This window comes from Diabrotica virgifera, chromosome 3, assembly GCF_917563875.1.
Source record: "Diabrotica virgifera virgifera chromosome 3, PGI_DIABVI_V3a".
Lineage (NCBI taxonomy): Eukaryota > Metazoa > Arthropoda > Insecta > Coleoptera > Chrysomelidae > Diabrotica > Diabrotica virgifera.
In genome coordinates this window covers 42,507,555-42,568,502 of record NC_065445.1, presented here as the reverse complement: position 1 = coordinate 42,568,502, position 60,948 = coordinate 42,507,555, and the positions used below count along the sequence as shown (strand labels likewise).

The 60,948-nt window shown below is 33.5% G+C and overlaps 1 protein-coding gene across 2 annotated transcripts; it reads left to right on the top strand.

Moving 5' to 3' along the window:
- Positions 1–3,895: 3,895 nt before the first annotated feature.
- LOC126882825 (facilitated trehalose transporter Tret1-like) lies at positions 3,896–59,681 on the top strand. 2 transcript variants are annotated; one of them, XM_050647918.1, is made up of 4 exons: positions 3,896–4,059; positions 41,372–41,445; positions 54,906–55,106; positions 58,301–59,681. In XM_050647918.1, the coding sequence occupies exons 3-4, from the start codon at positions 54,953–54,955 to the stop codon at positions 59,638–59,640; spliced, it is 1,494 nt and encodes a 497-aa protein (XP_050503875.1). In that variant the 5' UTR covers positions 3,896–4,059; positions 41,372–41,445; positions 54,906–54,952; the 3' UTR covers positions 59,641–59,681. The 2 variants fall into 2 exon arrangements, with proteins under 2 accessions (XP_050503875.1, XP_050503876.1); XM_050647919.1 differs by lacking the exon at positions 41,372–41,445.
- Positions 59,682–60,948: the final 1,267 nt, after the last annotated feature.

The window sequence follows — 60,948 nt, the reverse complement described above, 5'->3', positions numbered from 1 at the left end:
TTCAGTAAAAATTGCGCGTTCGTTATACTAGCGGTACCAGAATATCATGGGAAATCCAAAGACATCTCACCAAGGAAAATAGCAGAAATAAGAACTTTAATATTCAATACTAATCACTCCAACAGAAACATAGCATCCATTTCTAAAGTTTCAAAGGCAACGTGAACCGTATAAAGAAAAAACTTCTTCTTCTTCTTGATGTGCCTATCCGTGACGAATGTTGGCGATCATCATGGCAATCTTCACCTTATCTGCAGCAACGCGGAAAAGCTGCACAGATGTTGTGTTGAACCAGGTTCTGAGGTTTTTTAACCAGGATGTTCTTCTTCTTCCTGGACCTCGCTTTCCAAATATTTTTCCTTGCAGGATGGCTTGTAGGAGGGCATATCTGGATTCATTTCGCATAATGTGTCCAAAGTATTCCAACTTTCGAGATTTGATGGTGGTTACTTCTCGGTTCTTCCCCATTCTTCTAAGAACCTCCTCATTTGTGACCCTATCAGTCCATGGGATTTTAAGAATTCTCCGATATAGCCACATCTCAAATGCTTCCAACTTTCGGCACATATCCTCGTTCAAGGTCCATGATTCAACATCATAAAAAAGGACAGAGAAAACGTAACATCTCAGCATTCTTACTTTTATACCAAGAGAAAGGTTGTGGCTCTTGCAAAACGCCCCCATACGTTTGAAGATTGATCTAGCTTTTCCGATGCGCGCTCTTATTTCTTGGTTATTGGTCCATTCTTAATTTATTATGGTGCCGAGGTAGTTGTAGTGCCTCACTCTTTCTACAGGGCACAGTGGTTCCAAATGCTGAAAACGTGGTCATGAGGCGAAAAAAGGAGTCCCTATTTAGGGATTTTCATGTTTATAGTTGTTTTTTCATACTATCGTAGAGTCCTAATATGCAGGTATGAGGATCAGACTGGATGTATTCTAGTTCACAACTCAGGAACAAGTGGGCCATGTCCGGGGTTATTTTGGCCAGCAGAGAAAGTGAAAAAAACTCGTATATTGAAAACGCTGTAAAACGTTTTGTAGTTTATCAATTTTATCGCTGTAAAGCAGATTCTTCTTTTTTAAGTATGTAGTAATGTAAGATGTAACTTAAATAAACATTTATTAACAATAAATGCCTTAAATTTGTTAATGCATAAATAGTGAAAATATACTTGATATGATTAAAAATTTGTAAAGATGCATTCCAAAACTACAAAATTCTGCATAATTCTGCAACTAATGTATATTAATCTTAAAATATATAGTAAGAAGATTCAGAGTCACTTTGGTTTAGCTGCCTATAACTGCCTATGCATTGCTGGCCGTTGTTTGAATACAAAAGTGGGAAATGACGCATATTAGATGATTCTGGCGATTGTTGAGTATGTATGGGCAGTTGTACATAAGTAATAGGTTCTGAATATTGTACTTCATAAAGAAAATGTATTGGTAATCAGCAGCTTCAAAAGTCCCTTGTAGTATAACATTTTAAACAAAAATGCGGCTAAAATAAAATTTTCGAACTTCTTTCGTCCATATTGGATCCGCCATTTTGTTTAAAAAAAAAAGTAATGTTAGATTTGTAATCAGCTAACTTAAGCTACCAAATTTTACAAAAATTTCTTTTTGAGTGATATTTTCAATTTATTTCCGCCATGTTGGATCCGCCATTTTGTTTTTCAGAAAAGATAATGCCAGATTCGTAATCAGAGATGCCAAAAACCCTTAAGAACGAAAGTAATTCCAGAATGTATAAACAATATACGCTTTTAAAGGTTCATGACCACGTTTTCGGCATTTGGAACCACTGTGCAGGGGTTTGGTTGATAAAGAGTTGACCATCTGTTATCTTTTTCTTGCTGACGATCATAAGCTTTGTTTTCTTTACGTTTATGTTGAGTCCATATTGCTGACTGTAATACGTGATTTTGTCCATGAGTACTTGTAGGTCTTCTAGGTTGTCCGCAAATACTATGGTGTCATCTGCATACCTGATATTATTTAGCCGGTACCCGTTTAGTAGAATACATTTTTCAATTTCGTGCAAAGCTTCGATAAATATTCTTTCAGAGTAAAGATTGAAAATTAGGGGGGACAAAATGCAGCCTTGCCTCACTTCACGTATGATTTTGACATATTCGGTGAGTTCACCGTCAACTCTGAGGTTTGCAGTCTGATTCCAGTAAAGGTTTCTAATTATTTTCAGGTCTTGGTTGTTAATTCCTGCTTCTTTTAGTATTTGCATCATCTTGGCGTGTTGTACTCGATCAAACGCCTTCTCGTAATCAACCAGACATGCGTACACGTCGCAGTTTACGTCTCTGCATCTCTGGAATAAGACTTGTATTGAAAACAAAGCCTCTCTCGTACCAACAGCATTTATGAACCCGAACTGGTTGGGCGAAATTTGACTTTCACATAGCTTGTAAATTCTCGTATGGATTACCTTTAGGAACAATTTTAGGAGATGACTCATCAAGCTTATCGTACGGTATTCTTCGCACTTTTTGGCTCCTGGTTTTTTTGGAAGTGCAATAAACTCAGACTTCAGACATTCTGTTGGCATTTGTCCCGAGTTGTATATGTTGTTGAATATCTTTGTGATTATTGCTATTGATTCGTTGTCCATCAGTTTGAGTAGTTCTGCTTGTATATTATCGGGACCTGCTTCTTTGCCCTCCTTTAGCTGTGTTATGGCAGAATAAACTTCCTGCTGTAATATTCTTGGTCCATCATTTACCTCTTCTTCTAGCTCAAAGGTGTTATCTCTTTGGTCTTCAAACAGTTTTTCTAGATATTCTTTCCACGTTCTAATTTTACTCTGTTTATCTAAGATGATGTTTCCATCAGAATCAGTTAGATTTTCTCCCTGTCTCCGTCTTAGTCCACCTGTGAGGTCTTTAACTTTCCTATGTACATTGTGACTATCGTACTTTGATTGTAGAATCTCAATTTCTTGGTATCTCTCCATTGCTTCTTTTTCTTTCGCTTCTATATAGAAGCGACAAAAAGCGTTTTTTCTCTAGAAAAACTTACATACCATTATTAAACAAAATTAAAATTTTCTGAGGCGGCTCTAATAATATGATCACCCACTGTATCTAGAACACAAGATGGACGACGGACACAACGAATCATGGAATGGATGCCCAGAAAGTATAAAAGAAGCCGACGATGACCACCGACTAGATGGACCGACGACTAGAAAGAACTGAGGGAGGCCTATGTAGAGCAGTGGACGCGATTGGCTGATCGATGATGATGATGATGAGAAGTTTGTTTTCATTAAGTAGAGGTCACTGGACACAGATGAACACGAACACAGAAGTATTGCGCGAAATGGGTAGAGAATGCGAAATAATAAACACAATAAAAACAAGAAGGTTACAATATCTGGGACACGCAATGAGGGGAGAGCGATATGAAATGCTAATACTGATAATACAGTTAAAGATAAGTGGCGGAAAGAGTATAGGAAGAAGAGGAGTCTCATGGTTATAGAATTTAAGGGACTGGTTTAAATGTAGTTATATATAACTCTTTAGAGCAGCGGTAGATAGAGTAAAGATAGTGATGATGATATCCAACTTCAGATTAGGAGACGACACTTAAAGAAGAAAGAAGAGGGTCACTGTAGTTGTAATTAAATATGAAAAATCACCCTAAAGCGATTATTAGATTAATATTAAAATTCGTTGGCACCGCGACGCTTTGTTTTGCGCCGCGACGCTTTGTGGAGGCCGTTAAGGCGAGGAGTATTTGCAGGCAACTTTCTCTTAGGTAACTGAGATATGAGAATTTTAAAACACCACACGTGCCCCTTCCATCCAGTTTTTGTATTAATTTTAATAAATATTACTGTATTATAAATAATAAATGGTTTATGATATAAGTGACACTAACTAGTTTTACATTACCGATACTGGAATAAAAATACTATCGTAAAGAATAAATGAAAAACGATTTATTTGAGTAGTATCAAGATTTTAAAACAAACTTGTGTTTATACGGTTAGTGTATGTTTGTTAAATATAAAGTCGTTTTGGATATAAAAAGGTAAGTTTATCTTTGGACTTAAGATTAATTTAAACTTCTCAAAAAGTTATCTGATTCTTTTGATCTAAAGTTTTTTTTCTTCTGTTATGGCCTCTGGGAGCTGTGCCCATTTACCCAGCAACATTTCTTAAAATTAATGCCTAAGTAAACCTATTACACACCAAGACTCTTACGAACCTAATTGAACAATCAAGGATAGGGAAGAGAAAAATTTTTACATAGCGTGAATAACCACAGACTAAGTAGACCACGGGATATACGGTATTATTACCAGGGAGAAAAAACAAAAAATGATATAATGATCTGAAGCTATTTTCTTGTGGAAATTTATTTTACTAAACACTATAGATTGAAATGAAAGAGTAATAAATGCAAGTTACACTGCTTTACTTGATATTTTAGCCTTGAAGTCTACATAGTTTACAAAGTTTTGGATTCTTGTTGTTTTGAGAATAACTTCCGAATGAACGAACCTTCAATCATTTGGAATTTTTATTTTAGATAACTTAAAAATAATAAATTTACTGCAGTTCTGGACTTAATCCAATATTTTCGTAAATAATACCAAAATATTACTAACGTACTTACTTATCCGTTTCTCTTCTCTTTGCCGTTTACTACATTCCATTCGCATTTTTTTTTGTCATAATATATCTTTCTCAGCGAGGTCTCTTTTTTATATTGCGGTTTTATTTCTCCGTTACACTGTAATCTAGGACGTCTTATTCTTCCTTTACTTCTATTTGGTTTCAATTTTCAAGTTCTCATAACTATTTTTGTCTCGTACATCCTTCTCACATGTGCTTCGTAACTAAAACATCTTTGTCATTTAGTAATGCGTTAGTTAGGTGGCTTTACTCGAGTTACCTCTGATTAAGAAAAAATTGTTCTATGGAAAGCCGATAAAATACATTTTTTTTATCGTATACCGATTTTGAACTTTGAAATTATATTTTCTTCAAACTACTTTTTAATTGGGATTTTGTTATTTTTAAGATACAAGATATGAAAATTTGTATGAAGAACCGAAATAAAAGGGTAAAGGTTCCAAGATTACCTTCCCATTTTTTATAACTTCGTCGCAAAAGCAGGTCAACTTTGACCAGTTGTATCTCAGGAACGTCCCTTCACAATTTAACTTTTTTCCTACCGCGTCCTTTCCAATACCGTTTTCTTAATTTAACCCTTTCTATCCCGGGCCTTAATTTGCATGTTGGTCCCTCAATCCCAAAGGTTTTTTCATGCTTAGAGTCCCATTGAATTGACAATGGCCTGTTGAATTAGTCATTGTCGACAATAGCCGGATATTAACGTTATTGTCCATAGAAACTGGACATTGATGATAATTTTAAATTCTTGATAAGATTTCGATCATTTTCCGGTCAATGTTAACAATGCCCGTTGTTAATCGGTCAATGTTGAAATTAAGACTAAAAGATAGGTTGTTTATTATTTGCTTAATTTCTGTGCCGTGCTGAAATCCATCATCATCACGTAGCGCTGCAACCCTGGGTGGGTCCTGGCTTTCTTCCAATTTCTTCGGTCTTCCATCAACCTAGGGTCAAATGGAATGTTCATTTTCCGGAGATCTGCTTGGAAGTTAACTCTCCATCGCATTCTGGGACGTCCAGGTGGTCTTTTGCCTGTAGGAATCTCCTCCCATACCAGTTTTACAAGTCTTTCGTTATGAAGTCTGTGCACGTGGCCTGCCCATCTTAGTGGCTGTGATTTAATTTCTTGGACAATATCGGTGTCATTGTAAAGTGCTTTTAATTCGATGTTGGTTCTGATCCTATACCTACTGGTTTGTGTTAATGTCGTGGTGAGGTCTGAAAATTTTTCTAGGTATTTTTCGTTCAAAACGTCTGAGCTTTTCTTCGTTTGATTTGATCATGGTCCACGTTTCGCATCCATATGTTAGTACTGGTCTGACGATGGATTTATAAATTTTGATCTTGGAACTTCTTGTAAAATTTTTTGATTTTATAAGCTTATCCAGTGCGAATAGACAGCGATTTGCTGATTGGATTCTGTCTTTTATTTCTTCAGTAACATCGTTGTCACCTGTGATTATGCTCCCCAGATACTTAAAACGTTGACTCTTTCGAAATTGAAGGTGTTGGCCGTCACATTTTGTCCTATCCTGTCTCTTCGTGTCGTTCTATTTATACACATATATTTCGTCTTCTCTTCATTAATCCTCAGCCCTACTTCGCTTGTGGCTCCTTCCACCTTGTTGAAAATGGCTTTTGTGGATAGGATGGAGTCTCCAACGGTGCTGAAATTACTCGTAGTAAATTTATGTAAAAAGTGCTACAAAATGTCATGGTTCACTATATTGTCAAAATAAAAATGATTAGCCTTCCAAAGCTATCTTATATATAAAAAAAATAATAGGACAACATAGATATCAATCGGTTTTAAAACGTCTTGCGACGTTGTCCGATGCCTAATTTCCATGACACTCTATCATCCCATTGGCCCTCTCTAAGATCTCTTGCGCTCATCGCCTTCGTTATTCCCTCTCTCCAAGATTTCATGGGTCTTCCTCTCTTTCTGCGGTTTGGTGGTACCCATTGCATAATTATTTTAGGGAGTCTTGAGTTATCCATCCTCTGGACGTGTCCGTACCATATCAGCTGTTTTCTTTCTATGTCTGTTGTTAGAGAGCCGTCAACCCCCATTCGCTGTCTTATCTCAACATTACGTATTCTCTCTCTGCGTGACACTCCTACTGATCTTCTAAAAGCGTCCATTTCTACTGCCTCCAGTTTTCTTCTGTTGTTTTCGGTTTTCCGCCAAGTTTCTGCTCCGTACAATAGACTGCTTTTAATAAGAGATTCGTAGATATTATGTTATATATTAATAGGACAACATACCTAATTTTATTTTTTTATCAACATTGGCCGTTTGCTTTTGGTCGTTATTGACCGGTTATTGATGAAAACTCTAATTTTATGTTATTTTTTTACAACATTGGCCAATAACTAAGGTTATTGTCGTTAATGGCCCTCCATTGTCGTTAATAACCAGGGGAAATGGACATTCACGACAATGCCCGGTCTTTAACGTCATTGGCCAATTTACATCATTGTCCGTAACATAATATACGTCGCATATAAATAAACAAATAAATGACCAAAAAATGCTGACGCCATCATCGCTGTAATTCCAGCAAATTTATTAAATAAACGAGTTATCGGTAGTGCATAAATAATAAACAAACACCAGAGAGCCTTAAGCTTTAAAACCATTTTTCTCCAAACCTATTATTTTGACATAGCAACTTTTATGCCTGTACTCTTCATATGTAAACAAATATATACGGCAATGGGTCCGCAAGACCCGTCTTAGGTGCCAACATTTTGCGGCTTTGGGAACAATAATCTAGCATTTTTGGACATATATTTTCTACGGCATTGGGACACCAATCGGTCTAAAATTTTATAAGCAACGCATATTTTCGGCTTTGGTAAATTGAGACCATAACACCTTGAACGTATATACAGGGTGTCCCCGAAAGTAGTGCGTTCCTTTAAGATATGGATATAATACACAATGTAGTACAAAAAGTCCTATAACATTTTTTTCTTAAGTTAACCGTTTAAAAAAAATACATTTTGCTCCATATAAGCGAACTTTTATTTCCATATAATTAATTAATCTGATATCACTGTATAAGAACTGTTTATGACTTAGGTTATTGACACCACAAATGTACGTCAGACAGGTAGACACCTGCAAAATAATTATACCACCCTATGTGTGAAAATCAAACAACACAAGGATTTGTTTGTTTGTTGAGGAGGAAGAGAGGGTTTAATGTAAATACTAAAGGCCCATGGGGCAACTATTTTTGAATTGTGACTGTGTCTGTCTTTAGATTTTGTATACATAGTTGTCAGATTTCAATTTGCATACCAAAATGTCTTTCGTTTTTTTGGCCAAACGGTTGAGTTAAAAAAAAATGTTATAAGACTTATTTGCTCTACATGGTGCCTTCTACCTGTACCACTATTTTCGGGGACACCCTGTATAAGGAAGCTGGGACTACATATCCACTTTTTAAAAAACATATATGTATGCGGCGTTGGGACGAAAAAGGTTAATTTTTAATCAAATAGTTGCCAAGATATCCTGAGGCCGCTGAAATCGTCCAATTTCAATTCCGTGCTATTAGTACGGAACAATTCAAGTACTTTCGATAGGAATAGTTGGCTTTTTATACGAAAAGCATAGATATTTCTGGTGTATCGTGTATCGTTATTTTTCTGGTTATTATTGCGACTGTAAATTTTTAATTAACAATTTAATTGTTGCTATACTATTTGTTAGATTATCGCCGCTCTCTCTCTCTCTCTCTCTCTCTCTCTCTCTCTCTCTCTCTCTCTCTCTCTCTCTCTCTCTACTCCCTTCCCTCCATGTGGAGTATTGTGCACTTATTCCGTTCTTGGCCAAAAGTCTAAGATTACTGTCTGGCCGAAACAGCGCATCTCCTTTTGTTTTTATTCTCTGGATAAACTGTATACTAGTTCCTTCCATTTTATTCTATTTTTGGCTGTTTTTGACTTCACCCCATATTAGTCCAATGTTTTCTCCTTATTGTGCTTTTCCAGCTGTTGTATGGACTTCCTCTCTTTTCTCCTCTAGTTGGTATTCAAGTGTTCATCTCGCTGTGTTGCTTTGTCTTTCCTTAAAGTGTGACCAATTCATTTCCATTTTTTTCTTGACTCTAGTAGATATGTTAGTTTGCTTTGTTCTTTCCCATAGTACTGCATTAGTTATTCTATTGGGTCAGTATATTTTCAGGATTTATCTTAGAGATTTGTTTACAAAATTTTTTAATTTTTATTGTTCCCGATTTCGCTTGTTTGTCAAATTCTATTTAAAGCGTCGAATGCATATTTGCCTTTATTATTCTCGTCTGTGTATACTTTTTACACCCCCCGTTCCTTTCCATGACTTATCACAGATAATACAAGCTATGTAATTCTTGCTAAATATTAGTTGAAAATTAAAAATTTTTTGGGGAAAAGCCTGATTTTCCGAGAAAAATTTTCGTCGATGGCAATCGAAGGAAAAATATCTCTGTGTAGAATTAAATTACAGTAAATTTTTACTTAGGTGTTCGTGGTTTAAAGTTAAAATCTTCTGGGTACAGAGCAATAACTGCAAAAAGAATATTTCGGAGCCCTAATTTGTTTATAAACAAATTAGCATACTTTCTGCTGACTTTTCATACTTATGTATATTATACTCCGTTTGAAAATAACTATTGATAGCACAGTTTTTATGACACAGCCCATTTACATTTTATTTGTATTATATATTTGTAAACAACATGAAATATAAATGAGCTGTGTCATAAAAACTGTGTTATCAAAAAATTTTCAAACGGAGTTTAGGGTATACAGGAGTATACGGAGTATAGGGAGTATAGGGTATAATATACAGGCTATCCCGAAAAGATTGGTCATAAATTATACCACACATTCTGGGTTCAAAAATAGGTTGATTGAACCTTACTTACTTTAGTACAAATGTGCACATAAAAAAGTACAGCCTTTTGAAATTACAAAATGAAATATAGTTTTTCCAATATATCGAAAACTATTATAGACTTTTTACTGAAAATGGGCATGTAGCATTTTTATGGTACCCCATGCGTTTGTGCACCCCATTAAATCCCCCTAAACTTTTGTGTATGTTGCTATTACATTATTATTGTAGTACTATTAGTTAAACATACTGTTTTTAAAACTTTTTTGCCTCCTAATACTTTCTAGATAAGCCAGTTTTTATCCAGAAATTTTGAATATTTGTCAAATCCACCACATATTTGTATATGGTTAAGTACGATTATAGAGACCTGGTAATAATATGAAAAATTTATAATTTACATTTTTATAATATTAAAAAATACTAAGAGGCTAAAAAGTTTTAAAAACACTGTGTTTAACTAATGGTACCGCAATAAAATTTTAATTGGAACGTACACAAACATTTGAGGGGTTTAAATTTAAAGGAACGAAACGCCCATAAAATTTGTATGTAAACATAGTAAAAAAGAACCGCATCTCGATAAAAACTGGTTTATCGAAAAAATTCTAAGAGGCAAAAAAGTGTTTTTAAAAGTATTGTGTTTAACTAATGGCACCACAATAATAATTCAATTAAGTACACAAACGTTTGGGGGGGTTCAAGGGAACAAAACCCCATAAAATTTGTATGGGGTGTACAAATTTCACTGTTGATTTTTTTTTAGATAAACCTGCCCTAAGAATTCCACATGTCCATTTTCAATAAAAAATCTAAGAGTTTTCGATATAGGAAAAGAATCGATTTTCATTTTGTAACTTCAAAGGGCTGTAACTTTTTTATGTGCACTACTGTATATAGGTAAGTGAGGTCAATCAACCTATTTTTGACCCCAGAATCTGTAGTATAATTTATGACCAATCTTTTCGGGACACCCTGTATATGAAATATTAAGATTCAATTCCAACAATAAAATTACTGGTAAATAACTTTTCCTTGTTTTTTCCTAATTGGCCCAGAGTAATATCTATTATATATGTCGAGGATTTAATGAGAAAGACTAAACAATTTTGTGAAAATAAAAATCCAAAGAACATTAAGCAGCTTAAATACAACTGTGTTATAAACAACTGAGGAAAATGCCCCGATAACGCTTGGGTATGATGCTGAATTAAGGAAATGGAAGAACTTATTGTTATAAAAGATTAACAAACTAAGGAGTAATCCCATGCAATTCGTTGTTCAACGAATTAAAAAAAATATATAGCGCGTCCCATAGAAAAGAATTTTAATTGAGACGCATACATTAAAAAAATGTATTTGAGAAGGTTATAATATGAATATTATTCTCAAGGCCTGTATTTCTAGCGGATGTTGTATTAATAATGGTGCTATTTGCATATGCCGCAAAATTTATTCAAATAATTATTTGAATTAAAGCTTTTACTATATAATGAAATTAAGTGAAATATTAAGCAATATATTTAAAATTTAAAAACTATATTAAAACATTTTTAGTTATATTTCATTTATGTTTTTTTAAAGATCCCACCCTGTTAAATAGATGGTGATATCAGCGGAACCGAGTCGATGTAAACTTATCGTAAATAACAAAATAATAGAACAAGATGGAAACGGAATACTAGCGAATAAAATTGTAAAGCTACGGAAAGGGGAAGAAGAAGTACAAAAACAAGTGAGCATGGCGAACAGAGCAGCAGGGTGTTTCAACAACACAATTTGGAGAAACAAATATTTCACAACGGAAACAAAATCCAGGATAAAAAAACGAATAACCGTTTTCAATTTCGTTGCAAAACGAAAATACAGCCGCATCATATTCTAGTCCAATCAGAGAGTGCAGCAAGCACCTCTACCGGTTTCGAAACTTATTAGTCTCTCATCAGGAGGCACATATATGCTGCTGCCTCTGATCCAACCAAAACAAATCCCGGCGTGCAGTCACGGATTGCAACGAACGAAATGGCATAGATGCCCTAGCGGCAACTGCTAGCAAAAGACTAAGTTTTCACTCTGATGGCACATAAAAGAACGTAATGTTACTCTACATACCACCAGACTGAAAACAGTGGGAACCTTCTCTGGTTACACCTCCGAAGCTTCTACAATTTGCAAGCTATACGGATGCTGAGACTAAGGAAGATGAAGGAATTTTTCAATTTATTATTCACGTCCCATCTGCTCAACGCGGTAAAGTTCCAACGAGAATGGTTCCCTTCGTACTCCAATCAGAGTAAACATGTAAATAAAAAATGAATAACCATTTTCAATTTCGTTGCAAAACGAAAATACAGCCGAATCATATTCTAGTCCAATCAGAGAGTGCAGCAAGCACCTCTACCGGTTTCGAAACTTATTAGTCTCTCATCAGGAGGCACATAGGATATTTAAATCAAAAATAGAAGCAAAAGAGAATGCAATCTGCAATCAACACATAAAAAGAATGCCAGAAAATAAAATAGTACGAATAGCATTAGACAAATCGCTAAATGCAAGAAGATCATTGGGAAGACCAAGGAAAGGGTGGTCAGTGGTCAGACAACGTCAGGAAAATAGAGAAGATCCCACCTCAACAATGATCTAGTCTATATTGAGCGCTAAAAGTGTGGGGTGCTCATAATATGTGGTCTCCGGAAATGGTGCTCATGCGACAAGGGTAGTAGAAAAGAGACTTGCAGATCATATTGGTTTCACAAATGAATGAATGGTTTGGTAATGATCGCAAATTCTTTATATAGGATTGACCACCTTGCTATACGGCTAAAAGCGTTATATATATATATATATATATATATATATATATATATATATATATATATATATATATATATATATATGTATATATATATTTTTAGCCTCTCATGACGTCCCCCCATGTTAAACTGTAGTCTCTCGTGGCGTCCAGGTCTTCGTGGACTCCGATATACGGTTGCCACGAGGATTTTCTCTAAAATTTATCTCCGGTGAAAGGTACCACTTCCTACAATGCCTGAACAAAATATTGGCCGGATGTCCTCAGACACGTTATCTGTATAATAATATACACATTACTTGGAGCAGTTGCCATCAGGCGCGCCACGTTCGCTTGCTGTATATCTAAAATCACTTTAACGGTTTTGGTGACGTCCAAATATATATTTATTCAGTTTAAGGTTGTCGCGGAATCCGTATATTTCAGTTTATGTCCTCATGGCTTCTACTACGCTGTTGCCACCTCAAATGTTGGTATTTAGACTTCGGATATTTTTATAAATGATTATTGTAGTATGTTAAAACAATTATTGTTGTGACAGATTAATGGTGTTCTCTTTGTATAATTAACAATGTATTTTTTTATTACAAAAATAAAAAAAATTAAAAAGTATGTTCATTAAAATTGATGAATTTATCATAACCAGTTGCCGAAACTGGTGGTCTAATTGCTCAATTGTAACATATTATAGAAGTGTTAGAATTTAGTTCTTAATTCTTGATTAGAAAATCCAGATTTAGAAATTAGAACCACAAACACATTTAAAGAATATAAATATCTCGGATCTATAATATCTAAAGAAGGCAAAAGAGACATCGAAAACAGAACACAGCAGGGCAAAATAGCGGTAAACATTCTAAGCTCTCAGGTATGGTCTAAAAAGATAAGACAAAAAACGACAATCTATAGTACCTTGGTAGAGCCTATTATGACTTATGGGGCAGAAGTTTGGCAGATCACGAAAAAAGATAGAAAGAGAATAGAAGTAGGTAGTAGAAATGGATTATCTAAGGAGAGCGTGTGGTATATCCAAAAAAGATCGCATCAGGAATGAAGATATTAGGAGGACAAAAACTGTATATTCCAGAGTAGATAGAATTAAAACGAGACAACTAGTGTGGTATGGTCACGTCAAACGAATGAATGAAGATAGATGGCCAAAGAAAGCTTTAAATTATATACCACAACAAAGAAGAAGAAGAAGGGGAAGGCCTTGAGTTACCTGGGAAGAACACGTACAGCACATCATGAGAGATAGAGCCATCAAAGAAGACGAATGGATGGACAGAAAAAGATGGCGGTCGAAATGCGAGAAGTAGCAGAGGCTATAGGAACCTCGCTTATAGATATATAGATATAATTCTTTATTACAATATTTTTAATTATATAATTTTTCTATTCTCATACTATAATAATAATATATCAATTATGATGTCACCACCTTTATCATAGATAGAATCAGATAGATCATTAGATACAACTAACAAAGCAGGAAGACCTTCTCCAGGAAGTACATAAAATAATGCCCTCTATTCGTCACGGAACATCACAAGAAATATGGGAGACTTTTAAACATTGTGTAACAACACCAATTGATCATCCAAAGATAAATAATCCTGTGCAACGGAAACACTGGATAACAGATGAAACCTTTCAAATCATTGAGAATAGAAGAAATCTTTGTCAAAGTGGTATGCATAGTGAAAGGGAAAAAGCTAGTTTAAGAAACCTCAATAAAGAAGTAAAGCGAAGATTCAAGGCAGATAAAAAACTCTACTATCAAAATATATGCAAAGAAATTGAGAGACATGATCAGAATAATCAGCCGAGAGATCTATTTAGAAAAATACGCTACTTAACAAGATACTTCAAAGCCAGAACTTGGGCCATTGAAGACAACACTGGAACTCTGAGAACAATCAGAGAAGATATAGCAGAGACATGGAGATCGTATTGCAGGGACCTATATAAAGATGATCAACGCCAAGAACCTGTTAACCAAATCTTTGACGAGGTAGAAAAAGAACCTGATATACTTGAAAATGAAGTAAGACTAGCGATCATTTAGCTCAAATATAATAAAGCACCAGGTCCAGATATGATAACACCAGAAATACTCAAAGCCACAGAAGAAACTGGCGTAAAATTACTTCATCGACTGTAACCAAATATGGCATTCTAAACAATGGTCTAAAGACTGGACAAAATCTACAATAACAACGATTCATAAAAAAGGCAGCTTCCATAAATGCGACAATTATAGAACTATTTCTCTTATATCACATGCCATTAAAATTAAAATAATGCTACATATAATCAATGAGAGAATAAAAACATTTTTTCAAAGAGAAATTTCATAAGAGCAAACTGGATTTACCAAAGGTAGAGGTACTCGAGAACACCTGTTGAATATAAGACAGATAATCGAAAAATCTAGGGAATTCAATATTCCACTGTATATATGCTTTATAGATTATCGTAAAGCGTTCGACAAGGTCAAGTGGAGACACTTATGGCGAATACTAAATATTACATGCGAGTAAGGGCCAAAATAAAGATGAAATTAGTCAAAGACAAAAACCGGAAAGTAAACACAAGAAGAAGATACAATGTCGAAGCTCTTAAACAAGAAAACACAAGAATCGAATTCACAAAAAGACTGAAATTAAACCGAACAGCACTGTCCCAACATGAGGAAACAGTGGAAGAAATATGGAAGAACTTCAAGGACATTATGCAAAAACTGCAAACGAAATTATAGGGATAAAAAAAAAGAGAAAAGAAATGGATAACCGGAAACACATTGTACTCCAGAGAAATATATCAAAAATATACGTTCGGAACACTTGACCGGCCAGGTTTCAAATGGATTTTTTGGACACTATATTACATTATAAATACAAAAATGTCCGTTACAGTTCGGACGATAATTTTAGTTATTAACAAATAAGGGTCAAAAATGGCAGTTTTTTCGTTTAAATCGCTACAGGTAAAAATAAGTAATTAAATATCTTATATCAGATAGAGTAAGTATTCATTTTTAGTAGATGAACAGAGGTTTAAAATGGCAGTTTTTGAATTTTCGTACGATTATTTGTTGCTTCGGTAATTGCAAAATAAAACTTAAATTTCGAAAATAAAAAATTTGCTATAGCTTTTGCAAAAATAAACTTAAGACTGATATTACATGAAATATTGGGTCGAACAGTCCATGTCCAGTCCAGATAATATACAAAAAATTTCAAGGCGATTCGTCAATTAGTTTACATTTTATTCAATTTGTTTATAAAAAAAAGCCTTTTCTTTGCAATGATGAAGCATACTTTTCTTCATAAAATAATAATGATACAGCAATTTTGTGGAAACCACATGAAAACAGAATACTTATGTTTTCAAAGTTTTTAAAAAAATAATAAAAAGTCATTTTTATCATTCCGAAAATATTTTAGTAAAATAGAGTCATTTTTGGCTTATAAACAATTTGAATAACTTTGTTAGTATTGATTGCAAACTAAATTAATCGACTTAAGGATGCTAAAGACCTACCGGTTATAACCTAAAACCGGTTTTTTTAATTCGAAACAACCGGTTTTACCGGTTGTTTTTTTGTCCCGGTTATAACCGGTTTTTTCTTTTTAAAGTAATTACCAGTGAAAAACCGAAAAAGTTACCTGTGGAAAAAAAATTTATTTAGAGAAAAATGAAAAAATTTCTATCTATTTTCGATCTCAATCATATGTATTATAAATAATATGCGAAGTAATTAACCCAAACAACCATAATTCAACTTTTATTTGCTAATAGAGAACTGGACGAAAGTGTCACATCAGCTTTTATGAAACAATTTTGGGAATAGTTATTTTTAGATTTAGATGATAATATATTTACATAAAAAAGTAAGTGATCTGCTTGAAATTGATATTCCAACCATCATCTAAAAAATTGTTTATACTTGAGTACTTGAGACTTGAGACTCTTGTTTGTAAGAAATTTGAATACCGAAAACCGATTAGGAACCTCCATTATGTAATTTTTAAACAATAAATAATTCTTAGGATATAAAAGGTAGGTATTATACGAACGTATTAAAAAATATTACCTACTGAAATTTTTTGATGGCAATAGAGAAGTAAATAATGAATTGGTTTATCGAATTTATTTTTAAGTAAAATATGTCATTTGGATATTTTTTAAACCTGATAGATCCAAGGGACATTTCGGTAGATCGGTAGGATCATCACTTTTGGGAATATCCCAATTATTGACAACGCAATATACGCCGACGCCGTCTACAACGAGCGACGAATCAGAGATTGGGGTACTTTCGCCCATTTTTAGGGTAATTTAAAAGCGCCTGGGAAAATTTTTATAGGTTGAATTGGTTGGGGAATTTTTCGGGAGGAAAATTGAGCAAACTAAAGTGCAATATAAATGTAACATTATAACCTATTGAGTATTTGCTTTTGATGAAAAAAACGAAAACCGGTTTTTGGAACAACCGGGTTTTTGACCGGTTTTAACCGTCAGGTTAAGCCGTAAGTAAAAAAAACGGTATAACCGAAAACCGGTTTTTTGTTGAACAACCGCCATCCCTAGACTTTAGGATTTAAAAGGCTGGTACTTTTACATTATTATTGTATTATCGGTTTATAACGTTCTCCGTCTTCCGATACCCGTTCGCCACTCCTCTCCGTCCGCACACTGATCTACTTTCAGACCTCTTTCATCCATGACTTTGTTTATTCCTGCCTGTCAACTTTTCCTCTTTCTACCTCTTCTTCTTCTACCTTGCGGTTTCTAGTTTTGCACTTGTTTTGTGATTCTGTCTTCATGCATTCTTTGTACGTGACCAAACCATCGTAGTTGTATTTCGCTGATTTCGTCATTTATTGTATGTGTAACCTTCATTATTTCTCGTATCCGTTCATTGGTGACATGTTCTCTTCTTGATCTTCCTGCAGCTCTTCTTTAGAAGTCCATTTCGGTGACATCTAACATTCGTTTTGATTTTTCCTTCATATGCCATACTTCTCAGCTCTATGTTATAATGCTTTTCACTACGGCGTTATAGATCTTTTTCTTGTTTTGGTTGTTTATCTGCTTGTCCCAGAGTACTTAGTTTAGGAGCCTAATTGCTTTCCTGGCCTGAGTATTTCGTTCTTTAATGGCTCCGTCCAGTGTTCCATCATTCGTGATTTTTATACCCAGGTATTTATATTCGTAACATTTACTGATTGTTTCTCCTCCTTCTATAGTCGAGGTAGTGAAGCATTTTGGCTCGCAATGTTTTCGTCCAACATGGATTTACTTGAAATTTTCACAGAAGGTAGGGAATAGTACAAGAATCATTTTCTATATCATGCCGCTGTACGCTAAAAACTTGGGGTGGTTGCCACCCTATCTCGGGGACGGGAATTTTTTTATTGCATGTAAATCGATGTAAAAAGTAATTCTAAGAAAAAAATGTTTTTTATATTTTCTTCGTAAAACTAATATTTTTCGAGTTATTCGCGCTTGAAAGTAACAGTTTTTCGACGAAAAAATCGCCTTTTTTAGAGGGTTTTTTGAGAATACCTCGAAAAATATGCATTTAATAAAAAAAAACTGTAGATATCAAAAATGTATCTTTTAGTAACACAAATTAAATTAAACTTAAATAATCTTTTTTCAAGTATACTGTTAGACCTTTCAAAAAATAATAATATGAAGCTCCTCTAGTATGAAAATTAAGCGACTTATGATGAAAACAGTCGGTACCTGCTATTCTCTATGAAAAAATCAGTGAAAACAACCCCCTAACTACCCTACTAATTAAAAATTGGTCTTCACCTTTCTGTCATTCCCTTTATATTCGTATTATCAATACACCCAAGAAGTTTGACCTATTTAAAAGGCCTAATTTTAGAAAAATTGGAGTAACGAATACTGGAGATACGAAAAAAATTATGGACTACTAAATTGTAGCTTATTATTTAATAACTAAAATTCCCTTCTGCATAGATTTTCATTACAGTGAACAGTTAGCGAGATACTATAGCTATTTAAAACCTCTATTTTCGAGCAAACACCCCCTTATTCTTTTAAACCCACCCCAATTAAAACTAAGGGCTCTTACAGAATTTAGTTTTCACAGTCTTATAACTCTTTAAAAATCCTACAAAATTATTTTTGAAAAAACTTTTTATCGCCAAAAATGAAGGAGCTATGTTTAGAAAACCAATATTTTTTGAAAACCCACTTATGGATCATTTTCAATGTATGTATAATACCACAGAACCGGTTCGTATACTAGAAGATGACTAAAAAACTATTTGTATTTGTATTTGTACATATTTGTAAATTCGTATTTTTGTGTAAATAAATGTTTTTGTAATTCTTTAATTCTACTTTTTTTCTGTATAGATCTATTAAATTATCTACTTATAAAAATTGTGATGTTATTAAGGGTGCTTTTTAAGGGTTGAAATATTATGATATTTTATCCTAAAGTATAAAACAATAATTATTTAACCAATCAAAACCAAATTTTACCCATATTAAAATTTACAATGTTTTTATATAATTTTTGTTAATAAGGGGTAGGTTACACCCCTAAAATAATCAACGCCCTTAAGCATGATATAGAATATGAAGTACAGGGTGAGATGGCCTAATCCCAAATTTTTATGTAAATCGATGCAAGCCGAAATGATTCTTTTAGGATAAGAAAATTTTTTATATATAGCTCCAAGAAGGGTGGTTTTAAGGGTTGAAATATTATGATAGTATATCTTAAAGCATAAAACAATCATTATGTACCTAATAAAAACCAAATGTTGACAATATTAAAGTTTAAAATGTTGTTTTATAATTTTTTACAATTAGGGGTAGTTTTCACTTTTCACGTTTCTATGTTAATATTTGTATTCACCATTGCCTCCCACAACTTTACCAAAGGTACACTGTCGTATGCCTTTTTCAGATCAATATAATATACGAAATAAATCTCTTGGTTAATCGCTGTTTCCTTTTCCATGACTTGTGCGATTGCAAAAACGTGATCAATTGTAAATCTTCCGGCTCTAAATCCTGCTTGTTCTTCTGCTTCCATTTCCTTGTATTCGTCTTCTATTCGGTTTCTTAAGATCCTTCCGTATATTTTGCTGATTGTTGGTGTAACGGAAATACCCCTGTAGTTATCACATTGTTTTCGATGTGTACTTTTACATAAATGTTAAAAAAAAATTTACCTTGGTTAATTACGGTCAAAGTTAGCCACTTTTTTTATTTAATTCACTAGTTTGTTCATAACAATTAAGAAACCTAACTATCGCTATTTTGAAGTTCAAGGTATGTATATAGTTTATGTGTAAAAGTTTGAGTAAACTTGAACATAGTGGTTAATATATCTTTAAAAATAACGTGGCTAACTTTGCTCGTAATTAACCTAGGCGAAAGGTTTTTTTTTGAAAATTCGTGTAAAAATATCAGCTTTTCAAATCCCAACGCAGATTTAGTCAATATGTTAATATGGTTATTCAAATTGTTTATAAGCCAAAAATGATTCTACTTTCGTAAAATGTTTTCAGAATGGTAAAAATGACTTCTTATTGATTTTTTAAATAAGTTGAAAATATAAGTATTCTTCTTTCCTGTGGTTTTCACAGAATTGCTGTATCATTATTATTTTATGAACAACAAACATTGCAAAAAAGCTCTTTGTGATAAACAAATCGAATGAAATTTAAACTAATTGACAAATCGTCTGGAAATTTTTTGTGCATTATGTGGACCATTTGACTCAACATTTCATGCAATATCAAAGTCTTAAGTTCATTTTTGCAAAAGTTATAGCAATTTTTTATTTTCGAAATTTAGTTTTATTTTGCAATTTCCCAAGTAGCGTTCCGCTACGTTTACGAGTAGCCACTCCCGACAACCGTAATAATTAACATCGAATAACAAAAAGTTACCTTACGATCGAGGTAGGAAAATGAAAACAGAATTAGTGCTAGCTAACCAACGACTTAAGAAGGTCAAATACAGACAAATATGTGTTGGAGAAAAAACGGCAGATGTCATACATAAAAGAATAGGAGATATTCAATAAATCTATTTTGGAATTGCAATTACAAAGCAAGCTAAATATATCTGTAAAGATATAATATACCTAAAATGAACGTCTGGTAAGTGATTTTATTTTAAAAAATCTCTTTTGGAAATTTAGGAAACACATATATCAAAATGAATAATTTTATACCTTAAAAAGTCAAATCTAGCAAAGCTACTTTTAGAAATATATTACTTAAGTAATAATGTAATTTCATTTTGGATAAATGACCTTCCCATTTATGTGGAAGAATATGTTTGGTTATCTTTTGTAACCGGTCTGTCTCACCTTGTATCCAGGAAAAAATTTCTAGATACCTAATGAGAACCTCTCTTTTTAGCCGTACCTAGAGAATTATAAAATAGAACCAAGCTTTTAATATCCCACAAAGACAACTTATATGGAAAATGCACTAAGAATAACATTCCTATTAATTATCTAGAACGTAAATCTTCCCTAAGATGTGTATACTCATAGAGCCGCTTACCGTCTGATAAACCGGCACGTCCATAAGCCAACACTTGGAATTAGAGCTGAAGGAATTTCATCTAGATTGGAACAAAGATAAGTGTACTTAATTAATGTTCTCATTTATAGACCGAATTGTGTTCCGCAATATGTTATATATTTATTCTACATTTGTTGTTAAGCATTAGATTATTTTTTAACTTCCCTTATCATATCTTTTACTATCGGTTGTGTCTACACAACAAATAATATTTTGTCAATTTTTCATCTAAATCTCAATGCATGTAAGGGAACATAAGTACTTATAGACCTAGAGCATTGGTCTCTATAGGGTTCATTACATAATAACTTAGGTATTGTGGTAGATAATATACAAGTATATTAATACGGTATTATGAAGAATATCATCTGGTTCTGTTGACTAGCACTCACTATTGTTTTTCTGTCTCTTTATTGTTTGTATCTGAAAGAAACGTAAACTCATAGAAATCATTTAATAGTCGGAAACTTTTACGTTATCTGCTTATATCTTGGCAACCAAAATTTTAACATTACTCATATTCATTATTTATATTATTAATTAAATTTTACTATTATATATTCATCTTGCAAGCCAATGTTTTACATTATTATACATTATTTATATTTTTAGCTAGAAATTTTACATTATATATATATACATTAGTTACCAAAATCTTACTTTACATATATCTAGGTATTTTTTTTACACAATAAAAATAAGGTATACCTATTGGGTTTGTATCATTTCACCTGCACCTGATATCTCTCAACTATATGTGTTCATATAATATTTTATTTCAGGATTAAGTTATTTGGATTGTTTATATCTGTCTCCTTATTTCTCTCTCTCTCTTTTTCTCTCTCTCTTTCCCCCCCCCTCTCTCTCTCTCTTTCTATATCTCTCTCTATATATATATGTATATATATATATATTGTTGTGATCTTGATTATTGATATGAGATAATAATTTTATATGTCATTTAATTTAATCAATGCTTTAATAATAATCTAATTAATTTACCAGATCACATATCAATATGTTTTCACTCTCAGGGTTTTTTTATAAAATTAATTACTTACATACGTGGCTTCTAAGTATTTCTTAATGGTTCCTAATCGGGATAGGAAAGAAAAGAGTAAAATAATAACACATATGGGTTACAATTGTAATCAAAATATTGTTTATTTTATTTAAATGGCAATCACTGCTTAATATTTGCTATATCTTATTATTCTTAAAAATAACATTTATACATGGGAATCTTATTTTCTTTTGATTTCCAATTGAAAGTTTTTATTAACATTTAACTATTATGATTTATCAGCAACAATTCTATTTAAGTTTGATGAAGCTTTTCTGATATTATTGATTATGTTTTTTTTTCAATTTTAAATGTGGTATTTACTACGAAAAACCCATACATTCATGTCCAAACAAATGAGACTGACCTTTTTCTGGTGCACTGAGAATGTCTTCACACAAGACCCGTTTCCTGCTATCCTTGGCTGCAATCAAAACCTCGTCCTGGCTTCCAGTAATGTTCTCCTCCGAAACTAGCTCGTATAGCTCTCGTTTCCTGCTTCTGTCGTGATGCTGTGTTCTACCTTTTTCGAAACTGCAATCAGCTACCGGGAACTCTTGGCTCAAGGAGGTTCTTTTACTCTCAACTTGGCCTACCTCTCGTTCTACGATAGATACTCCACACTCATGGAACTACACCGGCTTTCTCACTCTCCGTACACTACCGTCTACGACTCGACTTCACTTCTCGACAGTTCAAAACATTCTGCTCTCTATTTGTCATTCATTCCCCTACTTTCTAAATATCCCTTCCAGATTCACAAATCAAAATTCCACCACCAACTCTCATTCGCAGTATTCCTCAAAACCAATTTTTAAACTTTCTAAATATGCTTAATGGATTTCCAAAAAAAATAGTTAATTCCCATTCTAAAATTACTTTCTACTAATTACAAAATTTAATGATCTATTATCTACTTTCACTAAGTCTTCTTTAGCATCGGCTAATGATTGAACCTTCCGCGAACAACGATAATGACCTATTATCGATTTCACTTGAGTCTTATTTAATCACTTCTTAAAATTAAATATAACAATTTGTTGTATACAGGTTGTTCTAAATTTATATGCCCATGGTTGAGAAAATTGAAAATATTTTATATTAAATTGAAATCTGTTTATAATTATCAAATTTTAATTTTCATATCACATAGAAATATAACAAATCCCCGCCTTGTATTCGATAAAATTTATCTGCATTTTTAAATAAATTTTCTCGAGGCAAAACCAACTCTCTGTATATTTCCTTACTTTAATCTACGTCTTATACCCCTTCTTCTTGTATTACTCTAATTAGTCCCACCTGTAGAGTAATTGTTTCCTTATTTTCAGTGTCCTCATCCTGTGTTAGAGTGTCGGCTATTATGTTGTCTTTCCCTTTTTCCCATATCAATCTTCTGTCTTTTTCCTCAGATTTTTCACATACTTTTACCGTGCATTCTGCATCCTCGTTTTCATATGCCTCCTCTTCAAATGCCACTGTTTCGATTATATCTTTTTCGCTTTCATTTGTTAGCTTTATTTCTCCTTCTCCTGAGCTCATCTCTTCTTTTGAGGAATCCCAGTTTTCTTTTGCTTTTGATACTCTCAATTTTTCTTCTTCTGGGCTCAACTCTTCTTTTGAGGAGCCACAGGTTTCATTTTCTTTTGTCTTTTTCTGACTTTTTCTCCCTTTTCTTCTTTGTCCTTGCTTCGTTGCCAAATTCATTTCCACTGTTTGTTCTTTACCTGATTCGTCCGTATTTTGTTTCTCCTGTTCCTTGTCCTGTTCTTCTTCTTTTTCTTCTGTTAGATTCATCGTATTATTTTTAAAATCTATCACTACATGTTTTTCTGCCAATTCGTCAACCCCTACTATCATGTCATGTGACATGTTTGGCATTATTACACATTGTAGTGCATACATCTTCTTACCCAGTCGTACCATTACTCGTATGCCTTCATTTATAGTTGCCAATGTCCGTTTGTTTGCGCCCACTAAATTTACCCTAGGTATTTTGTAAATTAAATTTGTTAAGTTAACTTCTTCTATTAGTTTTCTGTTGACCAATGTTATTTCAGATCCAGTGTCTATCATAATTTTAATTGGTTTCTCGTTGATAAATCCATCCACAAATTTTAAATTAACTCCATTTTTCTTTTCGTTGTTCCTTGCCAATTTAATAAACTCCTTGGGGTTACAAAAGATTCCTGTTTGATTTTTGGTTTTTAGTGAGCGCCGTCGTGAAAAAACGCCGGTTGCTCATCGTAGTTTATATTTTCGTCATAATGTCTCTCTCCGTCATATTCATCTGTCTGGGTATTATTTACTTCTCTTCTATTTTCTCTTGGTCTGTCGGATCTGTTTCGGTTTTCTCGATATCCCTGTTCATTTTGTCTACCATTATTTCTGTTTTCTTGATTTGAGCGTGTGGTGTTTCTATTCTGGTATTCTCGATTTCTGTTCTCATTCCATTGCCTATTTCTTTGTTCATAATTTCCTCTTCCGTTGTCTCTATTTTCGTTTTCCCTTCTGGGATTAAAATCTCGTCTTGTATAGTCCCTCCTATTTTGATTTCTATCTCTGTAATCCTGTGTTTCTCGGGGCCTGTAATCTTCTCGCGACCTTCTTGATTTTCTTTCCCTTAAACGTGATTCTCTTATTTGTAGGAATTGGCATAAACTATCTATGTCTTTGTAGTTTTGGAATGTGATATGGTCTTCCAGCGTTTCTTCGAAATGTCTTGCAATCAGTTCGACTAATTGTTCCGATGAGTAATTATATTGTAAATGTTTTGCGTTATAGTAAATTTGTAATGCATATGTCCTTTCTGATATACCCATCCTATCATTGTATTTCCCATTTTGCAATTCCTTGTTAATTTCCAATTGTTGGACTTTTCCCCAGAAATAATTCAAAAATTTTTGTTCAAATTGTTGCCAACTGTCAAATTCTTCTTCTTTGCAATCGAACCATAGGCTTGCTTCATATTTTAGATGGTTTCTGATAGTTTCTTTTGCTGTTTCGAAATTTTCGATGTGCTGTATTTTCTTTTTCAGGCTATTTATGAACGGCACTGGGTGTAATATTCTTACATTCCCGCCAAACCTTATCTTCATGTCATCTGTGCTATGTATAACCATTTCTCTTCTTTCTCCTACATTTTGTTGAATATTGATTTCCGCAATCTTTCTTTCCATTTCTTCTCTGATTGCTTGAATAGCATTTTCCAACTTGTTTTCCAAACTTTCCATTTCTTTTTTCTGGCAATTCGTTAACTCCTTCATTTTATTTTGGATTTTCATTTCTTGTTCTTTCATCTCGTTTTTCATTGTTGTCAAACATCCTTTTACTTCCTTTTCATACTTTCCTATGCGTTCCTCCATTTTCTTGTTGTTCTCTTCTATTGCTTGTTTTGTTTCCTTCTGATTTTCTTGCATTATTCTTTTTGTTTCATCTATTGCTTGTTTTGTTTCCTCCTGATTTTTATCCATTGTCCTTTTTGCTTCATCCATTGCTTGTTTTGTTTCTCTTTGATTGTCATCCAGCTTTTGTGACTGGAGTTGCATCAGTTGTAATAGTTTATCTATTCCTGATAATTCTTGCTGTTCTGATGCCATGATTGTCGTGTCTAAAATATCTTCTTGGTCTGAATGTTCTTTTTGTTTTTTGTTGTCCTTGCTTTGGCTTCTTGTCACAGACATTTGTTTTCAAGAAGTATTATCCCCGCCAAATATGAAATTTTACTAGTATGTTACCAAGACGACTTTTTTTTACCCAAATATTATCAATTGTCAATAAATATATCAAATGTAAATATCGTAAAAATAAAATATTAAATCAGTTATGTAAAATTTGTACCTAAAGAGATCTAAAATTTTATGTTATCAAATGTAAGTATCTCACTTTTTACCACAGGCATATAAATTTTCAAATACCGGCTTTACTCTTTCTATCCTTCAAATTTGCCACTAGAAATACTTTTCAAATGCCCTCCACGTTGGACGACAGTTGTCGTGATCTTGATTATTGATATGAGATAATAATTTTATATGTCATTTAATTTAATCAATGCTTTAATAATAATCTAATTAATTTACCAGATCACATATCAATATGTTTTCACTCTCAGGGTTTTTTTATAAAATTAATTACTTACATACGTGGCTTCTAAGTATTTCTTAATGGTTCCTAATCGGGATAGGAAAGAAAAGAGTAAAATAATAACACATATGGGTTACAATTGTAATCAAAATATTGTTTATTTTATTTAAATGGCAATCACTGCTTAATATTTGCTATATCTTATTATTCTTAAAAATAACATTTATACATGGGAATCTTATTTTCTTTTGATTTCCAATTGAAAGTTTTTATTAACATTTAACTATTATGATTTATCAGCAACAATTCTATTTAAGTTTGATGAAGCTTTTCTGATATTATTGATTATGTTTTTTTTTCAATTTTAAATGTGGTATTTACTACGAAAAACCCATACATTCATGTCCAAACAAATGAGACTGACCTTTTTCTGGTGCACTGAGAATGTCTTCACACAAGACCCGTTTCCTGCTATCCTTGGCTGCAATCAAAACCTCGTCCTGGCTTCCAGTAATGTTCTCCTCCGAAACTAGCTCGTATAGCTCTCGTTTCCTGCTTCTGTCGTGATGCTGTGTTCTACCTTTTTCGAAACTGCAATCAGCTACCGGGAACTCTTGGCTCAAGGAGGTTCTTTTACTCTCAACTTGGCCTACCTCTCGTTCTACGATAGATACTCCACACTCATGGAACTACACCGGCTTTCTCACTCTCCGTACACTACCGTCTACGACTCGACTTCACTTCTCGACAGTTCAAAACATTCTGCTCTCTATTTGTCATTCATTCCCCTACTTTCTAAATATCCCTTCCAGATTCACAAATCAAAATTCCACCACCAACTCTCATTCGCAGTATTCCTCAAAACCAATTTTTAAACTTTCTAAATATGCTTAATGGATTTCCAAAAAAAATAGTTAATTCCCATTCTAAAATTACTTTCTACTAATTACAAAATTTAATGATCTATTATCTACTTTCACTAAGTCTTCTTTAGCATCGGCTAATGATTGAACCTTCCGCGAACAACGATAATGACCTATTATCGATTTCACTTGAGTCTTATTTAATCACTTCTTAAAATTAAATATAACAATTTGTTGTATACAGGTTGTTCTAAATTTATATGCCCATGGTTGAGAAAATTGAAAATATTTTATATTAAATTGAAATCTGTTTATAATTATCAAATTTTAATTTTCATATCACATAGAAATATAACAATATATATGTATATATATCTCTCTCTATATCTCTCTCTATATATCTCTCTCTCTATATCTCTCTCTCTCTCTTTTCTAGTCTCCCACACTGTTCTATCAACGAAGTAAAGGCTCTAAAAGGCATTTACTTCTGGCGCCCATCTTTGGTTTATTGATCATAGGTCAGTTCTTTTCTTTTAAGTATTTCATTACTTTTTAATTTTTCTGGTTTCTTCCTTTATCACTATCTCTTTCTCCCCTAAACAACAGCACGAAAATAAGCCGATCTCCACTTCCTGAGCTTTTACGTCTCATCCTCATCCTCATAAATAATTTGTTATCTTCATTCTAATTAACTGGTTAAGCCGTTTCTCACTACCCCTTTCTTTTCATCAATCAAATTTTAGTACAAAAAAAAAATATAACCCTACTATAAGGGTTACAAAGTGGCGAGCCCATCGTGGAGCTGTTGTTTTTCATTTAGGTGGTGATTTAGTGTTAGTTACACTACATTCTCTTATTCAATTTGGTTATTGCGAATTATCACTTACAGTTTGTTTGTTGTTTTGGAATAAAAAAAAAAAGAAAAAGTTGATAGTAGCAGTGTATCATTTTGTTTTTTTTTTTGAGAGAGTATACAGGTGTAAGGGAAATTATTTTAGAATTGAGGATATAGCATTAATTGTTGGGTGGTATACGAACATAAGTTAAAAGGTAATATAAATGTTTATTGAAGGTGACGTTAATATTTAATAAACTGAATTTTTACATTTTTATACGTTACATATTTTTTGGTATCTTATAATTATTATGATATCCTGTACTGGCACTTGTATCCACACAATTATATATTTTGGGTTATAGGTATATGTTTATTAGGTTCTGATTTCTATCTCAATTTTAGATTACTGTATGCGATTAAATTTGCGGGCTTTGTGCCAGTTGTAAATTTTTTTTATTGAGTTTATCTATCTAAACTTCATTGGGGTGTTTTGTCTTGATACTGAAAGTTTCTTTTTTAAAATGTCCACTTTTAAAGTTGATCATTTACTGGTAAAAGAGTTAGATTACGAGCTTAAAATCCGAAGTATTGATGTTACTGAATATCCTACCGTCGAGGCTAAACGCAAAATATTGCGTGGAGCTCTGCGACAGGAGAAGGAAAATAGGAGTTTTCGGCACATTTCTTCCTCCTGTATTCCCTTTGACAAACATAAGGAGGAGATTGAGGACACACTGAAAGACCTTACCCAGAAAATCGGGATATTCAGGGGTACAATACTGGATCCTACCTTTGCTAGATTGTCGTCTAGAGTAGCTCATTTATCTGAACGAGTAAGTCGCTTAGAGTGTGATACCGATGAACAGGAATTATACCAGAAAACCGTCGCAGTCAAAATCTTGGATATTGAAGGTGACCTCGATGCTCGGGGAAACCCAGCTGCTACCTCCACTCCAAATGCACCCATACACAATGCGTCACCCTTCCCATTTTCTAAATCTGCCCAAGTTCATAAATGGGGTATTTCTTTTTCTGGTACAGGTGATCGTGATACTGTTGTCGCTTTCTTAGAGAAAGTTGAATGTTTGCGAATCTCTAGATGTATTCCAGAGGATGACTTATTTGCAGCCTCCGCTGAGTTGTTTACCGGTCCTGCGTTCACTTGGTTTATGAATAATCGCTCTAACCTTTCTTGCTGGAAAGATCTGGTGCAAAAACTTAAAGCTGATTTCCTACCATATTCCTACCAAGATGATCTTTTGGATGACATTAAAAAGCGGAAACAACTCCAGAATGAACCCGTTACTATGTTTATCAACAACATCCTTGGGCTGTGTAGTCGTCTTGACATTCCTCTCACGGAATCCGAAAAGGTAAGAATCATCATGAAATCTTTGTTACCCTCATATCACTCTCAACTAGCTCTTGTAGAAATCCGTAGTATCGACGAACTTACGGAAAAATGTAAGCGGTTAGAAGAAACATTTTCTTGGTCTAATCAACCCTCAACTGTAGTTTCGTCTCGTCCTTTCCCGTCTTCTAGTCAGAATTCCTTTTCACGAAATCGATCATGGCAAAATAAAGTACCGAAACACAATGTATCTACCGTTACCTCCACGATCGTATGTTGGAATTGTTATACTCAGGGACATGCCTTCTCTGCATGCCCAAACCCCAGATTGCGTTCCTTTTGTTTTGGGTGTGGCCTTGAAAATACCACTAAACCCAGGTGTAGGAATTGTCAGGGAAACGGTCGTTTAGAGGATTGTACCCTGAGCCCTCCTCTGACAGTCTCTCCATCAGGGAATTCCGTAACTTCCATAAACAATACAGGACTCAACACGTCAAGCCCTCCCGTACCTTCTACCAGTCGAAAAGGGAAAGGTATTTCGTCCAAAAAAGACAACAACTTCAAACAACAACCTATCTCAAGATTAAGTTTTCTGAAGCAGACACCCTTTAATGTCGAATCAGATAATGATAGTGTTTCTTTCTCAGTATCTTCATTAAATCTCCCATCTCCTTGTCTCGAACAAGAACTTAACTCTGCGTTAATTCCGTTACCTTTACCTTCTTCTTCCAGAAAAAGTAAGGAAGGAGATACCTGTCTACCTATATCTCAATATTCTGGCAACACCATAGTGATTGATAAAACAACCTTAGATTTAAATTCTCTATTAGTTAGGAAACATAACGATAATCGTCCGTATCTCCCTATCGAAGTATTAGGTCAATCTTGTTTAGCACTTCTGGACAGTGGTTCAAACATATCTTTACTAGGTTCTTTATCTCTTCGTTTAATAGACAACGATAAAGTCAAAGTTAACCCGATTTCTTCTCTTCAAGTATCGACTGCTGATGGCACTGTACAACCCATCACGGGAAAATTCGTAACAGAAGTCTCTGTAGCGAATATCCGCAGAAATGTTACTTTTTATGTTATCCCCTCAGTGCAAAATTCAGTTATCCTTGGAATGGACTTTCTTAATGTTTTTAATAGCACACTTAACTGCTCTGATTTTTCTATGTCTATATCTTCATTTAATATTTCGAGCTTGAATGCCGTACAAGATTTTTCTAGTTTATCAAATGAGGAACAAAATCAGTTACAAGAAACTATCTCCAAGTTTAATTCTATCTCCTCTACGGATAAGTTAGGCCGTACTACCTTGCTTTCCCATTCTATTGAAGTGAATAATCCCACACCATTTAGGCAATACCAATATCCGATACCCCAAGCGTGGCAAAAAGATTTAGACCAAGAGATTGATGAAATGCTTAAACTTAATATCATCGAACCGTCTACCTCTTCCTATAGTAGTCCATTATGGCTCACGAAAAAAAAGAATGGATCATTTAGGGTCTGTTTTGATGGACGTAAGTTAAACAGCATCACAGTAAATCGGGATGCTTACCCGATCCCTCGAATTGATATTATCTTGAGCAAACTTCAAAACTCGAAGTTCATATCGTCTATAGATCTTTCAAAAGCTTTTTTACAAATACCTCTTAGTACTGAAAGTAGGAAATATACCGCTTTTGCCGTCAATGGTAAAGGATTGTTTCAATTTGTAACAATGCCTTTTGGGTTAGTATCTGCTCCCCAAACTATGTGTCGTCTCATGGATATAGTAATAGGTCCTCAGTTAGAGCCCTACGTGTTTTATTATCTTGATGATATCTTGGTAGTCACCCCGGATTTTTCTACTCATATCGAAATTTTGAATAAATTATTTGTCCGGTTAAAAGAGGCCAATTTAACGGTTAATCTTGATAAATGTCAATTTTGTCGACCAAGTTTGAAGTTTTTAGGCTATATGGTTGATAACCAGGGTCTTAGGACAGACCCTGAAAAGGTCGCCGCTATAAGAGATTTTCCCATCCCAAAAACTACCACCCAAGTTCGCAGAATTTTAGGCATGTGTGGATATTATCGTCGGTTTGTTCCGTCTTATTCTACCTTACTATCACCCCTTACTGATCTTCTGAAGGATAGGAAAAAAGGCCAAACGATTATTTGGACTCCTGAGGCCGATGAAGCGTTTAGGCGCGTTAAAGATGCACTAACGAGCGCTCCAGTCATGATCTCACCTAATTTTAACGAACATTTTTATCTGATGACCGATTGTTCTAACACCGCTTCTGGTGGCGTGCTATTTCAGGTGAAAGATGGCTCTGAACACCCAATAGCTTATACAAGTAAGAAACTGAATAAGGCGCAGAAAAACTATTCGACTACGGAGAAAGAACTCTTAGCTATTATTCAGGGTTTAGAAGCTTTTCGTTATTATTTAGAGGGTCGTAATTTCACGATAATTACGGACCATAGTTCTTTGGTATGGCTTCACAGCATGAAAAACCCTTCTCAGAGACTTTCCCGATGGATATGTAAACTGACTGCCTATTCGTATAAGATTGTCCATCGAAAGGCAGCCGGAGTAGTGGTTGCTGATGCTCTTTCCCGTGTTTTTGATATTAATGTTTTAGATCTATCTTCGTTAACTCCTGATGCGTGGTATCAAAATATGGTCGATAAGGTTACTCAAGACCCACAAAGATATCCCGATTTTAAGGTGGAGAACAATGTGCTGTACAAACACATTTTAAGTCCTGTTGAGGTATTATCGAATATGACCGAATGGAAAATAGTTGTACCTATGCCAAACAGGGAAAATATTTTGCGTATGTGTCATGACGAAGTTACTGCTGGCCATTTGGTTTCTATAAAACTTACCACCGTATTGCTGAGTTATATTATTGGCCTGGCATGCGCAAATCCATTAAAAGGTACATCTCTAAATGCATAGTTTGTGCTACTTGTAAACCAAGTAACTTACCACAAGCTGGTCTTATGGGTTCTTTTAGAAATATTAATTTCCCTTGGCAGATGATTTCTCTCGATTTAATTGGTCCATACCCTCGTAGCTATACAGGAAATACTTATTGTCTCGTAGTAGTGGACTATTTCACCAAATTTCCTTTGGTTTGCCCTCTTCGGAAAGCCACAGTCCCAGCAATTATTAAGTATTTGGAAGAACAAGTATTTTTAGTATTTGGTGTTCCTCAAATTGTCTCCTGTGACAATGGGCCCCAATTTATCTCGAACGCTTTCAAGACTCTGATGTGCAAATATAGGGTGCAGAAGATTTTCTATAATGCTGCATATCACCCTCAAGCGAACCACTCAGAACGTGTAAATCGTAGTATTGTTACCGCTTTAAGGTCTTATACATTTGAGGACCATAGGTCGTGGGATCAATACATTCATTCTGTTGCCCAAGCCATAAGGACTTCCACTCACGAGGTCACTAAATGTTCTCCCGCGTATCTTAACTTTGGTCGAAATGTTCCTCTCTCAGGCGATTATTTTGGTTTAATTTCCGATAATGCAACTACTTTACCACAAGTTTCTGAGAATCTTCATCGACAAGAGGATCTCCAAAACCTACCCCCTATATTTGCCGATATTCGGAAGAGATTGAAATCTTCTTATTTACGTTCCCAGAAATATTATAATTTAAGGAAAAGACCGTTACGTTTTTATCCTGGAGACCGAGTCCTAAAACGAAATTTTGTGAAATCAAGTAAAAATGATGCCATAGCGGCGAAATTTTGTCAGAAGTATATTCAATGTACGGTTTTAAAAGTCATATCGCCTCTTGTCTATGAACTAAAAGACAATTCGTCCAATAAACGAATTGGTCGTTTTCATGTCAAAGATCTCCTACCTGATAAAACAGTCATGGATTCTGAGTCCTCGACCTCAGAGGATGATTAGGTATTAACTTGCGTTCTGCATTAATTTTGGAACCTTTTATCGCAGTCTGCAACTTGCTAGTTTCCTAAAAAAAACTCTTATTTTTGCTATTTGGTAATTATTATTTTTACCTCTGCTCTTGATTTTACCTTGATAGTTAAGTGTTCACATATATTATGGACTCAGCGTTTGCACAGGGAATGTCATAACATTTGTCTGGTGTAATAAATGCATTATACAGGGTATTCCATTATTATCACTTCTCAAAATATTAGACTGTTATAGGTAAATTGCTTTTAAATATTGTCTTTTCACTTTTATTAGTAAATTTTGTTGTATATGGGTATATAGGTGTATCTAACCATAATACGTGGGTTCGAATTCGTTGATCAAATTCCGGACTAGATCGTTAGCGGATTTCGTAATCCATGCTATATTTTGTGATGGATGTACTTTTACCTGGAGTCGCTATGTGGCGAATATGGTCGTTGACCATCTTCGGTTCTGTAGCATAGATTAAGTCTTCATCAAGTTATACAATGGATTTTTTTCTTGTACAAGGCGATAACCCAATACCTTTAATATTAATTTCGTTGATGGTTGTTATATCAATAATTTTGGAAAATACATTCATTAGCTGTTGTTTAGTGACTACTCTAATATTTGATTTTCGTTTTCTTACGCATTGGTCCACTATAGTAGTCCAGTTCGGACCTCTTCTGTCATTGATTTTAGGAACTGATCTATAAATATACGGTTTCAGATGAAATTGTTTGATTTTGGTTCTTAAATTTTAGTTTTACCTTTGAGAAATTTTAGTTAAGAACTTACTTGTGTTGATGCTTATACATGTGTTAGTATAAAAATACACTGATTATCAAACGTTTTGGTATATCGTACACTGAAATCAGCTGTAGCCTTAGGCTATAGATTTATCGGATACAGATATTAAGTTAGGTTATCTTTAGGTTACCTTTCAATGATTACCTGTGATTATATTAAGTCAATTCGGGAATGGATTATGAATTATACTGACGGAACCATATTTGGATGGATACGATAATGGCTATCCATTTGTGGAACTGTTTAGTTTGTCCATTTTTTGTTTTGCTGTGCATTCTTAACTACCTGGTTTATATCTGCATTGGATATATAATATATTTAACTTAGCGTATCGTACTTCACTTTATCTTATCTTATCTTATCTTAACTAAGAGAGTTATGTTACATCTCTATTTCCTTACCTTAAGTTATCTTTGATACCATGTTTTGAATCGGTTGGAGAATATCCTGGTTACTCTCGGTTGAATATGTCAACAATAAATTTTGTGTTCATCTTTGGATTAACTTAGGTGCTAATATCCAAATCGATAGTGAGTCCGATAGTGAGTAAGGCCAAATTTAATGGTTCTTTATGTAGTTGGGTGGATACTTTGTTTTAGTCAGGAATATTTTTTTCTAGTACCTTTAGTTCACGTTGATCACAATTTGGGGTTACGTGTAATCTAAGCCTTTAATGTGAACGATTTAATAAGTTTAATTGATGTAAGTAATGGTACAACAAGAATAACTATTAGTAAACTTTAAGATACCTAGTATACGGTTCATTCGTAAATAAAGTCTGGATGCAGATCATCAGACTAGTCCTTGTCTACGTTAAGGAAGGAAAAGTTCCTTTCTCGCGATCTCCGTAAACCATACCGGTTCCGGAATCTTGGGAACTTACCTTGATGCACTCTTGTGTTGGATCCACACAAGTGTGTCATACTTTTGTGCCCGCACTCTTCCATGCTCGGAAGCATGAGAAGTGTTGCCTTTTATTTCTATTGTGTAAATATGTGGTATAATGTGGATGTTTACCCACTTTGAGCCAAATTCAAAATTAATGTTTTAGGTTAGATTAGATTAGTTAGTTGATGTACTAATCCTATCTTTAACTTTGTGGAGTGGTTGTGACTGTAACTACAGCTACAACTGCTAGGAGCTACTACTCCTGACCCATATTAAAGTACTAACCCTGCCAAGAATAAACTTCGTTTTGGTTTTTGCCAGAATAATTTTCTGAAGGAAAATTATATCGAGTGGAGGGGGAATGTAGCGTTCCGCTACGTTTACGAGTAGCCACTCCCGACAACCGTAATAATTAACATCGAATAACAAAAAGTTACCTTACGATCGAGGTAGGAAAATGAAAACAGAATTAGTGCTAGCTAACCAACGACTTAAGAAGGTCAAATACAGACAAATATGTGTTGGAGAAAAAACGGCAGATGTCATACATAAAAGAATAGGAGATATTCAATAAATCTATTTTGGAATTGCAATTACAAAGCAAGCTAAATATATCTGTAAAGATATAATATACCTAAAATGAACGTCTGGTAAGTGATTTTATTTTAAAAAATCTCTTTTGGAAATTTAGGAAACACATATATCAAAATGAATAATTTTATACCTTAAAAAGTCAAATCTAGCAAAGCTACTTTTAGAAATATATTACTTAAGTAATAATGTAATTTCATTTTGGATAAATGACCTTCCCATTTATGTGGAAGAATATGTTTGGTTATCTTTTGTAACCGGTCTGTCTCACCTTGTATCCAGGAAAAAATTTCTAGATACCTAATGAGAACCTCTCTTTTTAGCCGTACCTAGAGAATTATAAAATAGAACCAAGCTTTTAATATCCCACAAAGACAACTTATATGGAAAATGCACTAAGAATAACATTCCTATTAATTATCTAGAACGTAAATCTTCCCTAAGATGTGTATACTCATAGAGCCGCTTACCGTCTGATAAACCGGCACGTCCATAAGCCAACACTTGGAATTAGAGCTGAAGGAATTTCATCTAGATTGGAACAAAGATAAGTGTACTTAATTAATGTTCTCATTTATAGACCGAATTGTGTTCCGCAATATGTTATATATTTATTCTACATTTGTTGTTAAGCATTAGATTATTTTTTAACTTCCCTTATCATATCTTTTACTATCGGTTGTGTCTACACAACAAATAATATTTTGTCAATTTTTCATCTAAATCTCAATGCATGTAAGGGAACATAAGTACTTATAGACCTAGAGCATTGGTCTCTATAGGGTTCATTACATAATAACTTAGGTATTGTGGTAGATAATATACAAGTATATTAATACGGTATTATGAAGAATATCATCTGGTTCTGTTGACTAGCACTCACTATTGTTTTTCTGTCTCTTTATTGTTTGTATCTGAAAGAAACGTAAACTCATAGAAATCATTTAATAGTCGGAAACTTTTACGTTATCTGCTTATATCTTGGCAACCAAAATTTTAACATTACTCATATTCATTATTTATATTATTAATTAAATTTTACTATTATATATTCATCTTGCAAGCCAATGTTTTACATTATTATACATTATTTATATTTTTAGCTAGAAATTTTACATTATATATATATACATTAGTTACCAAAATCTTACTTTACATATATCTAGGTATTTTTTTTACACAATAAAAATAAGGTATACCTATTGGGTTTGTATCATTTCACCTGCACCTGATATCTCTCAACTATATGTGTTCATATAATATTTTATTTCAGGATTAAGTTATTTGGATTGTTTATATCTGTCTCCTTATTTCTCTCTCTCTCTTTTTCTCTCTCTCTTTCCCCCCCCCCCCTCTCTCTCTCTCTTTCTATATCTCTCTCTATATATATATGTATATATATATATATATATGTATATATATCTCTCTCTATATCTCTCTCTATATATCTCTCTCTCTATATCTCTCTCTCTCTCTTTTCTAGTCTCCCACACTGTTCTATCAACGAAGTAAAGGCTCTAAAAGGCATTTACTTCTGGCGCCCATCTTTGGTTTATTGATCATAGGTCAGTTCTTTTCTTTTAAGTATTTCATTACTTTTTAATTTTTCTGGTTTCTTCCTTTATCACTATCTCTTTCTCCCCTAAACAACAGCACGAAAATAAGCCGATCTCCACTTCCTGAGCTTTTACGTCTCATCCTCATCCTCATAAATAATTTGTTATCTTCATTCTAATTAACTGGTTAAGCCGTTTCTCACTACCCCTTTCTTTTCATCAATCAAATTTTAGTACAAAAAAAAAATATAACCCTACTATAAGGGTTACAAACTTCCATTTTAAACCTTTGCTTATCTACTAAGAGATGAATAATCTAAATAAGATATTTAATTACCTTATTTTTACCTGTAGCGATTTAAACGAAAAAACTGTCATCTTTGACCCTTATTTGTTAATAGCTAAAATTCTCGTCCGAACTCTGACGGGCATTGTTGAATTTATAATGTAATAGCAGTAATGTTATAATGTTATAACTAACTAAGAGAAGAAAGAAAGAAACTTAAAGAAGAAATGTTACAAAAAGAAGCAACCGAAGAAGGAAAAGCAGTAGAAAGGAAATACAAAGAAAAGATATAGCGGTTAAAAAGCGACCCAGAAAAGACAAGATACTATGTAAATCATATGGTAAAAACGTCAGAAAAAGCTGCGCAAGAAAACGACCTGAAAATACAGTACAATATCATCCGAAATTTGACAGGGCAAAAACACTAAACATTAATAAACAAATCAAAGATAAACAAGGAAATATAATTACATCAGAACATAAAATAATACAAAGCTGAAAAGAACACTGCGAGGAAATATACTCCAAACATCAGATATAAACGAAGATAATGTAATACAGGAAATAAACATTAGAACAGTTGAAATTACGAAAGAAGAAATACAAAACACACTGAATCAACTAAAAAATGGCAAAGCCGCTGAAAGCTACAACCTACCGATAGATTTAATAAAGGCGGACGCAAACGAATCAGTAGAAATATTACACAAACTCTTTAACAAGATATGGGCCGACCAGGAGCTCCCACAGAAATGGAACGAGGGTGTAACCATTAAGATACCAAAAAAGGGCGATTTAAATAAATGCTAGAATTGGCTAGCAATAACACTGCTAAGTGCCACATTCAAAATAATGTCAAATATCATATTGAATAGACTGAAGCCAGAACTAGACAAGAAACTAAGACTAAGAAACAACCAAGAAGGTTTTCGCGCAAAACGCTCCATTATCGACCACATTTGTACTCTATCTGTACCTCTGTATCTTGTACCTGTACCGCTGTATCTCTTGTACTCTACAATTATCTTGGAACAAGCTAGTGAATGGCAAAAAAATATAAACATGTTTACTTTGACTTTGAGTTTGAAAAGGTCTTCGATAGTATAAACAGAAAACAAATGTGGAAGATTCTAAAACTATATGGACTACCGATAAAATACATCAACTTAATCAAACTACTTTACAAGAAATATAGAGCCAGACTAGAACATGCGGGAAAAATGGTAGTATGTAGATATAGCTATACAAAGCGGAGTTAAACAAGGATGTGTGCTATCCCCGACATTATTTCTAATAATAACGGACTGGATCATGCAGAAAGTAAGCGATAATAAAACAGGTATTAGATGGAAATTGCATAACTAGTTGGACGATTTGTAGTTCGCAGATGACATTTGTCCCCTAACCGAACATAGCAGCCATAAGCAAAAATAGATCGACACGCTTGCAAAATACTCCAAGGTAATGGGCCTGAAGATAAAGACAAAAAAACAAAACTTAAAAAAACAGTAACCAATAAACTAAAATTAAAATAAAAGGAAGACAAATACGGGAGGTAGATAACTTTACATATCTGGGATCAATTATGGAAAAAAAGGCGCTAGTAGATCAGATGTAGAAAAAAGGATAGTAAAGGCACAATGTGCACTCATTATACAGGGTGTCCCGAAAAGATTGGTCATAAATTATACCACACATTCTACGGTCGAAAATAGTTCGACTGAACCTAACTTACCTTAGTACAAATGTGCTCATAAAAAAGTTACAGCCCTTTGAAGTTACAAAATGAAAATCGATTTTTTTCAATATATCGAAAACTATTTGAGATTTTTTATTGAAAATTTACATGTATCATTCTTATGGCAGTAACATCTTAAAACAAAATTATAGTGAAGTTTGTCCACCCCATAAAAATTTTATGGGGGTTTTGTTCCCTTAAACCCCCCCGTACTTTTGTATACGTTCCAATTAATTCATTATTGTGGTATCATTAGTTAAAAACAACATTTTTAAAACTTTTTTGCCTCTTAGTATTTTTTCATTAAGCAAGTTTTTATCGAGATGCGGCTTCTTTTTTAATATATTTACATAAAAATTTTATGGGGGTTTTGTTCCTTTAAACCCCCCAAATGTTTGTGTACGTTCCAATTACACTATTATTGTGATACCATTAGTTAAACACAGTGTTTTTAAAACTTTTTTGCCTCTTAAGTCTTTTTTTGACAAATCACCTTTTATCGAGATATGGTTTCTTTTTCAAAATATACCTAAAAATGTAAATTATAAATACATTTTCAGATCATTAACAGGCCTCTATAATCGTACTTAACCATATACAAACATATGGTGGATTCGACAAATATTCAAAATAGCTCGATAAACACTGGCTTATCAAAAAAGTACAAAGAGGCAAAAAAGTTTTAAAAACATTTTGTTTAACTAATGGTGTCACAATAATAATTTAATTGGTACGTACACAAAATTTTGGGGGGGTTTAAAGGAACAAAACCCCCTAAAAATTTTAAAGGGTGCACAAATTTCACTTTAATTTTTTTTTAAGATGTTGCTGCCATAAGAATGCCACATGTCTATTTTTAATGAAAAATCTCGAAGGATTTTCGGTATATGAAAAAAAATCGATTTTCATTTTGTAAATTCAAAGGGCTGTAACTTTTTTTGTGTGCACTATTGTATATAGGTAAGTGAGGTTCAATCAACATATTTTTGACCCCAGAATCTGTGGTATAATTTATGACCATTCTTTTCGGGACACCCTGTATAATCATATAATGCATTAAGGAAAATCTGGAACACACGCGATATATCAGAATTAACCAAAATCAAAATCTTTAACAGCTGTTTTAAGACTATATTGTTGTATGGCGCAGAATCTTAGAGAGAGGAAGAGACAACTAGCAAAAAATTACAAACCTTTATAAATAAATAGTTGAGGAAAATCCTAAAAATATACTGGCCAGATAAAATAAAAAACATAGATCTACGGAGAAAAACAAAACAAGAGAAAATAACAGTCACGGTTAAAAGAAGGAAATGAAAATGGATTATACATACTCTGAGGAAGGATCGAAATAATATAACCAAACAAGCACTCGAATACCAACCAGACGAAAGAAGAAGAAGAGGAAGACCTGATAATAGCTGGAGAAGAACTGTAACAAGAGATCATGAAAGAATTGGCGTTGAGATGGAGAGAAGTCAAACAGAGAGCGAGAAACAGAGAGCAATGGAAAATACTTGTATAGCAAATTTCGAAAGAATAAAACAGAAAAGGATGCGCTGAGGAGAGGGAGAGAGAGAGAGAGAGAGAGAGAGAAACAATACCGACTATTTTTCAAAATAAAAAAATAAAATTTAATAATAAACCTAACCTATCGAAAGGCTCATCAAACAATTTAACTTTAAAAAATAAACATTTGTCAAGGGTATATAGTGGTATTGTTAAGTATATTACATTATAACTTATGCCATCGAATCTTCCGAGATCCATAATCTTCTTCCATCGAAATAAAATAGAAAATTTAAAAGTTTAGAAAATACATTATCCATAACTACACCCAAGAAATAAGTTTTTCTAACCTGATTTAAGAGTATAAAAACGAAAACAAACAATTTACAGCAAATCCTTATCGTATATCCGAGCAAAACCACCTAGTTGGCAAAAGTTATAAATAGAATTTGTCTGGGTTCTTCAACTAAATTCTCACATAAACACGACCAAGGTTAAATATTTTACTTCATACCATAAGTACATTGTTGCCAGTATAACGGATGCCAAAGCGAGCGCTAACTGTATGAAATAATTCTTGTTAATATACACGCTGTATATTGATCGGAAGTCACGAAGAGTCAAAACTATACAGAAGCCACGAGGGACGCAAATGCAATATATATATATATATATATATATATATATATATATATATATATATATATATATATATATATATATATATATATGTATATATATATATATATATATATATATAATAAATTTATATATATATATAATAAATTAATTTCGCCTCAAAACCATTGTTTAATCTGCTCTGTATGAGTACAGTATAATTAAAAATGTAATATTAAATTTACTTAAATAGGAACTTCTCTCTTTGTAGGCTGCGTGAGATTGTAGTGGAAGCGTCTAAGGTGTAAATGTTGAACATCAGCGGCGATAGGACCAATCCTTGGGGTAAGCTGTTATGTAAAGTTTTGAATTTGCTAGTCAGTAACGCTAATTTAATAATCAGTCGCACTGCATTTGATTTGCTAGGCTATCAAATGATTGGCATGGTACCATCTGGTACAATTTAAGTAGTAGACCTACTTTCCATACAATGTCGTAAGCGCAAGTTAGATCAATAAAAACTACTACTGTTTTGAATTTATTTTGGAAGCCGTTTTCATAAATGTTTGAAATTTATTACCGCAATTCCCTTCTGGCACAAATCCAGCTTGTTCTACGGGAATCGTTCCGCTGACAGATTGTAAAATCTTCGTGCAGATTATCCTCGCAAAAATCATATAGCAGACACTTAAAAGGGCGATTGGTCTGTAAATCTCTGGTAGTAAATTGTCTTTCCTAGTTTTCAGATAATAATTACTTTACTTTGTTTGAATAATTTAGGAAGCTTTAATGTTATCATCAGGTATCATCATAAGGTACTTTGACAAAGGTACGTTGTGCAAGAGAAATGACATTAGACTTGAGAGTTAGGCTGGTAAAATGTTATATTTTCTCGACTCTGCTTTGCGGGACAGAAGCATGTACACTTAACGCGTCTACTGCTAAAAAGTTGGAAGCATTTGAACTGTGGGTTTATAGAAGGACCCCGAAGATGTCTGAAACCATCAAGACACGAAAGCTGCAATACCTGGGACATGTTACGCGTAATGAGAGATACAATAAACTTAAATTAATTATAAAAGGGAAAATCCAGGTCAGGAGAAGTGTAGGAAGGAGAAGAATCTCATGATTGAGTAACTTGAGGAAATGGTACGAATGCATATCAATCAAACTATTCAGACCAGCAGAATCTCAGATAAGAATAACCATGATTATTGCCAACTTCCGTAGGGGGATGGCACGTATAGAAGAAGAACGTCAACATTATCTCGTTGAAGAAATCTAGGAGACAATTTTAAGAATTTGGGCCGATGTGTTTTATGAACTCGGGAAATATTATGACGGCAGCTTTGCGACACTTAATAATTGAAGACCCTGGTGCAAGAAGGGGATAAGTACCAAATTCTGCAAAAACGAGATAGGTGCTTATTTAGGTTGAAAAAGTAACTGTTCTTGCCTGGCGCAAGTATAGGATATGTATAGGTAAAAGATACCGAAATTATAAGAGAAAACTACTTATCCCCTGGTACGGTCTGGTGCAAGAGCAGTATAAGAAATGTGTAACTTATCCCATTCTTGCATCAAATTTTGAATTAATTTTTATATGTGTGTTATTCTGTCCCACTATTGCACCGGTGGCTTGCTGCGATTGGGTAAGGTACCGGTATATGCACGAGCCACGAACGCGATCTAAGTCATGTAGTCACCGAGAAACTGTTGGAGAGTTAACATAGTGCTAGTACGAGAGGTACGGTTTAGTAAAATATGGAGGTTTTAAAAAGTATTTCGTCTGAAAATGGGTTTTAATGTAACTTATCCCCTTTTTGCACCTGCTGTAAACTACAGTACAAAAAAGGCTTAAACTTATCCTATTATTGCACCAAAATTTTTTTCCTTAATAGCATTGTTGTTTGGCTGTAGAATGGCGGCAAAATCATATATACCTGTTGTATTAGTTCGGCCCTACTTCATGAACAACATAAATTTTAAATTAAAAAATAAAACTTTTTTTGCTTGTCTTGTAAAATTTACATATTGTTACTTATCCCCTTCTTGCATCAGGGTCTTCAATTATTAAGTGTAGTACGTTGAAAAGTTCCTATGCCTCATGATTAACAGGCTTTGCTTTTGATTTTTTTGAGTTGATATTATTCCTTTATTTTGTAAACTTTCTTTAAAGCTGGTTTGGAGAGCTGAACAATGCGTTTCCTCATATTTTCTAGGTTTTGTGATGATATTCAAATATTCAGATATGCAGATATCATAAGATTATGAGTAGGTTCCTATGAATTCTTTTCCGTTTGTTTCTATGTGTACTATTACATCAAATAATGACATAATTACTACGGTAGGGGAGCCCAAGCGGGGATTTTTGCAGTAACTCGAGCGCGTCAGATTATCATATGGGGAGAAACCTGGTACCCTGTAGATGTACCTCTACCATATATATTGGCTCTAAACACAGGGGAGTTCGTTAACGGGGGACCGAAAAAAATATGTCCTTAGAAAAACTCGAAATCCTCAGATTAAGAAAAGGTAAGTTAGGTACATGCAAAACAGTGTATATTTCAAAATCTGACGATTTGGGTAAGTAAATAGATGAGTCACAAAATTTCACAAGAAAAAAGCGAATATTTCGTGAAATGAACGATATATCTAAAAACTAAAAAATACGTGATCAATACTTGTCAAAAATTTATCGAATGATACCAAACACGACTCCCCAAAGAGAGAAGTGGGTGCTAAATTTAAAATTTTAAATACGAATCCCGCGATATTTCGCGAAATGAGCATCAGATCGAAAAACTGAAAAACACACTTTTTCAATATGTTCTAAAAATCTATCGAATGGCACTACAAACGAACCCTCACGGAGTTGGGGTGGGGAGTTACTTTAAAATTTTAAATAGAAGTCCCCATTTTTTATTGCAGATTCCGATTCCTTACGTAAAAATAAGTAACTTCTATTTGAAATATTTTTTCGAATTATAGATAAATGGCGCTATAATAGGAAAAAACGATTGTTGGAAATGAAAAATTAAATTAAAAATGGAAAGTCTCCACTAAAATGGAAAACTTTACTTAACCTTTTTTGGTTTTAGAACCTACTCTTCACAACCCAATAGGTTCCAAAACGCTCGAGTGACTGCACATTTAGCATACTTTCCTCCCCTACTATTATTATGTAGTGGAAAATTTACTACTCAAATTTATTATCAACCAGTGTTCAATAAAATCACATACGTTATTATAATATTCAATATCAGCATTCATAATTATTTTAAGTCTATAAGCAAGTAATTAAATTCATCAAATTTTGCCGTTATTCTGGTAGTTGACGTGTTAATAAATAAAGTAGAAAAAAATATTAATAAATGTAATTGGACGACATTTTTCAAGTCTGATCTATCACGTCGTTTATAGACAATAATTATAGCTAACGATTTATTCTTTTTTTATGCATTTTTACATTATTTATTAAATTGTGGAATGTACTTATAAATAGGTGTTTGATTTTTTATCACCCCCAGGCATAAATAATTAAATGCTCTCTTTAATTTAAATATAATATTTTTTTCTTCTTTCTCTTTAAACCGTTTAATCTGCTAATATCATTTTTCCGTACGTGTTTTCGGCGGCTTTCTCTTGGGTATATTTCTAGTTGTCTTTCTCTTCCTTAACTGATTATATTATTATCTCGCTTCTCATTTCTTCTTTACAGGCCTCTTCGGGAACCGTATGGGGGCTGCAAAATCCACACTAACTTTGAGGTCTATGAGTTACTAACCACGCCGAAAAGTTTATTTGATCTTATAGAACTCGTTGATTTGGACACGAATCTGCTTGAAATCTCTCTTTCTCCTGTCGTTTCCCCATTACTGAGGATCGTGATTTCTTCCAATATTCCTATCAATGTTTCTCCATTGGTCTCTATCTTCAGCTGCTCTAAGAGCTTCGCAGAATGAGTTTCCAGCTGAATGCTTTATTTGGTCAGACCATCTAGTTGGTGATCGTTCTCTTGATCTTCTCCCCGGAACGTTTCCAGAAACAATTAATCTCTCCAAACTGTCGTCACCTCTGCAAACCACTTGACCAAAGAATTGCAGAATTCGTTGCAGACATATTGTAGACAACTTTATTTTAATATTGAGTTGGTTTAGAATGGAAACGTTTGTCCAATGAGCTGTCCAAGGTATGCGCAGCATTCTTCTCCAGCACCACATCTCAAAGGCACCAATTTTTTGGCGCTCGCATGCGCGTAGAGTACAAGTCTCTGCTCCGTATAGAAATATTGAGAATACAAGGGCATTCACCAGTCTCATCTTAATATTTTGAGAGATAGATCTGTCTTTCCAAACTTTAGTTAGGCGACTCATCGCTATTTTTTGCCATACCAATACGTGTCCGAACTTCTGCTTCACAGTTACCATCGTTAGTTATACTAGACCCGAGATAAACAAATGTGTTTACTATCTGGTATTCCTGTAATATGTTAGTCAGTTGAATAGTGTCAAATCTGTCGACCACCATTATTTTTGTCTTAGCTTTATTTATTTTCAGAACAACTTTATTGCTTTCGTACTCAACTGTTCGCAGAAGATCAAACATTTCTTGCTCATTTGCTGCTATAAGTGTAGTGTCATCAGCAATTCTTAAATTGGAGATTTTCCTACCAGCTACTGTTACTCCACCGGCCCATCCTTCTAAAACCATCCTCATGACATGTTCACCATAAATGTTAAATAAGTCAGGTGACAACACGCATCCTTGTCTAACACCTCTCTTGGTCTTGAATTGGTTTGAGAACTTCTGGTCTAGTCGTACTGTCGCTATATTAAACTGGTACAGATTTTTTGATAAGTGTCACCAAATGCATTGGTGCGCTCATTTCTATTAAAATTGACCACATATTTACCCAGCTTACACAATCAAATGCCTTTTGGTAGTCAACGAAGCATATATAATCATAGGAACTTGAAATTCTCTAGACTTTTCAATGAGTTGTCTCAGGTTCAGGATTTGTTCCCTTGTACCTTTACCCTTTACAATCCCCGCTTGTTCTTGAGGTATTTGGTAATATAGATAGGTTAATAGGTTGCTTGGAATGCACAATAAAAAAAAAACACGAAAAATATCGCCAAATAAAGGCTGACCAAGAATAGACCATGAGACGGACCTAGAAAACTTTGGTTATAAAATGTCTAGAATGATCTAAGGATTATAGACGGTCAGATTTCAGACGAAGTTCAAACATGATTTTATTTCTTGTCCCTTTGTGAGTACCTACTGAAATATTAAATCAAGAAGAGTAAAATATGTGAAAACTTTGGGATTTTCTTGGGAATCTACGTGAAAATTGAATTCGCTTTTAAAGAAAATCACATGTGCTGTGAGGATTTCCTCTCTTATGCCATTTTACCAATAGATAGAGGAGCATTGATTCTCTCTTTGAAAATTTTAGCCTAAGGGCTACTGGTAGGTACTCTAAAGGTGTTCATTATGACCTAAACATTAGGGTGGAACGAAAGAGGTCAAAAAAATAAAAAAAAAATAAAAATTCTTGTGGCTATCGTTTAAAAGTTGTGTCAGGTGATGAAAACAATTGGTGTGGGAGCATTTTGAAATAAAAAAATATCTTGAGGTTCCATATTGAATTTGAATAATGAAAACGAAAAAATTATTTTTGTCGGAAAAATCAATATGGCTCCGATAAAATTTCAATGATCGTGTTTTACCAACTAAGTGTGAGATTCTTTATTCGTAATGAACTTAAGTTGACAAATAATATCTAATAAAGATCCATCTATCGCCGACGCGACGTCTTAAATGCCGTTGCAACAAAGGTAGAACAAATACGAATAAAGCTTCTATTCCAACATTATCGCATTCAAGATATGATTAAAAATATTTATACAGAGTATCAAAATCTTAAGCGATACACAAAAACTCAGCAAGCATCTGATTCATACAAAGAAAGATTTGCCAGTTTCAAAAGGAGTGTGAAAAGTTATTGAATATCGCGGCTTGCAAGTGCAACATGACTGGAACTGTGTGTGTGAACTTGTGATAAAATTAACAAAGTACCACAAAATGAGCGAATTTTTCTTCAAGATCAACTATCCTGTCGAAAAATGGCAATTGGACCAGTGGATATTGCAGCATCTGCAGCAATAAGGAAGAAAATGGAAAGAACCATGAAGGCATGTTGAAGGTTCTTAAAGCATGTACCGTTCCTCTAATCGTTCCATAAGTAGCAGCTTGTCTGACTGAAATTCTTATGATCCAGATGATCATGAATAAGAATTCATTGCTCCTTTGTCAACGGTTAAAGTCCAACCATCTACGTCACAAATACTGCGGTACCTCACTTTAATGGCTAGTATGCTTATTTCATTGCAATAAGCTACCTCTACGTCATTTAATTCAACAGTTAGATGGACGCACCAGTGGAAAACTTGGTTTTTCAGGACCAATAGGGAAACTTCTGAAACGCTTTGAAGAGAAGGCTGTCGTTGATTTTGTCGCAATAGAAAACAACTTAGCAATATTATTAGAAACAACAGAACTTAGTACCGATTAGAAGTACTTGTACCGAATCAGTCAAGCAGTTGCTGCGGGAAAATGTCCTAATGATTTGAGCCTTAAAAAACCTGGGAAAATATCACACCCGAGGTGGCTGATATTTGCTAATCGGTTGCTTCGATTGTATGTTGAAACTGAATGTCCCAGCCCCCAATTAATTATGTTAGTAATATTAAGTTTCGTCCAAAAGTGTATGCACCAGTTTGGTTTTATATAAAACTGTATCCTAGCTGTTCTGATGGTTCAAAACATTTATGGCGAATGATCCATTATTCACCATTTCTACCAGTTAACCAAAGAAAAATTGTCGATGCGGTTATCCAAAGGAATGCTTATTTTGCCCATCCCGAAAATGTACTACTCGGTATGATGAAAGATGAACGAAAACATATACGGGATCCAGGACTACGCAGAGTGCCGAAAGCTAGAGAATATCAGAAAGAAAAAAAGATGCGGAGATTAAAAATACCTAAATTAAATTTTAGTGCTGCAGTTTATAATGACTTGATTTCTATTTTTGAATTCAAAGTTACGGCTCCTCCTTTGCTAAAACATATTTCCAATGAAGATGTAAGGGATATGATTGATTCTGGAAATTACAACAACATAGAGGTCTTAAACTGTCCTTGTCATACAAAATCCGTGGAAAGAACTGTTAAGTTAGTAACTGAAGCATCTGCTGCTGTTTGTCGACCCGAATCAAGGGTCTTTTATTCGTTCAAAGTTGCAGTCTAGAAATATTATGCCGTTTTGTAACACAAAATCAGACTACCAACCTTAAAATGTATATTGTATCATAAAAGAATTATTTAGATTCAAATAACTGACAAAAAAATAAATGTTTTAAATTTTATTTTTTTTGTTATTCCCAAAAATTTAAATTTAATATGGAACCTGAAGATAGGGTCCAATACAGAAAATATTTCTTACAGTTTTATTATACATCAAAACACAACTTTTTCGCACTAGCCCCATAAAGACTTCGAATTTTTCGTTCCACCCTACTATACATGTAATAGAAATCTTCGGTACACAATATGTTTGGGTGGTGTCATACACCACCCATTATATTGTAGCTATCCTATTGGATAACAAAAGAAAAGAGAAATATGGAACCATTAACACGTCAAATGCCAAAGTCTCGACGTTGGGCGACATTTTGTGTATCACGACAAATTAAACTAACATAAAAATATACTTGGTGCTACGTTATTTTCGGAATGCCTCGGTAGCTACTAAGTCTCAGAAACCTAGGGGGTGGGTTCTTAAAAATACTTTAAATATAATAGAAATTGAATTGCTCGGGGGGCGCCATTGGATAAAAAGAAAATGAAAGACGAAACATGATGATGAACATGATGAACGTAAAGCTTAAAAAATAACTCAAGTAAAAAGTTAATAAAAACATATAGTTATCATAAGATACAATCCTATTTACATAAATATAGATACAACATGACCTACCTTAGTGTTCTCAGTGAAATATCGTTTAGGACCAAGAGAAAAGGATAAGATAATAATTAATAGTCAAAAAACATTATTGCAAATGAAACAAATTCTTATTAAAATAAAAAATAAAAAATAAAATGATGGATCTATTGTCTGCGTACAATATAAGAGATCCTATTTTCAAAAAGATAGAAATTAAAAAAAAAATACCTTGCTATATAGTCCTGTCCTTATTCTTTAGTTATTTTTCGGGTGTAACTACAATGATATTACTTATGCAAGAAAGTATGTTGTCTCGCATATTTAAAATGCGTTTATCTGATAACGGTTGAGTTTAGCGAGATGAATGTAGTATACCTTTTTTAAGTAAAAATATTAAGAGAATAAAGGTTTTGATTCAAAAAGTATGTAGAGTGGGTAATAGAAAAATAACTGAGTAATAATAAATGAGCGCTGAAAGGCGTATGTGGCGTCCTCTCGGTAATACATAACTTTTTTTGTGGCGAATTTAGATTTTTCGTCCAAAAAAACCCTGCTTATCAAATTTCGTGTGAACGTGAATAATGATTTAACTTTTCCTCTTTTTCAGGCTGTGTAGAACTTATTTACAAACGAAATATAGCTATTTGTATAACAAGGGACGAAAGTGCTACTTTTCCTCCCGAGAATGAAGTTTACTGCCCAACGCGTAGCGGAGGGCAGTAATCATTCATGGGAGGAAAAGGCACTTTACTTCCATGTTATACATATGGTTTTTCCACCTTCGTCAAATACCAAGTCATTTTTTCATTTTTACTTCATTTATTTATGTAACTAACCAACAAAATTTATTAGAACTAAAACTAACAAGTAGGTACAATATAACTGTCCACTGTCAAATATGTCAAATTGTTAATGTAAATATTGTTAAATCAAAATAACAATTTACTCTTATTTACCATTCTGCAAAATACAGGGTGTTTTATAAATAAACGTTACAATGTATAGATACTTACGTAAAAGAAAATAGATATTGTACAGGGCGTCAATAAGTTATACTTCGTGAATGAAATACCATGATGTCACTTTTTCTTTTCCTCCCTAGGGAGGAAAAGTACAACTTTTCTCCCTACAATCAGGTCCGGAAAAGTATACTTTCGGTAGAGGTAGGTGGAAAAGTTATTTACCTGATATAGGTACCTATATTACTTTTATTTAGGTGATGCTGTCAACCTGGTGATTGAATTCGATGACGAGAAAAAGGCTTTAATAGGTGCGGTTAGCAAAATAAGAAGAGGTGAGGAAAGTTCTGTGAAAGAAGCTAAGGAAAAATTAATTTTACGGCTAACAGGGCAAATAAATTATTTAGTTTCTTTCGAAGAATTAAAGGCTGTACAAAAACTCGTAGTCCCGATAAAACCCAGCATAGATGCTATAAGAAATCAAAAAGATATCAATTTGGGTTTTCCATCCACATCCAGAATACCCTCCAATAAAAAAATTATACCCCAAAGAAAATTTTTTCCAACAAAAAAAAATAAAAGAGGAAAAGAAAAGTTCAAATTTGCAAAAGCCGTCCTCAGAAGAAGCCAATATGCTATCTATAAAAGTTTTAATTCAAAAATAAATTATTTTTTTATGTGTCACTACATATATGTTTTAAACTAAGTTTTGTTTTATTTTTTGAGAAAAAATAAAAATACAGTACTTTTTTTGAAATGCTATTTTCCGAATAGTTTATAAAATTTCTTACGTTCGATATAGTGCGGCAGATTAGTGCAAATATTATAAGAATTGCACATTTAATGATACAAGCATATAATTTGGTCTACATATACTGCACATACAACGGTTCAAATTTAGATATGAGGCCATCTCAGATTTTGCTTTTTACAATAATGGCAGTCGTTCCAATTGGGCGACTATACATATGTGACTAAAAGCACGATATCTTTTGAATGAAAAGTCCGATTTCAACCAAATTTGGTACATAGGTTCTTTTTGTTATAATAATAATAATATCGTATGGCATTTTTGCCGGGGAGATCCTTTCGGATAGTTCCGGCGCCATTTACATCTTTAACCCTGTTTTAAGTAACTAGTGCCGATGTACACTAGCCCAGGGGGACCGACGGCTTTACGTGCTCTCCGAGGCACGGTGAGACGGCTCGTATCATTATTGGAAATGAAAATGGTTTGTCTTTGGCAGGGCTAAACCCACGTCTACTGGCGTATGAGGCCAGCGTTTATGCCGTTACTCCACGGCCGCTCACACATTTTTGTGATTTACAAGACCGATGACGTGAACTGGAAGAGTCGGTTTACGAAAAGTTGTGTTTTTCCTGGTTTTTTATCTAAAACTATTTTATATTATGTAGATAATTTATTTTCAATTTTTTCACCCTGTATATATTAATTTTTCAAAATAATAATACCACCATTGAAAACAGCGTAAGAATATGTTTTAGGAAATATTTTGAACTTTTTAGTTATGTTAGTTTCCATTTAATAAATGCATAACGTATCTTCACATATACCTATGTGTGGCAGATTCGTGCAGATATTATAAGAATTATTGTACATTTAATGGTAGAAGCATATAATTTGGACCACATATACTACACATACACAAGTTCAAATTTAGATATGAGGCCATCTCTAATTTTTGCCTTTTACAAAAATGACGAGCATTCCAAATTGGCGGTTGGCGAATGGATTTAGTGTCCGCAGTCATATAAACCCAAACAAACAAATTGGCGGCTATATATATGTGACTAATAGCACGATAACTTTTGAACGAAAAGTCCGATTTTACCCAAATTTGGCATCAAGGTTCTTTTTTTGATGAATAAGATCGAGGTCTTGAACCAGAAGAATTAGTTTACCAGAAGTTGTGTTTTTACTGTTTTCTTTTATGTAAAAATTTGTTGTTTTTTTTTCTTCCGTTTCGCCCTGTATATATTAATTTTCCAAAAAGGTAATACCGCCATTAAAAAAAGTGTAAAATATTTTTTAGGAAAGATTTTGAACTTTTTAGTTATTATGTTAATTATCATTTAATAAATGCATAACGTATCTTCACGTGTACGTTCTGTATCTTCATTTTGAATGCCCGCCATTTTTGTAAAGAACAAAATCTGAGATGGCCTCATATCTAAATTTGAATCTTTGTATGTGTAGTGTGTGTGGTCCAAATTGTATGCTTTTACCGTTAAATGCACAATAATTCTTATATTATTATTATTATTATTATTATTTGCACGAATCTGCCGCACATAAGTTCATAGGTACATGTGAAGATACGTTATGCATTTATTAATTGGTAATTAACATAACTAAAGAGTTCAAAATATTTCCTAAAAAATATCTTTACGCTCTTTTCAACGCCGGTATTAACTTTTTGAAAAATTAAAATTTACAGGGTGAAAGAATTGGTAAAAAACATGTTTTTGTATAAAAATAAGGAAAAGCACAACTTCTGGTAAATCGGTTCTTCCGGTTCAAGACATTGGTCTTACACATCAAAAAAGGAACCTACATACCAAATTTGGTTGAAATCGGATTTTTCGTTCAAAAGTTATCGTGGTATTAATCACATATGTATAGTCGCCATTTTGAATGCCCGCCATTTTTGTAAAAGGTAAAATCTGAATTGGCCTTATATCTTTTGAACCATAATATGTGTAGTATATACGGTCCAAATTATATGCTTCTACCATTAAATTCACAATAATTCTTATAATATTTGCACGAATCTGCCACACATAGGTACATGTAAAGATACGTTATGCATTCATTAAATGGTAATTAACATAACTAAAAAGTTCAAAATATTTTCTAAAAAATAATTTTACGCTCTTTTCGATTGCGGTATTACCTTTTTGAAAAATTAATATATAGTTACAGAGGGAAAAAAATTGAAAAAAACATATTTTAACATATACAACCAGTAAAAACACAACTTTTAGTAAACCGATTCTTCTGGTTCACCACATACAACTTGTAAATAAAAAAAGGACCTATATACCAAATTTGGTTGAGATCGGACTTTTCGTTCAAAAGTTATGGTATTATTAAACATATATGTATAGCCGCCAATGTGACTGCCGGTCATTTTTGTAAAAGGAAAATCTGAGATGGCCTCATATCTAAATTTGAACCTCTATATGTGTAGTATATGTGGTCCAAATTATATGCTTGTATCATTAAATGTGCAACTGTTTCACATATCGACCGCACTAATAATAAAGTTAAAGTGAACTTTAAATTTAAAAAAAGACTAAGTTTTCACTCTAATGGCATATAACATATCCCACCAGAATGAAAACAATGGGAACCTTCTCTGGTTACACCTCCGAGGCTTCTACAATTTGCAAGCCATACGGATGCTGAGACTAAGGAAGATGAGGGAATTCTACAATTTACAATTCACGTCACATCTGCTCAGCGCGGTAAAGTTCCAACGAGACTGGTTCCCTTCATACTCCACACAGAGTAAATGTAAATCAAAAATGAATAACCATTTTCAATTTCGTTGCAAAACGAAAATACAGCCGAACCATATTCCAGTCCAATCAGAGAGTGCCGCAAATGACGTGAATTGTAAATTGTAGAATTCCCTCATCTTCCTTAGTCTCAGCATCCGTATGGCTTGCAAATTGTAGAAGCCTCGGAGGTGTAACCAGAGAAGGTTCCCATTGTTTTCATTCTGGTGGGATATGTTATATGCCATTAGAGTGAAAACTTAGTCTTTTGCTAGCAGTTGCCGCTAGGGCATCTATGCCATTTCGTTCGTTGCAATTCGGGACTGCACGCTGGGGTTTGTTTTGGTTGGATCAGGGAGAGCAGCATATGTGCCTCCTGATGAGAGACTAATAAGTTTCGAAACCGGTAGAGGTGCTTGCGGCACTCTCTGATTGGACTGGAATATGGTTCGGCTGTATTTTCGTTTTGCAACGAAATTGAAAATGGTTATTCATTTTTTATTTAAATTTAAAGTTTTCTTTAACTGTAACAATTAATTGCATTGTTAAAGGTACCCAATTTACCTATATTATAAATTCAAGCGTTAGTCAAAATTCTAAATGCTCAGGAAATAATAACAACTTGTATTGAAAACAACATATTGTGCAATTTGAAAATAAAAAACCTATTTGCGACATAGGTAACAAAACAACATGCTTTGTTACCTATTTTAAAAAAAACTCTCCATCATGCTCCATGAGAAAAGGAAATAAAACTAATTTCATCCTTTTCGTGTCAGATGGCGTAGCTACTTTTGCTATAACTACTCAATGCTTAGCTACTCTACCTACCTACATACAATTTGTATTATTTTATCAAAAAAACAAGCATTTACTCTGCAAATTGTATGTTTTGCTTTGCATTTTCATATGAAAATACCGCGGTATTTATCTTGTACTTTTTTTGAACTAGGTGCAATACTTGGTAATAGTATTATTAATAAAAAAATTATATAAAAATACAATGTTAAAAAGTTTAAAATAATATTAGCAATATTAAAAACTTTAATATATTATATTATATTAGTATATTATGAATCAGTAGAAACGATTATATTTAAATTTGTTAAATTATAACTCCACTATAAATATGGTTGTGTGAAGCGTGGCTCGAAGCCGTGGAATTTACGAGACTAGCTCGGTCTGTAGATTTTTGTTAAATTTTGTAGCGGTAAATCATTTTCGGAGTGAATGATTAGTATATTAAATGTGTTATTAATCTACCCACAGATGTTTATATAATTTTAAACTATTTTAATTCCATTTTTACAGAGAAGATGTGTACGAAAAATTGAACTCACCAAAAAATTCTCACAAAGATGAGCCGTAAATCAGTTTACAATGAAGAAAATAAACCAGAAGTACAGGAAGTGACCTATGTTGGTGAAGAAACTGAATGTGAACATGAACTTAAACCTGAAAATGAACCTAAAAAAAGTAACACATTATTCTTATATTGCACGATAATATTGTGTGAGTATATTTTAGTAAAGTATTTTTTAAAAAGGTAGTGTTAAGAATATGTTTTTTTATAATTTAATCGTATTTTTTCTTCTGCGATTGGGATTCGTTGTCATATTGTTTCTAGTAGATGTTGGCCATCGGAAGTGCGAAATTACCTGTTTATTCCATATGATCCTTAAATTAAATGTTCTCTTTTTCCGCTCGGTATGCCTGTATGCAGCAGGCTGCCAATTTAAAATAGAGCTTAGCAAGACACAATGCCCGACTGAAGGATAAAAGATGGAATCACGAAATACAAAGGCCACAAATCAGAAGGGCTGATGATATTAAGACTATTGGAGGACACAACTGGAAACAGGTGGAGCAAAATCGAAAACCCTGGATTGAGTTGGGGGAGGCCTATGTTCAAATTTGGATTACTTAAGGATGAAGAAGAAGAAGAATGCCTGTATCTTTTGCACGGGTCAGAATCAATCTCATACTTTACGAGACGCTTCCTGTAATATAAATATTACTTCAAAAACAAAATTAAACTGACCAGGTCTCCGAGTTTAACCCCGTCGATTTTCACTGTACCACCGAGTTTTCGACATCCTGCCTAATATATTCTTCGAGGCTTCAGGGATCTCTGTCTATAGATCCCCCAGATACTACACTCTTCACTACTCACTGGGTTACTGCTGTTGTGGATGGCGAGGTTCACTGACATGGCGCTTGAGTAAGTGTTGTCGCGAAGATGCCTGATGGTGGTATTTGAATTGTTAGGTGGAGCGGACGATGTTTTGTTTAGGAGAGGTTTCCATATCGAAGATAAACAGGTTTCCGTTGAGAATTAATTGCAGTATCAAGTATCTGCTACCTCTCATTACATGTACCAGATATTTAAGTTTTCTCCTTTTTATCATCTTTGTCAAGACCATCACCTTCGTCTTGAACTAATCTGTTTAAGACTTCTACATTTGGAATGCGTTGAACTCATGATATTTTTTTTTCTTAACCTCTAATAATTTGTTTGTCATATTTACCTTCATCATCCAGGCTTCACATCCATATACAGTAATACAAGATGCACATAACATTTTAGAACTTGATTCTTATGCTTTTATTGCAATTTCTGTAAGAGTTTTAATTTCTTCATCAGGACTTAGTGTTTCGTTTATTCAACATCCTAGATATTTAAAATGGTTAACTTCTGTAATCGGCTCACTGTTGACAATATTAGTTTCATAGTTGTTTACTAACCACAAGTAACTTTGTTTTTGATAGGTATATACATATACATAATTATGCCCAGACCAGTATTGGAGCATTCTCTAGTTGCTCCATTTATAAAGAATTAAAGATCTTCGATACTTTAAGCCATTATCGCTGTGTTATAATATGTATATCGCTGATGTAGTTAATATGTTCTTTCCCAATTTGACCTGCACATTGCCCTTCCAAAGATTCATTAAATAATAATTTCTGAGTACAATTTAAACATAATCCGTGATAACACATAACTTTGTCTGACACCTCTTTAAAAAAAATTCTGTTTCTTTTTCATTTACTAGGATAGAACCTTCTTGATTCCTATATAGATGTACAACTCTCGGATCTTTATCATCTATTCCTACCATTTCTAGGTAGTTAAACAGCCTATTATGTTGGACCCTATTAAACGCCTTTTTAAGATCTATAAAGCAGACGTAAACTGGTTTTTGTAGTCGTAGACTTAAACACACGATCTTTAAAGTAATGTTATCATTCAGAACAAAGCTTTCCTTGTTCCCAAACCTTCTCTGGAATCGAATTGTTTGTTTTCCATTGTTTCTTCACTTCTTTCTTCTTTACGTGCCATCTCCGCGACGAAGGATGGCAATCATCGTTGCTATTCTCACTTTTGACACTACAGCCCGAAAGAGTTCGTATGCTGCGCCTTCCTTGAATCTTTCTCTGCATAATTAATTTTAGGAGTTCAAATCTCTCACCACGTGTTATATCACCCAACTATTGAAGTTTTCTTATTTTGATGGAATCCAGTATCTCCCTGCTGTTTTGTATCCTCCTTAGTACTTCCTCATTGGTTATTCTGTCTGTCCAGGAGATTCTCAGCATTCTTCGATACGTCCACATCTCAAATGCTTCCAATCTATTGAGGCATTGTTTATTGAGAGTCCATGTCTCCACACCATACAAAAGAACAGAAAATACATAACATCTTAGTACTCGCTTTCTAAGATCTAGGCTGAGGTCTCTACTACACAATATTTGTTTCATATTAATGAATGCACTTCTAGCCTTTTGTATTCTAATTCGGATTTCTTTGGTATAATCGTTTGTTTCACTAATGTTTGTCCCTAAATAGTTATAATTCTGAACTCGTTCTATCGTCTTATTATTTACGTCGAGATTGATGTTTCAAATATTTTTCTTTGATATAACCATGAATTTCGTTTTCTTTATGTTTAGTGACAGACCAAATCCTTCACTCGTTGTAACAACCTTATCTAAAATTCTTTGTAGATCTGTAATAGTTTCTGCTATTAGTATTGTGTCATCGGCGTATCTAATTTTACATATGGGCAGGCCATTTATTTTTATGCCTGCTACTTCATACTCTAATGCTTTTTTGAATATATATTTTTTGAGTATACATTAAACAGTGATGGCGACAAGACACAGCCCTGTCTAACGCATCTTTTGTTTTTTATTTTATTGGTGTTTAAATTATTTAGTCTTATGACAGCTTATTGTTAATAATACAGATTATTTATTATTCTTATATCTCGTGTGTCGATGTTCTTTGTTCTTAGTAGTTTTATTAACGGATTATGTTTCACCGTATCGAATGCCTAGTTATAATCTAGGAAACAGACATAGATGTCCTGGTTTACATCTAAACATGTCTGTATTAGCACATTTACTGCAAATAATGCTTCTCTGGTTCCTTGAACATTTCTAAATCCGAACTGAGTTTGTCCAATGTCTTGTTCTAACTTTTTGTATATAATACGATGAATAATCTTTAGAAAAACTTTGAGTATGTGGCAAATTAGACTGATGGTACGGTGTTCGCAACATTTTCTGACATTTCTGCTTAATTCTATTAAGAATTAACTTGAGAAGCAGAGAGAGACTTACGTTATTATATCATAATTATCATATTTAAGACTTTAGTTTATATATCATATTGATACCAATATTGATACTTTTTTTTTCAGTACAAATTCCGGTATTTACTGCTGGGTCACACGTAGTATGGAATTCTCCAGTTGTACCCATGTTAATGTCAAACGACAGTCAAAAAAATCCTCTAGGAAGTCCAGCTACCACGGCAGATATATCAGTGATAGCAGGAATGCCAGCTATATCAGGACTTATTGGATCGCTCATATTACCAAAGTTTGCAGATGTTTTGGGACGAAAACTATTTCTACAACTAACGGTTTCCATGATGTTAGTGGGATACATAATATTGACTTTTAGTACAACCGTAACAATGATGTTTATTGCGAAGTTTATAGCAGGCATGTTTACTACTGGTGCACCATCAGTTATACCAATTTATATTACAGAACTCTGTGAGGACCATAACCGGGCAAAATTTGGTTGTTTCATGGGACTCTTTCTTCAACTTGGACATTTTTATACTTTTATTGTAGGTCCTTTATTTAGCTATAGGATGTTTAATTTTCTTATTTCGTCTCCACTCATTCTATTTTTATTATTATTTATATTCTTCCCTGAAAGCCCTGTTTACTTGTTTTCCAAAGGAAAGCGAACCCAATGTGAAAAAGTTTTAAGAAAACTTAGAAGTGATAAAAGTAGCAACGAAATCAGAAATGATATAGAAAAGTTAGACGACGTTTTAAAATCCAAACAGTATATTAAAAAAAGCTTTAATCTTATAACCCTATTTAAGACTAAAGAGAGCCGAATGGGGCTTTTTTTAGCTTTACTGCCAGTCACAGTGCAGCATCTTTCGGGAGTTTCCGTAATTATATCTTTCATGGCCCCATTCTTTGATTCAGCAGGTACTGGCTTCTCTGGTTACAAAGTAGCTATGATTGTGTCCGTAGTTAAAATATCTTGTATAAGTTTTACTTCAGCTATAATTGAACGAGTGGGTCGAAAGAGGATGCTACTGATTTCTGCACTGGGGACAGGGATTCCTTTGTTTGTGTTAGGATGGTTCTTCTATTTAAAATATATAAATTCTCAAATAATTCATCACCTTCAGTGGTTGCCTCTTTTATTGGTGCTTTCGAACGTTGGATTTTATTCTCTCGGGCTGGGTCCAATTCCAACAGCTATCATGCACGAAATGTTTACTCCTGAGAAGAGAGCGGTTGCAGGAAGTTTTATCAACACTTTTACTTGTTTACTTATTTTTAGTTTAACTTCTACTTACCCCATTATCGCAGCCACTATTGGAACTCATTGGGCAGTGTGGTTATACAGTGTTAGTTGTTTGGTAGGTGCAGGTATGATTTATAAATTTTTGCCACAGACTAATGGTAAGAGTTTAAGTGAAATTCAAGAACTTTTAAAACAATATTAGTTGTGTACAATTTTATTAAATAAAATATTAGTAAATTATAATATGTTTTTATTATTTCCAAAAACATAAGAAGGGGGAAGGTAAGGAATTCTCAACTGGAAAACGTTATACGAATTTGTTATAAAATCTGTAAACCCATAAAAAAGGTTGTACATTAATAGAAATCGAGTCTGTCACAAATCTTCTTTAACCCGCTAGTGGTCGTTACATGAGATTTTCTCTGACGGTTTCAGAAAATTGCGCACAACTTTTTTTCTGGGAAATTATACGCGCTGTAGTTCCTTCTAGTGTCCTAAATATCCTCCCTCGACAATCTAATAGACTCGTCCGCTCAGATAGTGACTCATATCAGTTTTCTTAGTATCTCGCTATTGTTCTGAAGCTATTTTCTTGTGGGATTTTTATAGTCTACTATTTTCAATGTCAAATAAGCCACAATGTTACCAAAAAAAAAGGTTTTATTAACGTTTCGAAGCCCAAATCGGGTTTCGTTGTCAAAATACAAAATACTACTAAAATTAACAAAAGTGTAGTTGCTAAGTAAAAAAATTATTCTAATAATTTATTTAATCTGACTCATTTATATTGGCAATTCAGACGTATATTATACATTTTAAAATAGAAGGCTTTAAAATGATATCGCCAATATTTATGAGTTACGTTCCTGTTACGACTTTACTAAAAGATAAATAAAATATTCAATAAAATAATATTTAATAAAATCTTTTAGTAAAGTCATCTCAGGAACGCAACTCATAAATATTGGCAATATCATTTTAAAGTCTTCTACTTTAAAGAGTATAATATACGTCTGAATTACCAATATGGTCAGATTAAATAAATTATTAGAAAACATTTTTAACTTAGCAACAACATTTTTGTTTATTTTAGTAGTATTTTGTATTTTGACAACGAAACCCGATTTTGGCTTCGAAACGTTAATAAAATCATTTTTTTGGTAAAATTATGGCTTATTTCCCATTGAAAATAGTTGACTAAAAATCCACAAGGAAAAGAAAAAGTTTTCCTGTAGTTGGCTGTATACCATCTATCACAAAATTGGAAAGAAATCCTTTGTAAAAGGTATAAAATTTTTTTTTATTAAAAATCCCTTAAAAGGGCTACATCACAACAAAAAGTTTTCGATTTTTATAAAAAATTATCATCAGTGTTCGATCTAAAAATAAGTATAACCGATTTAATGAATATAAAGTTATTATTTAAATTTTGACAAAGGTTAGAGCAAGTTGGTTATACTTACAAACTGGATGCTAGCTGAGCCACAAAAGAAAAATATCTAGGTAAAAA

Excerpts from the sequence above, each read along its gene's own strand:
- LOC126882825 (XM_050647919.1), top strand. The coding sequence starts at position 54,953 with ATGAGCCGTAAATCAGTTTACAATGAAGAAAATAAACCAGAAGTACAG. Across the intron at positions 55,107-58,300 it reads ATATTGCACGATAATATTGT|TACAAATTCCGGTATTTACT; the intron begins GTGAGTATATTT and ends TTTTTTTTTCAG.